Source organism: Ambystoma mexicanum, chromosome 2p (genome assembly GCF_040938575.1).
Source record: "Ambystoma mexicanum isolate Mex_15411 chromosome 2p, UKY_AmexF1_1, whole genome shotgun sequence".
Taxonomy (NCBI): domain Eukaryota; kingdom Metazoa; phylum Chordata; class Amphibia; order Caudata; family Ambystomatidae; genus Ambystoma; species Ambystoma mexicanum.
Window position 1 is genome coordinate 1,448,033,077 of NC_090923.1, and position 72,089 is coordinate 1,448,105,165.

Genomic DNA, 72,089 nt, shown 5'->3' on the forward strand with positions numbered 1-72,089 from the left:
TGTAATTTCAGGAATGTAACTCCCTCCAAGTTTGTCACACTTCTTCAATCTAAATTGCCACCACCTGACTCGCTTAATAATGTGACATCCTTAGTTTCCAATCTGTCTTCCGCTATCTCCTCTGTAATTAAGGTGCAAGCCCCAGAAGAAATCAAAGTCATCAAGCATGAGACTGTAAAAAACGGATGGTTCAACGACAATGTCCTTAGATCTAGACTATTGAAACGCAGACTAGAGAGAGAATGGCGGAGGAAACCATCATCTGTAACTCTTGCTAACTACAGCAATGCAGTAAATAACTACAAACTTGTAATTGTGAAAGAAAAATCAATATTTTTTCAATACAAAAATATGCAATGCCAAATCAAGTGAGGGCGTGTTCTTTAATGTATTAAGGGAGGTGGAGAGCAAAAATACTCACACCCTTAGTATAAAGCATGATGCTGTTGGGTGTCAGATGATTCAAGAAGAGTTTTCCAGCAGAGTTCTTGGTCACCAGAAAGCCATTCACACAAAACAACAATCTGGCTCAAACACTATCTCGCAAGAAACGTCGTCACTCACTGCCTCTACTAGCAGTCTATTAACAGCTGAGTTGCAGTTTAAGCCATGTTCTGAGACCGAGATCATTGAGATAGTCAATAACCTGAAGCTCACATCCTGCAGGGGCGATATATGCCCTGCAGATATCATTAAGGAATCTATTGTATTCCTGAGCCCATGGATCACTAAAATTATTGATTTATCATTTGGTGAAGGTGTGGTTCCTTCCTCTCTTAAGAAGGCATAGATAAAATGAGCTCACTGGATCCTACTGTAGCCAATATTTATCGCCCCATTACTAACCTCCCATTCCTGATCAGGATCCTGGCCAAAGTGGTCTACTTCCAATTCCAGGATTTCCTAGAAAAAAATACAATCTTAGGTATCCATCAGTCTGGATTTAGAGTTTGGTATAGGACAGAGACAGCTCTCCTGGACCTTAAGACCACTGTCCAGTATAGTGGAAAAAGGCCACTCGGCACTGTTGATGCTATTGGATCCATCGGCGGCTTTCGACCTGGTCGACCATTCCATTCTTGTCTACAGGCTCTAGTGTCTGGTGGGTTGCTCTGACGGGGCATCAGAATGAATAGCATCCTTTCTTGGGACTAGGGTCTCGAGTAGCAGTGGAGGATGTGTAATCTTCTAGTTTCAGAGTCCCACAGGGCTCCTGCATCTCACCATCACTCTTTAATATATATATAAGACCTCTGCTAGACTTATTTGAACATCTGGGCATCCGATACACCAACTACGCGGATGATACTCAGGTGGTCCTTGAGCTATCTGGCAATTATGCTCAGGATTCTGAGATGATCAACAGCGTGTTTGCAGCAATACCATCATGGGTGTTGTCCGATTCTTTGGCACTGAATGACGATAAAACAGAGTTCCTGTCTTGCAAAACTTAATGCCTGCCATAGAAGTTTCAGCATTGCTAACAAAAAAATTGTGGTGTCACACTGCGTCAAAACATTGGGCGTTCATCTGGACGCAGAACTGAACATGAAGGCCGATGTATCCCATACTCGCTCTTCTTGTGGTTATGTGGTCAGGCTATTAAACCAAATCAGACCTTATCTAACCCTCGAACACAGATCCATTCTTGCCTCTGCCCTGGTGAATTTAAGACTCGATTATTGCAAGGAACACAGGCTAACGTTCAATCGCTAAAGACAGCCCGGGGCGGTGCAGTGTGCAGTTTTCGGGCTGCATAGACAGGACCATGTCATAGAGTTTAGAAGGGCCCTACATTGGCTACCTGTTAAACATAGGATCCAACACCAGCTCAACGTGCATGCAGTTCAATGCTGTCAACACACTGGGCATGCCCGCAATGGCATAGAAGCGGGCCTTGGTGGCGTTCACCTGTGCCTGTGTGGATGAAAAGGCAATGTGCTGGCCCACATGGCACAGGAGGCCCTTCAGTACCTGCACCAGTACTCTGGAGAAAGCAGGCGGCAATATGCCATGCAGCTGGCTCACAGAGTGCTAAAACGTGCCAGTGGTGAGGAAGCGTAGGACCGACATCAGCTTCAACAGCGGTGGTATGGCTGTCCTGATGACAGTCCTGCTCCCAATGTCATTCTGGTTAAGGGTCAGGAGTTCCAGTATTGTTTCCCTGTTCAGGCGGTACAGGGTGTGTATCTGGTTGTCTGTCAGAGCCCAAGGTGTGGATCTTGTGCGGGGGATCACAGCACACCCCTGCCTCGCCACTTACTTCCCAATCATCCTTCTCCTCCTCCTGTCCCGGGCCTCCTGTCACCACTGCTTCTGATACAGCTCAATCAGATGCACTCTAACATGAAGCGCCTTCATGTCTATGGAAGCAACAATGTGTGTCAGCATGGTTGTGTTGGGAAGTGTTCTTGGGAGGGATGTGGCCCTTTAGTACTGTTAATGTGTGTATTGGGGGGCACCTGGGTGGATGGGGTGCACTTGTGGACTTATTTCCCCACTTGGTCCATTTACCGACAGCTCTAAGGTGGTGGTGGCACCGACATGGATTTTCCAGTAATACCAGCATATTTCTGGCTTCATTACCGGCAAGTTAATGCTCATAATGTGACTGTGTTGCCGTTATGAGGGTAATATTGGCTGATGGTACCAGCATTGCCGGTATTACCGTTACCTGTCTTGCTGGTACCGGTAATACCGTGGGTGGTGTTACCGGTGCTGATGATTCCAGCAAAAGGGGTCTGCGTCACTCCTGATTTGCAGGACCGGTAATAGTGCTGGTATACATTATTACTTGCACTTTATTACCAGACCGGCAAACTTGTAATGAGGGCCAAAGACTGTCTTGGAAAAAATGTCATATGTCATAGAAATACAAGGTTTATCAACTCTCTGGTATATTTGCAATCGGCTTAACCAACCATTCTGATTTTGCTCTTGTCAAGAAAGGCAGAAAGGGAAAGGTCCTTGCACAGCAGAAGGAAACATTTGTGGATGTTTCAGATAAAGACAAATAGGGGGTACACCTGATGAGCTGTGTGATGTCATTGTAGAGAATTCCATCATTGATAGAAGCCACTTTAAATTCAAATGAGAGGCAGTCATAAAACAGCAGAGTTACTGCATTAGCGTATGATTTGTTCAGTCCATCTGGTTTGGGGGTGAAATACAGAGAGTAAGGTATGCTCTATACCCAGGGCCATGCACGGAACAGATCAGAAATTGTGAAGTTTATTATATCGATCTGTCGGACAAATCCTATGGGGCATCACTGAGAAATGCCTTTTGTTCTAGATGCAGCAGTGGCATCCTGGAAAGAGGTGAACAAGTAGCATGTTTTGGATTAGAGTTGACCATAACCACGATGACTTTACAAACCTCTGAGAATTGGAGCTTTGTTATATAATCCATCTTTATAATACTCCAGGTTTGTGTGGGAACTCGTGTAGACAGTATCCTGGTCTCTGTTCCAAAGGTTTAGTTGATCACATATTGTACAGGATAGAATGTATTGCTGTGTGTTTGAGTATTAGGAGCCACCAGTTACTGTTTGCTCGAACAACCCTTTGACTTGTCACCTGAGAAGCATTGCACATGTGAGGTAACAATTCCTGAAGAAGAGTGGATGGAACATGGTTAATAGCTATAATAGAAATAATGGTGATCCTTAACATGAAGATGCGATGTATCTTTAATGGGTAATTTGCTCTTGTCCCAGACCTGTTGCAAGAACTTTGAGGCCACAAAAAAACATCTGGGTGATAGACACGAGTAACTATACTGGTAGGGGGAGCCACATCAAGAGGACATTTTCCCAATTGTAACTTACCATTTCCCATTCCTAGGCCATGAGCCAGGACTTTCATCATTGAACTTAACCTTGTTCCATATCGTAGTCCCAAGACCTTTTTGAGGAGTTGCCGACAGGTGCAGCTCTGTATATAGCATTAATGAATAAGCACTGTTTTTAACTCAGGTCACGTGTGACGAGAGCACATTTAGAATTATTCTGCACGTCTTTTACTAGGATTTTAGTCTGTTTGGATACGTGTGTCTTTACCCTTTTTTGCCCTCTAGAGACTTGTTTGAGCTACTTTCCTTCAATATTGTCTCTTACTAATGAGCACCTAGTTTCCAATGGGTTGTATATTTCCTGACCTAATCTTAGAGGAATATGCTATGCCCCTGGGTATTATCTTCCGTCCTCCTCGGCCCGGCCCAAATCTCCCCTTCTTATTGTAACCTTGGCAGAGGTTGGGCAGCCATCTTCTGTGTTGCTCGACCATGTGGTTTTAGCTAATTCAGCAGGCTCTTTCGGTTTGCAGGCCCCACGTTTTTCCTGATGCCTTCCATACCCTCGAATGTGGCTGCACCATCCATCTTGTTTTACATGGCCCCTCATTCTTGTTGTGCTTTTGCGTTAAGCATGCTTAATGTGTATTCTTGTGTGTCTTGCATTTGAACAAACGTATATGGGATATGTGTTTTCTAACCTATTGGATGCAAGCATATTCTTCATGTCGAAGTGCAATTTGACCTATTGTTTGTGTAGCTTGGCAGTAGATGTGTATCTGATTCGTGTATAATGCGTCTATGTGTGTTAGTTCCAGCAGTGAAATCATTTGCTTTCGTCACCTGGTCACAGCAAGTTTAGTTCTTGATTGTGCATGCTCACCTCCTCGTCGATTACTCCAGGATAAGTCATTTTCCAAATAAAATACATTTCCACTTGCGACTTTCCAGTTTTCAATTTTTATATTTTCTTGAGTGCCAAAATAAATTTCCTTCACACTGCGTGTCTTTTTCAAAATATAAATATATTTATTTCATATATTTCATATATTTCTCATGATTTTGTTCCATTCACTGATTTTACTGTATCATTTTCAAGTTTTATTCTCTCAAGTTCTATTCTCTCTACACTTGTTTCACCTTATTTACTATCACTAAGGATCTTCAGGAGAGGTTCAATTTCTATTTTCTACAAAAGAAAGAGAGCATACAAATTGCATTCTTGTTGAACCAAAAAGTTAATCAAAACTTCTCATTTTTTCAACCATTTTCAAATAGATCAAGGTGAAAAAAAAGATTCCAAATAGATGGCACTCACCAATACTGTAGATTTAGCTTTGCCACAATTCAATCATTTATTTTTAGGCGCTTCCTTTGACTTTACTTCTATTTCCTTTTGGTGTATTAACCCTAGTTAAATAAAAGGGCACACATTTTTTAAAAGTTAGGTTAAGATAAATTGGTTTCTGAACTATTTGCTACCAGACTTTATAGCCTATGAGGGAATAAAGGTTTTCCTTAGCTTACCTTAATTTTTGAGTGGTGATCCGCTTGTCACTTTTTGAAGTGATCCGCTTGTCACTTTCAATCTTCTACACTGGCGCGCTTTGTTTTCCTCTGAATTCGCGCTATTTAAACTAATATTGCGTGTGATGTCATCACGCTCGTAATTTTGCGTGCGTGATGACGTCATCACGCATGCGTGGTCACCGCGGCGTCCATTTTGGATACGCTCGCGATCTCCTATACAGGAATGCTTATTTCTCTCCATTTTCGCACTGTTACTTCTATTTATGCGCGTGTCGTCATCACGCTCGCGTTTCTGCATGCGTGATGACATCATCATGCTTTCACTTTCGCCTCGGCGGCCATTTTGAATTCGCTTGATTATTTTACTTAAATATTATCAAGGTAGCATTTATATTCCTCAATGTTTCTGCCATTAGGGGAGCATTTTTTGTTAGAACTAATTAGATGTTGTTTTGACAGATTACATTTCAATTTCTACCAAAGAATAAGAGAAAAATGTAGACAGTTGTTAATTAAAATAAAATAAAAGGTTAGTAAACTTTGAGCATCATGTAAATTCAATTTAAGTAACAGACTTTTTGTTATTATATACAATTTCAGAGCCAATTACAAAATTCATTCTCTGAATTGAGACCAGTTTCACATGTGTCCATAGAACAAATCCATCTTGATTCTCGTTGTCTCAGGATCCCATATGGAGAAGTATTAAGGATAAAGAGAAACTGTAGCACAGATGAAACATTTGAAACCAACATTGAAAAAATGATCACTAAATTTAAACACAGAGGATACAAAGAGAAAAAAATAAAGGAATCAATTAAGAAAGCAGAAAAAATATCAAGAGAGTACTTATTAAAGGATAAACCGAAGAGTGAGAAGAAATTGACTCAAACTAAATTCATTACCACCTGCGGTTCAGATGCCTCAAAACTAAGAAAAATGTTAACTAAGCATTGGAACATGTTAAAATTGGACAATAGTTTACTGAAGTATATTGATGAAAAGCCAGGTATTTGCTTTAGAAAAGCGCCAACATTGAGGAATAAGTTAAGTCCAAGCCATCTCAAATCAGCACAAATGACAGATATAAGGAGTATGTTCCAGCAGCAACCGTTCTTTGGTACATTTAAGTGTGGAAATTGTAAATTATGCCCGCAAATAGAAAATGGCAAGAAAGTAATTATGCTACCAAATGGAAAAGAATTTAAAATGAACAAGTTTATCAACTGCAATAGTAAATTTGTGATATATGCAATTGAATGTACTTGTATGAAAACCTACATAGGTAGTACAATAAGAAGCTTAAAAATTAGAATTTTTGAACACTTACGTGCCATAAGAAATCAAGACCTCAGATACCCATTATCATTACATTGTCTAATGGAACATACAGAATTTAAAGTGGAGCAATTGAAAATCTATGGATTAGATAGAATTGAAGACCTGCCAAGAGGTGGTGATAAAGAAAAAATCCTGAGACAACGAGAATCAAGATGGATTTGTTCTATGGACACATGTGAAACTGGTCTCAATTCAGAGAATGAATTTTGTAATTGGCTCTGAAATTGTATATAATAACAAAAAGTCTGTTACTTAAATTGAATTTACAGGAAGCTCAAAGTTTACTAACCTTTTATTTTATTTTCTTTTAATTAACAACTGTCTACATTTTTCTCTTATTCTTTGGTAGAAATTGAAATGTAATCTGTCAAAACAACATCTAATTAGTTCTAACAAAAAATACTTCCCTAATGGCAGAAACATTGAGGAATATAAATGCTACCTTGATAATATTTAAGTAAAATAATCAAGCGAATTCAAAATGGCCGCCGAGGTGAAAGCGAAAGCATGATGATGTCATCACGCATGCAGAAACGCGAGCGTGATGACGACACGCGCATAAATAGAAGTAACAGTGCGAAAATGGAGAGAAATAAGCATTCCTGTATAGGAGATCGCGAGCGCATCCAAAATGGACGCCGCGGTGACCACGCATGCGTGATGACATCATCACGCACGCAAAATTACGAGCGTGATGACATCACATGCAATATTAGTTTAAATAGCACGAATTCAGAGGAAAACGAAGCGCGCCAGTGTAGAAGATTGAAAGTGACAAGCGGATCACTTCAAAAAGTGACAAGCGGATCACCACTCAAAAATTAAGGTAAGCTAAGGAAAACCTTTATTCCCTTATAGGCTATAAAGTCTGGTAGCAAATAGTGAAGAAACCAATTTATCTTAACCTAACTTTTAAAAAATGTGTGCCCTTTTATTTAACTAGGGTTAATACACCAAAAGGAAAAAGAAGTAAAGTCAAAGGAAGCGCCTAAAAATAAATGATGGAATTGTGGCAAAGCTAAATCTACAGTATTGGTGAGTGCCATCTATTTGGAATCTTTTTTTTCACCTTGATCTATTTGAAAATGTTTGAAAAAATGAGTAGTTTTGATTAACTTTTTGGTACAACAAGAATGCAATTTGTATGCTCTCTTTCTTTTGTAGAAAATAGAAATTGAACCTCTCCTGAAGATCCTTAGTGATAGTAACTAAGTTGAAACACGTGTAGAGAGAATAGAACTTGAGAGAATAAAACTTGAAAATGATACAGTAAAATCAGTGAATGGAACAAAATCATGAGAAATATATGAAATATATGAAATAAATATATTTATATTTTGAAAAAGACACGCAGTGTGAAGGAAATTTATTTTGGCACTCAAGAAAATATAAAAATTGAAAACTGGAAAGTCGCAAGTGGAAATGTATTTTATTTGGAAAATGATTTAACTCTACCGATGGCAATCTGGGCATCGATACAACACCATAGCTGACTAATCCAAACAACATATAAGAAAGCAAAAAATCAGAATTCGCCGGGAACATAGTCCAGTGAAGGTTGCTGAGAAAGTGTTTACAACGTACTCCAGGATAAGGTCGGTGTGGAAGTGGGAGGCAGGCAAAAATGGGGGAGGTCTTGTGGGAGACCCCAATCAGAGCCACAGTTTTGGACCAGGGACTCAACATACCCGGTGAGGGTGCGTTGTGTACGCAGATGGACTGGGTCCCCCTCTGGTAATAACAGACAGGTTACAAGGAAAAGTGGGAACACAATGAAGGCACCAAAGTGTAGAAACCAGGAACAGATTTATTAAAGGAAGCAGGGTAAGCTCATTGCCAGCAGGATAAATTAGACACACTGGACTAGCTAGGCACACCCACTGGCATAGAACCCGGGATAGTTCCGGGATGCATGGGAGAGCAGGGACCCAAAGGGAAGGGAAGGATTGGAAGTGGGTTGGTAGTGACAGAGGGCTGAGAGACGGAGGAGCAAAAAGAAAGGCAGCAAGAGAGAGGGGAGGCAGCTAGTGAGAAAGGTGGCACCCAGTGAGAGGTGGCACCCAGTGAGAGAGCACACACAGGAGCACACAAGGGGGAAAGAGAGGAGAAAGAGATAGACACACAGAGACAGCGACAGATGCAAAAACACAGCAAGACACACACAGTGAGATACACACACAGCGAGACACACACACACACAGGGGGACACAGAGAAAAGAGAAGGGGGGCAGGGCAGAGAGGAGATTTAGAACAGTTTGGGGAAGAGGAAGAAAATGAAGAGTAGAGTGTGCAAAAGGGTACCTTAGATCGGAGGCCTCTCTGCCCTCAACCCCCACAGTCAGCAGCAGCCAAAAAAGAAGATACTCCTGTTTCTTTTCCACGGGTCTTATATAAGGCTGTCGCTCCCACCCAGGAACACAACATGTGGTTACCAGGGATACGTTTGTGGTTTCCAGGGAAGGGGAGAACAGGCAACAAGTTTCTTTGGTTGTAGCAAGTTTTGTAGTTTCAAGGGGAGGGGAGATGGGCACACATTTTCAGGTAATTACAAGGTGAAGTACTTCTATAGCCCTCCCCCGCCCATTCCCACAATAGATTCCCACAATAGGGAAAGCTAGATTATGTGTGAGAGTGCAGGGCAGTTTGGCCCCAAGGTGAGATTAATTGTAGAACTGAGGAATGGAAGAAGTTCCCAGAAAGGGTGTGCGCTTGGTGACTTGGGATAATTACATAGTGTGGGAGGAGTGGCATTCTATAGCACGCCGCCATGATGGACACAACAAGTGGAACTCGTTTTGCAGGGTTGAGAGGCTTCATGCAAAGACAAAGGAGAGATTAATTTGAGGGTGGGGTGAGTGGGAGGAGAATTTGAGCGGGTCAGCTGCAAGGGTGTCTCTGCAACCCCCGCTCACTATACTGTGTGGTATAGTGAGCGAGGTGTTGCGGGGGACACCCCTGCAGACTTTGTGATTCTTTTTTTACCCACCCCACCAAAAGACCTAATATACATACCACAAAAAGTTCAAACTTTTGGCAGTTCAACTTTTTTGTGGTATGTATATTAGGTCTTTTGGTGGGGTAGGTAAATTGGATTTGGTCATTTTGGCCCAATCTGTGGGAGGAAGAGTTAAAAGGGGTTCCAGGCAGCAGCTGAGCAACATGTAGAATGGGTTCTTGGCTTAGGTCCACACCTCCCCCACACACAGTGCCGGGGAAACAGGAAAATACATTTGGGAAAAATCAAAGCCACCCAATACTTTGGAAAATGAAGTTGTGCAATACATTGAATACAGTGGGGAAAGTAAGTCATGCAAATGAAAAGGGGGATAGAAACTGCCATTTGCACACCGGTACAGTTGTCTTGGTGCGTATCGTCTTTTACTTTTGCGTTACGGTGGCAGAGAGATGGTACTCTCCGTTCGTTCCCTCATTATGGAGATGACGAGATGGGCCAACGCTGTAGATGACGTATTCATCAGCCTCCCGACATTGTAAAGCAACTATTCGTGCCCATCCCTTTCTTCCAGACATTATCATAACTGTCCCACTCTCACCTAACTTCTAGGCACCAGGTGATGGATAAGACACAAGACTGAGTCTTAAGGCAATTGTTTTCACCCGGAACCTTACATTAACTTAAGAGGTTTTGTGAAACCTGTCAGGCATGCCGAAAGACCTACAAAGCACAACTGATTTGGGACAAGCCCCACTCCCGCCCCAAATTATCATTGTACTCCTTTTAACGATTGGAATGGACATTATGGAGTCTGTACTCCTCTCCTGGTTAGGGAACCGATACATCTTAGTCTTAGTGAATATATAACTGAGTACTCAGAAGCTTTCCCCCTGAACAATAATACAACTCAGAAATTCTCAAACATTTTGCACCATTCTTCATCAGAGTTAGGTTTGCAAAAGCAACAGATACAGGCTCCATCTTCTCAGTTCAAGTTATAGGGAAACTTAAGACCCTTTTTCACATCCAGACTCTCCAACCCGCTTTATCCCATTGCCAAATTGATAGCTTAGAGAAACCATTCATCCAGACAGTAAAGAAACTCTTGAGAATGCTGGTGGGGGAAGATTGGGAAAACTGGGATCACTTTAACCTTCCATCTTGTTCACTGTCCTGAAGGTATTTTGAAGGCGTGTTGTGAAAGCCAATAAGACCCAGCTTTCAATTAAGCTCAATTTGTACGAAGGTCACGGGAAAGGAGGGCTAGTCCGCTATCTTGTGAACCAGCATGTGTGACAGTCCCGAGATAAACAGAAGCATTTGTCAACCAGAAGCTCTAGCCAAACAGGAAAAAAGATGTCTCTCATGGAATACAAGAGGATTTAAAACTTTCTCTAAGGACTCCCAAAGACTGTTTATTTTTCACAATTTTGATCTAATAACATTTCAAGAAAGCTGGTTAACCAGTGTAATTGGGATTGAGGGATTCTCTACTTTTGAGCAATGTGCCACTAGTCGGGGTCAAGGCCACCCGGGTGGCGGTCTGCTGGTGGCTTGTAGGAAAACAGTTTTTTGTAACGGCTCTCTGATATCTAATTCCATTCAAGGTTTATTGGTAGTGATAATGAAGATTAGAGATAAAGAAACAAACTAATGTACACTGGGTGGCAATACTAGTGCATTGGAACCCGTTGATTAGTGAACTATCAGTCTTTTTCCAAAGGTTAGCAGACCTCTTAGTGTCAATTATGTTGAAATATCCATCAGATGAACTTATGATACTGGGGGATTTTAATGCTCAGTGTATCCTCTCACATGAGCTTCCTCATAAGGTAAAGGACATCACCAAAAATTATTATTTTTTTCCTTTATTTGTTTGTAACCATATAGGTTTTTACAAGATGAATTCGTATTTTTGAAGACCTTATGCTGTTTATGTTCTACCTAACAACACCACTCGGGATAGTTCAATTCGATGGCTTTGGCATATTGCCAGTTTTACAAGGGCTCTACTTCGCGGGCTACTGGCGGTGGCTTCTCTGCTGGCGTGTTTGCTTTTTGCAATGCCACCATCAGGAATTTGGCAGCAGTCCTGGACCATTTGGCTGAGTCGCCGGCTATCAGCCGCGACCAACAGGTTTCCTCTTCCAGTGTCGAGGGTTGGACGATGAGTGGTTTTAGGTAAGTTTGTCTTTCCAATGTTAGCACTGGGCATGACATGAGTAGGTGTCGCAGTGATTCCGCTTGTTCTGGAGCTCTGCACAAGCGGCAGTCTGATGTCGGGGATAGCGATCTGATGGCCAGAATTTCCCTAGTGAGGAGTAGGTTCAGGCGGGCACGCATGAAGGTTTTCCTTAGTTCCTTTTCAGCTAATTTTTCACAGTACTTAAGGGGTTCTTTGAGTCGGTTGTGAGATGGAGGAAGATGCTTTAGAGATTTGTACAGCTGGATTTTGTCATTTGTGCAGATCCAATCTTGTTGTTCCAGTTTGGTTTTTACCCGACTAGGGTTTGCGATGAGCGTTTCCTTGTCGCAGGCAACTTCTTCTAGTTTGCCCTGGATTTTTTTTGTCCAGGCTGTTAGGGCTTTACAGGACCCTTTTTGTAGTTCGGATGCTACCATTTGGAAGATTGGAAGGGGGTTTGGAAGCAGTATTTTTCTGTAGAGTTGGGCAGCACTTAACGTCACCACCGAGGCTAGGGATGTCAGGCCCATATCACGTCGGATAGCTGGTAGCGGGGCTGACTTGGGCAGCCCCAGCACTGATTTTCACAGAAATCCTTCCAGGCGGGTCCAGATTTCCTCCGGCAAGCTTAGATTTGCCGCCATTCCATAGGTTATGGCCAGGACCACTTTCGCTTTGTAGAACTGTATAGCTGGGTACCATGAGAATTTCCCACATTTCTTGTCCACTGCGCGGGTTTGCGTGGTTAGTTTCGCATTTTTACCCACAGGGAATTTTGGAGGGAGTTTTCTTGGAAGGTATTGTCGAGCATGACTCCCAGGTATTTGTATTCAGTGATAACTTCGATCTTAGTCTGTTCAAGGAACCAAGGAATATTTGTCTTGCCTTTCTTTGTTGACTTTGTCAGTATCAGAATTTTTGTTTTCATTTTGTTAATTTGAAGGCTGTTACTTTTCATGTAGATTGATAGATTGGTTAGTTGCTGTTGTAGACCTACTGCCGTCTGGTCTAGCAGGATAAGGTCGTCAGCATACCAGAGCCTTGACACATTAGTCGCACCCACTTTCGGCGGGAAGGATCTCACTGTTATTTCAGATTCCTGAAAGTCTCCGATGTACGCGATGAACAAGGCTGGGGCCAACGGACATCCTTGTTTGACTCCTTGCTCAGTGCGGATCTGTTCAGAGAGAATCCCTTGGCGACTTAGACGGACCCACAAAGATGTTGAAGTATGCAACGCCAAGATGGGTTCAAGGACTGGTTCTGGACAGTTCCACTCAGATAGTTTAGACCATAATTTTGACCGATCTACTGTGTCAAAAGCTTGGGACAGGTCTACCATTGCCATATATACTTTTGTCGAGCCAATCTTTACTTTCGCTTTGACGATGTGCAGGATTAGTAGGTTTATTGCTGTCCCTGTGCCTTTTTGGAACCCAGTTTGAAAGTGGTCTGCTGCTAGGGAATTTGAGGCCCATTCTTTGAAGTGGGGTAACAACAGTGACGCGAAGATTTTGCCAATTATGTCTAAGAGGACAATAGGTCTATAGTTTGCCGGGTCACTTCTGTCCCCCTTTTTGAAGATCGGGACTAGGACTGCTTCAGTCCAGGTTTTTGGGACTTGTCTCAGGCTTTGGAATTGGATGAAAAGCTCGCAAATTGCGTTTGCCCATGCTGTTGCGTGCTTTTTAAGGTCCACGTTGGTCAGCCCATCAGGACCCGGGGGCCCTTGAGGTTTTCAGATTGGCGATGGCTCTCTGTATGTCCTCCACGTTTGCTAAATTGACCCATGGCACCGTAGACGATTTTCGGTACTGCGTGCCTGTGTCTGAGGGAGGGCGGTAAAGGTCTGTGAAGTAGTCGATCCAGCTTTGCTCCGACACTGCATTAGAGAGCAGGGGGGCTTTTTGGCCTTTGACGTTTCTGATCAACGACCAAAAATCTTTGGTCTTTCTTGTTGTCCCAATGACGAGCATGGCTTCAGCGTCTTTTTGATAAAGATGTTGTCGTTGGTGGTTGAGCCATGCTTTGTATATCCTCTCCCCTGTGCGGTATGCCGTCCACGATTCCAAGTCCCCTATTTTGATTGCTAGCTTTTTTGCCTTTCTCAACTCCCGTCTCTTAGTCACCACCTCGTGGTTGAACTTGTGTGTGTGGTTAGGTGGGTTTTGCATCTTGCCACCGAAGCTCCTCTTGTGGGCCACTAGTAGAGACACATATTCGGGTCTGTTCTCAGTTGCCCTAGTGCAGCTGGCACCCCGTTTCCTCCTCAGATTGTTTTCAAAGGATCTCACGTTTTCTGATGATAGTCTGAGTTGGTTTTGCTGTTTGTTGGAATCTACCATGGGTAGGTAGAGCGATCTTTCTTTTGTTAGGCCTCCCCATGACATCTGGAGCAGGTTGTGGTCGCTTTTGTTCGTTCTATGTACTGTGAAGTCGTCAAGGAATGGGATCAGGCCTTCTGTGATGTAAATATAGTCTAGGGTCGCACCAGTACCCGACCTTTCCCAGGTTGGGATTTGTCTTCTGGGCTCCCCAAGGTCTGCTACGTTGTAAAGCTTTCGCGATTTCATTAGCTCAACCCAAGCTCTCTCTCTCTCATCCATCGGTGTTGGTATCGGGTCTTGGTCACCTTGCATGAGTGCCCCACATTTTGCATTTAGGTCACCGCATATTATCATGTTAGGGACGTTTAAGTCAGTTGTAATTACGTCAATGGTATTGGCTATGGCGTTGCAGAACCCTTTGGTTGTAGTTCTTTCCGGGTTCCAATATAAATTGATTATTGCCAGTTCCGAATTTGCCACAGCTTTTGAGTCAGGGCTATAGTGATGCCATGACGTGAGTGCCGCTAACAGGCCATAACCTGCTGCTATGTTCTTTTTTAGTGTGTAATCCAGAATAGGCGTCCCCAACAACATGAACTCAGGGGAAAAACCAGAGCAAAGCACACCAAAAAAGGGTAAGGGGGTTCACGTGAATGAGACCATAGAATAGATCAATGGAATTAACTGCTCACTGTAAAGGAGCTAAATGTGGGGATAGATCAGGTCAAGGAGCATAAAAAGTTATTCAATCAATCTTTAATAAACACATATTCAATTACCTTACACATGATAAAAACAGCATAAAAACATATAATCAATGCTGAACATGTCCGATTAAAGTGCATATTAGTTTAGTGGCCATCCTAAGATGTAAGAATGAGTACACTGTGCATAAAGTAGTTCAAAAGTACATAGCATCAGAGGACAGCTTGAATCTCAAATTGGTGCCCAATCTATATTCAAAAAAGTTTTTATAACCAAAATTAAGGCAGAAAAAAGAAAAAGAAAATTAGAAAAGTATACAAAAGATTTTTTAGAAAAAAAGCGAAAGAAATATGGAGGGCAACCAACCCACGCAGAACAAGATAATCAATATTTTCTGCGGGGTAAAAGAGGTTGTCCCCTAGTCAAATCAACCAATTGTTATTGTAAACAGACAAGTAGGATAGCATCAATACATACTAAAGCAGAACCAATACTTGTCTCCAATCGGACCAAAATAGTCAACGACCAGTACCTGGTACAGCTCCTAACCGTCTCATGGGCTGTACTGGTATCTAACACAGGTAGTTTCAACGACTAAATAACAATGTCTAAGCTATCTGTCTCTTACCCTAGCAAGAGAGAGAAAGCTTGACAGTCGTCTTCCTCAGGACAGGACAGATTAGATAATCAATTCTAAAATATAAACATGTAATTTCTCCACATATAAATATTCAAAAGGCACTTGTGGACAAGCAATACAAAAGTGTCTTGATATTATTCCATGTGTCCATTCTTCTTCAAGTGGTTCTTTCTTAGTTCACAAGGATGATCAATGTATTCCATCTTAGTGATGCTCAAAAACTAAGAATACATCGGAGAAGAATATAAAAAAAAAGAAAAAAAGAAAAGTATAAGACAATACATGAAATAAAATGCATTCATAAAAACTGCATAATTAAAAACATCCCTTGACCCGATCTAGCAACCCCACACATAACTCCCTACAAGCAATTTAAAATCATAGTCCCCTTAGTTATAATCAAGGGATAACCCCACAATCTACTCTCAAGTCAGAGATGGGAAGTCCCAAAATGATTTATAGGAAGATGTCAAAGGACATATTGTCCCTGCATCTGTGCCGTGAATACACAATAAAGTTGATCCAACCAGGCAGCGAAGGGAGAGGGAAGCCAAAGTCAATCTGGGCATCCACTACCATCCCGGTGGCAACAGAACTAGAGTGCAGAGTGAGAGGCATCCTAGCAGTTCAATACATAAACACATTGCAGTTCCATACCTTCAAAGGGAGAAGAAACTCCTCTTGAATATATCCGAGGGTAGCAATCAAAGTAGAAATAAATTCTCTTGATAATGCAACCTTAGGATGTTATCGGGGTGCAGTAAAGATCCAAACTGGGTGGGAAAGAATCCCATCACCTGATGATCTTGAGCGGACCGAATCCTGCATTGGAGGGAAAAGAGACAGACAGGAAGAGAGAGGGGAAAGAATACAAAAGAGAGCCATGAGATAGTCTAATGGACTCAAAAATACCCTCCCCTGACAAGGTCAAGCCCTCTGTCTCGGAGGAAATGATATTCGGTGAGCACCCCGTAATGGGGTAGGTAGAGCGATCTTTCTTTTGTTAGGCCTCCCCATGACATCTGGAGCAGGTTGTGGTCGCTTTTGTTCGTTCCATGTACTGCGAAGTTGTCAAGGAATGGGATCAGGCCTTCTGTGATGTAAATATAGCCTAGGGTCGCACCAGTACCCGACCTTTCCCAGGTTGGGATTTGTCTTCTGGGCTCCCCAAGGTCTGCTACGTTGTAAAGCTTTCGCGATTTCATTAGCTCAACCCAAGCTCTCCCTCTCTCATCCATCGGTGTTGGTATCGGGTCTTGGTCACCTTGCATGAGTGCCCCACATTTTGCATTTAGGTCACCGCATATTATCATGTTAGGGACGTTTAAGTCAGTTGTAATTACGTCAATGGTATTGGCTATGGTGTTGCAGAACCCTTTGGTTGTAGTTCTTTCCGGGTTCCAATATAAATTGATTATTGCCAGTTCCGAATTTGCCACAGCTTTTGAGTCAGGGCTATAGTGATGCCATGACGTGAGTGTCGATAACAGGCCATAACCTGCTGCTATGTTCTTTTTTAGGACAATTCCTGAGCCCACGCGGATGGCAGTCAGCAGGCCCGCGGATGGTCGTCCCAGGGTAGACTTTGTTGCTGGAGAGACTTCGATTTCAAAACCGTTGAGTGATGGCTTTCCTACAAGCCAAGTTTCTTGCAGGCATATGAGGTCGAAGGCGCCTAGATTTACCTCACTCTGTCTCGTTAGATGTAGATGTCCTCTGGTGTTCCATGATGCCATTTTTAGGGGGCTTTCCTTCTGCTGCAGTGATGGAGTCCCCGTGTTGACTATAGAGGCGTTGGAACACCGGGGTCATTGCTATTCTTTTTGGGAACGTGAGATGATGTCCCTGACCCACTTCCACGGTTTCGGGTGGTGTGTCTCTTTCTGTCCCATCTTTGGGATATGTTCCTCCAGTTCTGGGTGATGTCTTTCTGAACTGGTTGCTCTCGCCCTTTGTGAGACTTCTGATGAGGGCAGTCGGTTTCTTCGAGTCCCGTATTCTTTTTGATCATCATAATGGTTCACCCGTGAGTCGTCTCGTCTCTTTTTTTGGGTGATCCAATTTTGTTCCGGGGGAGTCTCTTCTAGAGTGGAGTTTGGACCACGACGGCGAGCAGAGCCTCTCTTCTCACTTTCGACGGTCCTGGGCGGCGATGTAGGATTATGGAGTTTTTGTATTTTTAGTCCCAAGCGATGTAGCTCCTTTGTAAGATCCGGGGAGAGGTCAATTAACGCCTTTTTTCTAATGTCTAAATAGGCTTTGGCTCGGTGTTCACGATGGTAAGGTTCCACAAGTGCCAGGTCGTTTGATGTTAGATGGCGTAATTTGTTGGACTTGCCCAGAAGATTAAGTACTGTCCTGCGGTTTAGTACTAGGTAGCTATCCTTAGCTGAGGTCTGTTCCACTTTGTAAAGTGCTGTATCGTGCAATTTGATGTTTAGCTTGGTTTTTGTCTCGTTTTGTCTTTCCGTCCTCTTATGGGATTGCACTCGGGGTCTACCTTTCTGATGTGCAGGTTCAAGTCTTGAGTTTGTATACCTTTCAGGTTTGCGGATTTCTGGTTTTTCTTGAGCCTTGAGGACTTTTAGTGCTTCCAGGCCAGCACTCAGTGAGTTATAACGTGATCTGTGGGAACGTGTCTGTGAGTCGCCATCCTTTTGGTTAGTTTCCTTCCTCGGGACTGGCAGCTCGTGGTCACGTGCAATTCTTTGACGTGGTCTGGATGTGGCTCCTGAGTTTTTCGAGGTTGACGGTAAGGTGGAGTTTGCATCTAGGTGTTGGGAGATGTTTAGCAGGTCCTGGTCGAATTCTTGTTCGCTACTCGTTTCTAGTACTAAAACCGGCCTCTCTATGGTTTGGGTTTCTGCCAGTTGCAGGTTGGTGTTTGTCGATGGTTTTGGCTACGAGTCCACTGTTTGGCTCTGAACATCCCCTTGGTCGACGTCTACATGCTTATCTTGTGGGCCGGGTTTTGGTGTTTTTTTTCCTTTAGTCTGTTTGGGATTTTCAGTAAGCCGGCCTGGTATGTCCTGAGTTTGTGCCTGTACTGATAGTTTTTTTGGTGGTTTTATGAAGATTGAGGCGGGTTCAGTGCGTTTTCCATTGTCTGATGTCTGGGTTGATTTTGTTGAGACTGCGGTTGCGTTATGATTTAATTTTGCTTTGGTACCTGACGGGTCAGCTATCAGTTTATCAATTTTCGCCTCCAGGTTCGTGGCTATCCTGTTTGGGTTTAACTCGACAGCGGTTAGGTAGCCTTCTATGAAAGTCAGTTTTTCTCTCATCGAGTTTATCATCGACGTGTTGTCTTTTAGGGCTTCGTGGATGGACCCGTAGAGCTTGCCGAATGGGTTTAGGGCTATTGTCAAGGCTGACATTATCGATAGTAAGTCCGCTTTTTTTTGGACGGGGTGTCCTTATCTGCTGTGCTCGGGATTTCACTGAGCCGCCTGGATCTTAAGGGTGTTCCAAGGTCTTTTTCATTTGGAAACTGTGCAGTCTTTTCGGATAGCCTTGTCTTAGCTGGAGTCCCCTTTTCGTTGCTGGCTGGAGGGATATCTCCAGACAGCATACTAGGGTTGCCTTGAATGTAACGGCGCATCCACTCGTACTGATCATTTGGGAAAGTTATGTTCTGGTCTCGTCTTTCTCGGTGTGTTTCCGGTAGTCCTGGCGGGTGTATAGTCACTCCTTCACACGGTGACTCTGGCGTGGATTCATTTGTCTCGCGTATCTTGTCAATTTCAGCGTGGTGGCTTTCTTTTTCATTACGTTTGGTGTTTAGTAGGAGAACCAAACTCTCTGGTTCAGTCCTCCCAGCGGTGGCTCTGTCAGGCTCTGCATCTGTTGTGTTACTGTCTGCAGGGCTTTGCGGGATTTTATCGGTTTTTCTTGTTTTCAATCTTGGTGAGGATTCGCGTGTCGCCTCGAGGATTTCTGCGTCCGAGAGTTCCGGGTCTGCGTCGTGTTTTCTTTTGTGCTGCTTTATGAAGTATTCCTTCAGTGATGCAGATATTATTGGGGTGGCTAAGCATTTCGCACCTTCTAGTGCTTTGCCCTGGGCTTTCCGTGGTTTCTTTATCAGTGTTTTCTCTTGCCTAATTTTCGATTTTATGATTTCCTTGGCAGGTACTGTCACGAGGACCATGGCTGGATGGTCTGCCACGGAGCTGTTTCTCGAGAGACTTGGCTGTCTTGATTCAGTCTGTGGGGCAGTGGCCTCCACTACGTTGTTAGAGGATCTTTGCGTTGAAGATACATGCAGCGTGACCAACCCTTCTGCTTCCGCCCCCGTGAGCGAAGAAGGTTGAGGCGGGTACAAGTTGTTTGTTGTTGATGTATCATGGCGGGAGGACTCCTCCTGCGACACTACGAACACCGAGTCCTCATCGTGACGGTCATTAACAGACGACAGGTCCTCTTCTTCTTCTGTGTTCCAAGAGGCGTTTGCGCTGTTTTCGGAAGGGCCCGGTCTGTGATTTGTCTGCTTAGACTGCTTTGTGGGGTTCCTTCGCAAGGATGAAGTTTGCTGTGGTTGGTGCAATTGTGCCGTGGTTGTTGTGGCTTGAAAGGCCGGCACCGGTAGCTGCTTGTCCATCTCGTCTGTGTTGGGCTTCCGGATTAAGGTGTGAAAATGCACTCCTGGGGCTAGTAGTCGGTTTTGTGCAGTGTCGTCTGTGGCACGCTTCGAGAACGCTGGTTCCGGCCGTTGAGGCTCCCGCCGCGACCGTCCTCCGACAGTCTCCGGCTAGGGGTCACTCGTCATAACGGTGGAACGGCCAGACACTTTGGGCGTCGAGGAGTTTTCAGGCAAGGGAATGATCTTCGTGGCTGGTGATTTTTTCTTTTCTTCTCCGCTTCTGACTGGCGACCCTTCTGGTGTCGGTGGGCTCAGGGTTCCGCTGTGGACCCGCCCACGCAGATTTTTTGTCGGGGAGGGGTTGCCTCGTGGGGGAGTTGAACTTTGAGTTCGAGGGCTGACTGAGTCTGCATTCTCTGCCATCAGTTTCTCCGCTGGTTTGAGCGGACTACCTCTACCAGGTTTCCCGAGGTGTTGGTTCGGATAGGGCTGAGGGGCCTGTTGGTCTGGTTTTTCTTGTGCGGGTTTGCTGCTGCACAGGCGACGGCTTATGTCGTCTTCGGGTGGAAAAAGAGGAGCCATAAGTCCCTTTGAGTTCCCTTTAAGTTCAGCGTAGGTGGGTAGCGGGAGACTGGTGACAGATAAGTAACTGAGTAACTGATGAGGATTGTGCATGAGGGGAGGGGGCAACTTTTCTTAGATAAGGGGGATGGCTTACCGCTGCTGTCTCCCGGCACCGGACACACTGCTCCACACACCGCGCCGCGCTCCGCGGTGATTAAGTAGAAAGTCTTTCAATGGGAGTAGAAAGTGAACAAACTGGATACAGTCCACAGAGCAGAAAGGCAGTAGCAGTCCGTCCCCACGACACACACCGGACACACTGCTCCACACACCATAATACATGGTTATTGTTGGGTTTCTTTTATGAAGGATTGGGACATGTTAATGCTGAACGATAATGTGAAGTGGATGTCCTTGGGTGTTCCCACGTGGAGGAGAGGGATGGCCTTCTCAACAATTGACTACGTCTTTGTGTCAAGGAATTTGTTCGACAAATGCTTAAAATTGAATGTGATACAAAATAAGGACAGTGATCATGTAATGTTGGACTTTGTGTTTAATGTAGGAAATGCCAAAAACTATCCTGTATATAATGAACAGTTAGAGGCTAATTCGGCATGCAACAGAGTGATTAAGTTTAACCAGGTGTGTCTTATTCTGAGTCAAAAGCTAGAAGGGGCAGTGGATGATCTCAGTAGGGAAAAGTTGAAGGAATATTGTCAACCAGCTACCTATATCAACTTTCTCTGGGGATTGAACAAACCAATAATAGGTAAAGCTGTCCCTCCCAAAAATCATAAGCACTTCAACAACAAAATCTTTGAGAAGAAAAAACGGGTGAGAGCAGAGAAATATAGAATTAAGAAACAGATAAAGGACACCAAAAGCTGTAGTGTGGCTCTGAAGAAAATCACAAATGATTATAAAAACTGGGCAAGATCTCACAGGTTTCTGCTCCTTCTTAGAGATGGGGAGGAAATGCTAAAAGCTGTACTAATGAGTAATTTGAGGAATTTTAGGAACATTGCCAACTCGGTTCATACCAAGTCTGACTCTGCACAAATATTGTGTATAGATGAAAAGGTTTGGGTGGAATATTTCACGAGGCTCTATGCCCAAGCTAGCTCTATAGACCAGTACGGTGCAACTACTACTAATTGACGGATGGAGATTTCAGTGTGCGACATAGTACATCTAATAAAGAAATCCTCTAGTTACAGAGACCCTCGGCCAAATGGCCTTTCAAATTCCATCTTAAAAGGGAATCCTACGATATGGGCAGTCGTCTTAAAAAGCCTGTTTGAAAATATATTAGCATAACAAAAGTTTCCAGATTCCTAGAACACAATTATTATTCCCTTATATAAAAAGGGGGACCACCTCTTGGCGGGCAGCTACCGTCCCGTCCCATCTCATTGCTAGACGCTGATGGAAAGATTTTTTGTGGTCTGTTATTGGGGAAATTGGAGGCCTGGGCCACTCAAAGGGACATTCTGCCAAAGGAAGAGACAGGCTTTAGAAAAGGAATCTCTACGATCTTAAATCTCTTGACTTTGGGATGTATGACTGCTACGACCCACGTAAAAGATGGATCCCCCCTCTTTTGCGCGTGGGTAGATCTATCACGTGCGTTTAATACCATAAACAGAAATAAACTGTGGAGTAAATTAAAGCAGTGGGGTCTCCCAGAGTAAGGCTGGGAAAATCGGGGTTACTTTCTAGACCAATTGCCTCAGAGAAGGGAGTCTGTCAAGGGTGTTTACTGGCTCCTTTCCTCTTTATTCTGTTTATGGCAGATTTGAGTGAGTTGTTGGTAGGAAAGGGCTTGATAGCCCCAAAACTAGGAGGCAGAAAAGTTAAGTGGCTGGCCTATGCCAATGATATTGTGGTTATGGACCACTCTCAGGTCTGCTTGCAGAGATTACTAAGTGCACTTGCAGACTATGCAGTCTTGAATGATCTGTCAATTAATCCAAACAAATAGTTTATTGTGAGTTTTAAACATCCGCTAAAACGAACTAAACCTTATGTATGGACATTGAATAACATGACAATCCCAGTTGTAAAGGAAGTAATGTATTTGGGCTCTCAGACTGAAGCCTTTTCTACCCCAACGCACTTCTTAGACATGGTTGAGGCAAGGCTCAGAAAACTGGGTGCGCAGATGAAGAGAATTTGTTCTAAACACTGCCGGTTTTCAATGCTGCCGTTAATAAAGTACTATGTGGGAAAGGTGGTGCGCCGTGTTACGTATGGCCTAGAATCTCATTTACAGTCTTTCAATGTTAACTGGGATAGAGTGGAAGGCAAACTGTGGAAGGATGTATTGGTCCTCCCCTCCTCAATTCCCATTGTAAGTGTTCGTTACGGGCTAGGCCTAGGTTCGCTAGTGGCAACAGTTCAGTGGAAATGGCTTTTGTCAATTTAGGCTTATTTTGGAGCCTCCTAAAAAGTCACTCTATGAAGAGGTATCTGTGCAAACGAAATTGAATAACAATCTGTTTTTGATGACTCTCTCTGATAAATGAAGGAAAATCTTGGAGCAAACTGATTGCTCTTTGGAGACTCTGATCCAAAATCCGGCTAAAGATCTAATAAAAAGAATGGATTGGATCAGGACGTTATCTATGATTAGAGAGTCAAACTTATCCTCTTCCTGTTCGGAGCTGGATAAACCTAGAGCAAATATACCAGCTTATCTGCAAAATGGTTTTAACCCAAAGATTAGATCAGAGTTCTTGGGATTTCGGTTGAACTTGGTTCGAACCAGGGAACTTCTGCATATCAGAGACCCTATTGCTTTTCCAACTAATATATGTGATCTATGTGAAGAGGGGGTCAACAAACTGCGGCTAATTTGTTATCAAATTGCACAGGGACTTGGGTGATTAGACAGAAAAGGTTCAAGAGATTTGTTCATGACCCCCGAATGCTAAACTCAAAACTGTTCTGGCAAAGGCTGTGTCAGGGGCAGGATTCCTTCCTTACAGCAGAAGTGGTAGCGGTGCTAACAGAACTAAAGTTATTGGGTAACTGATTGTGGTAAAATTTGAGTATGTGGTTAAAATTTTGATGATCTGGTTGATGAATTATTTTCGTTGTCTCTTCTTTTTCTTCTTACCTTCTGTTGATTGTCTTTTTCTATTCTTTTTTTCTATTCCTCGTTTTGTGGTTTGTGTTTTAGATGTTTTTATTGAAATATTTTGTACGGTGATTCTTCTGTTTGTGTAAAAAGTCGAAAATGTTGACTAATATGCACAATAAAAAAAAATAATAATAAAGCATTTGTCAACAAGCTCGGCTCTAAAAATTCTAACTAGAAGACAAAGGGTCTCATTATAAGTTTTTGGTATCCCGCCGGTAATTCTGGTAGGACACCAGCAAACGGACCTACCGTTACCATTACTGCAGTTTTACAGGTGTCAGCAATGGTAGGTATATCCCCATTCCATGGGGTGGGGGGAGCCAGTAATACTTCCTGTTTATTTGCCAGATTTTGGCTGGCGGTAAATCAGACTACCCCACTGGCAAACTTGTACTCTGCCGGCCCAGAAAAGTGCTGGTAAACGGAAATTATTGACACATTAATTTCCGGACCGGCACAGTTGTAATGAGCCCCAAGGTACTTGTCCTACTCCCTTCCTTGGAAAACACTAGTCAAGTGGCATGGCCCAAATCTCATGATGGAGATTATCAGTAACTTACATTATGGGGTACAGCAAACAAAAAGAAGGAAGCTTTCCCGATGCTCCCACATGAATTGCCTAAAGCTAAACTATCACCAGCTTATCAGTCCCAAGATATTCAAGATTTGCTGCAACACTTCCAAGATGTGTTTTTAGAAAAACTTGGTCAAATGGAAGACTTCTTTCACCACATCCACTCCCCACCGGTGAGTTCCTTGCAGCTCTGTGCTTATAGCTTACCTACATTTCTACGACAAATTGTTGAATAGGAAATCAACGAAATGCTAAGAGTTATAAGTGATCAAACTATGCAGTAACCACTGGGCCTCTAAAATTGTGCAAGTTGGCAAATCATGAAGTTGTAGAGAAAACTGTGGTTTATACTGACTTCTAAAGTCAATGAACTCTTCTGCTTCAAAACCAACTTGATTCCACTGATTGAGAAGGTTGAGAGAATCGTTAACTCTGCCACTTACCCTCCCTTATCTACAAGTTTAGATAGCATAATTTCATGGACTTCAAACAGACAGATGTGAACATCTGGATATCTCTGACAGCACTAATATATACATAGTTCTCAGCAGTTGTATCCCTTTGATCTCCCTCATCTGATGCGTTCGATTGTGTGATAAACATGGATACATAAGATACGATTGTTTAATGCACCCACTTTTCCCCCACACTGGTACCTATCAGTCCCCCTGCCTCTTCCATGTGTTCTGTATACCCTTCCTTTGTGCACGGTTTAACAATTTGTTGTAAATGTGCGCTTTACAAAACTGCAAAAAAATGAAAGTACAGTAACTCTTCAACTTCACTAAGGAGTATTGGCGAATTCCTCTGGCTGCAAGAGATCTGGAAAAGACAACATGTTCCAATGCCACAGGGACTCTTCAAATGCTCCCTTGCCCCCTTGGTCTACATTGCGTGTCAGACACCTTCCAGATACTAATGGACCTAGTGTTATGACCAGTCTTAAAACTGAGAAGGATTGAAATACATAGACTACTTAGGATGTTTATGGGCTATTTTTATTTGGGATGCTTATCAAATATTCTGAAATTTCGTACCCGCAACCCCACCTCTTCAATTTCTCACCCTTTTCCCTTCCTTTTTCCTCAGAGGATAACTTAGGGCACTGTCAAAGGGTCTGTCTGGTGAATTCAGGGTCGTCCGTTCAGGGGTGCTGTCTCTGGACCCTGAGAAGAAGTCTCTGTATCCAACATAAAGTCTCTGAAGCAGTCACACTGGTTTCCCAGGAACCACTCCTGGCTTTGGGATGGGCAATGATAATGTCACAAGGCTTAACCTTTCCTCACCCTCCTTTGAACAATCAGAATAGGCAACAAAATAACATGTTTTATTCTCTGGATTTCCAATTAAACGATGTCAACAGTCTTAAAATCAAGTTTCCTCCTGGCAATCCGTAAGTGCTTCAGTCACTCAGTCAGTGGTATCTAGATCCTGCCATTTTTTTCTTTGGTAACAGTATGGGTTACTCGCTTCCTTCCCGGTTCTCTTATTAGCTTGAGAGACCTGTCCGCCTGGGTTGCTGGGTCTAGCTGCCCTCACACACGAGGTGTAGGAACTGGAAGGAGCAGTGTTCCAGATAGGATTTTGAGGTGGGAGTATTTTACTCTGTTTCTAAACTTTGAGAGTAAATGTGATTTTAAGTGAGTAAAAATGACTTTTCTCCTTTGCAAGTTAAAATGTATGTGGCATCCAGCCAACATGTGCAAAAACTGTATGGAAATCATTACTATGCAGCAGCTTTCTGCATTGTGACAGGATACACCTTTCATTATTTCTCTAAGGTCTGGCCATTTGATCTCTCCTGTATATATTTAAATGTTGAAAACACAAAAACCTAGCCAATTACATAGTAAAGCAAGCATGAATTGTATTGTTTTGAGGTTTGATAGCAGAATTGTCTTTTGGTGTTTAATGAAAGTCCTTGTTTCCTGGAGCTGTTACTACCTAATGGTATGCCAATGTTATGATACAACAGTGCAAAGAAGATAGGACTCCATGTTAAATTGTGTATCTAATCTCATGGTGAAATGGTTATTTATATAGCGCTTTTGGCAAAGCGCTGTACATAGAACATATTTAACACAATTTATCATAAAACCGAAATCTGTACTCCTTTATCAACCTTGAAAGGATGAAAGGCTGAGTTGGCCTTGCCGGGATTCGAACGTGCAACCTACAGATCACAGCGAGTGCTCAACCGGCCGAGCTATCTTATTGGCTAAAATCCTTCAGAGATCGGTCAACTAAGCATCGACTGAGGTATAATAATCACAGTGCCTAGATGTTGGACGAACCACTTATGAAGCGCTACATAAAGTTAAATACCTATCTGGATTATCACAGGGACCGGTTTTGCTGAGTTTCTATTTCAATTACAAATGTAACTTTCATTTTGAACAGCGCCTGCAGTTCCTGGATAGTCATGTTTTGGATGTTTTAATTGTCTTGAAGATTTGAGAGGCTAGAACACCTGTGATTGGTGTAATGACAATCACTCACCCTTGAATAAAGACTCTGCTGCCACTGACCATTTATTGTAATGTACCCCATTGATTGCAAGGTTGAATGAATGTAAACTAGACCGTGGATAGTCATCATTTTACATAGTTTTTATAATTAAAGTGTAAATTAAATTATAAGTGTAAAAATGATCTGCCTCTGCATGATGATGCACACGGCACAGGTACTCTATAACTTGCTACAAAATATTAATTCTCAATTGCAACGTAATTTTCCATCGTATTCATTTTACAACCCTAAAATTCTAGGAAAATAAATATGCACAGCGATTCTGTTTGCTCCATGAGCATCAACAAAGCAGAAGCTGAATGGAAAGAAACCATTCCTTTTATCACAGTGTGCAGTTTCGTTTTTTGAAAGGCTTAAGAGAAATACATTCTGTTTCAGAGGTGTTCATCTATGGCTTGGACTTACATCCATGTAGATAAAAATCAAAAGAAGGGTTCTGGTTTCTGTCAAGTAACCTGACCACTGCCCTCGGCTCTAAACTTGTGTGTAAATGTACACAGGAAAATAATAAAGCTGTCCTATTAACAAGATTTGCATGCGTAAAAAGGCCTACGCACCTTATCTGGAGCCCTGGGAAGGAGGCTAGGATGTTTGCGATCAAGCCCAGTCCCAAAGATTCCGCCAAAGGCTGGGCCAACAGAGATGATCATTAGGCATAATTAATGCAATACTGGTCTTGTTCTCTGACCAGGGAACTTCCCAGGACCCCATCTCACTCTACCTCCTCACTGCACCATTCTGATCACATTCCTACGAGCCTTCTGTCTACATATTTACCTATCCTTACACCCTGACCTCTTGCCTGTATAGCTTGCCATCTGAGCAACACAGAGCCAAGTGTTTGTTCTCCACACCCCTCCTCCACTCTGATCAGCCAGGTCAATGTAGGGTCACTTTTCACTCCTTGTTCACTGCCTTGCCTTCCAGATGTATCGCTGCCTCCTGATGTCTTACCATCTCTACCTCCAATGGCTTTCCTTCTACCTTTTGATGTCTCACCACTTTTCACTCCTTCGTTAACCCCTCCTACCCATAATATCTCATCACCTCACCATCCCTATACCTCATCATCTTTCCTGTCATAATCTTCAATACCTTCTCCTGATGTCACACCACCCCTCGCTCCTGATGTCTCACTATCTGTCCGTCCTGATGTCACATCACCTCTCCCTCTTTTGTCTTCTTCACCTCCTCCCACCCAAATTCACCTATATCCTCTAATTTTCTCCACACCAGACTCTTCCTTTTAGATCCTCCCTCTTAACTACTGCCCCCTTCTGCTAATCCCCATCCTTTATGTAGGGGCCTGTCCCTGCCTCACAGGCTGCCCTCTCTCGGGATTGTGGGTTCTGAGTTTAAAGAACTTAAGGGGTTTCTGTTAATACTAAGATGGTCTCCAATCTACCCTGCCCACATTTAGTCAATATATGGGGCCGGCACCATCTTAGAATTTCTATTAATACAGCAGAGCTGTGCGCTTCACAGGCTTCCTCCACTCTCACGTTATTCTCAGGTCTCTTCGTGAGTGGGGCTCCCAAGGACTAATAAGATGTGTGTCCACATTAACTAGGGGCTTTTCTAGGTCAAATATGTGCTGCGCTGGTGTAGCTAGTTTTGTGCTGTCTGCTAGTGTTGAGGAACTTACAATACAAGTCTCTTAAAAGGACTGTCCCTTAGGAATGGCAACTGATCATTCCCTACCATGTGGTGAAGGGAGGGTGGGGTGGACTAGGGCAACCTCCCATACCACCCGTGAACACTGCACTATGTAACGAGTAGTGCTACATAGACCCTGGCGGTAGCCGTGCCCTTATTAAGGGCATGGCTGACGCCGGTAATTCATTTTTACTGGGCCCAGAAAAGGGCAATAACCGGGTCATGCTGACCTTGGCGGACCCAGTAATTGCCTTTTTCTGGGCGCCGGTAAAAATTAATCCCCATTCCCATTGAGCCCCATAGGGCTCAATGGGAATGGGGAGGATGCTAACGGGCCCGTTAAATGACGGGCCCGTTGTAAGCATCCTGGTCTGCTAGCGGGTCACGCTAAGGACGTCTGGTCTGACCAGGCGTTCCTTAGCGGGTCCCGCTGCACACCTCATAATATTGCGGCCCGTAATGAACGGTGCCCGTCCCTTTCCAGCACCGTTGATTACGGGTCCGCACGGGTCCTAATGTGGCCCTAAATCACCCAAACCCTCACCCAAGATCCAGGCAGGGAACTTCATCACAGATCCCAGGCATACAAAGGAGCCTACACAGGCAACATAGTCAATTTCACTCAAACCTGGAGCGAAAATATGAGATACTTATATCTAATGACGTGCTGAGGAAGGCTGGTCCAACAACTGTCAAATATCTTGGATTCCATGTGAGAAATGTCCTTGTTCAGCCCAATAAAGGGTACGGGAAAGCAATGCAAAAGCTACCACTGCCAACCACCAACAAGGAATTCTGAACATTTTTACGATTAGTCAGAGGCTGTTGGAGTTTCATTCCCAGGTTCTAGACAATCGTGGGACAAAGTGTGCAAACCAATTATGATAGACAACCCAGAACCACAAGACCCTTGAGAAGTTGGAGTGGCCACTGTGCCATCCAAAACTTTCCCCGACTTCTCTTTACCTTTTATCCTCCAGATGGATGCCTCACAAGAAGGATTGGGCCAAGTACTCTCACAGGATCAAAGGGGTAGTGAGTGCCACATCCTTACTATTCGAAAACGTTCCCCCGGGGAAGGAAACTATGCAGCTAGCGTGCCTGGCCATCACATGGGTCACAGATGATTTAAAATGTTAAAGGACATTTGCATCATGAGGGGATTGCTGGTCCTGCAACCTTACATATTTACCATAAAATATTGAAATAGACATTTACAGGAAAATGTTGATTTCCTAAGCTGATATGCGTGAACTCCTGAAGAAGAAACTCCTGAAGAAGAAACTAGGAAGGTACCGTAGAAAGGAGGAGGTATGTGACAAAGTCACTTTCAAGAGTCTAGGAGATAGTTCCTGGAGAGCCTTTGGGCTTGTAACCAACACCTGTGCCACATTGCTGGATCTCTGCCCCAACCCTTACCTTGTGCTGTTCATGCAAACACAGTGAAGCAAGAAATCGGATGTAGAGAAACACAGCACCAGCATAAACTAGCAACACCATCCTCGATCTGTACAGCCATGCATTTAGGACCATTTGACTCCAAGATGGCAAACCGCCCTTTAGTGCACGGTCCACCTCAACTTAAGTGAATTCACATAAGGAAACTTTAGATCAAAGAGATGCCCTCCAATCAGAGGGCCTGCTCCTGGTAGCTCCATAGCTGTCTCAAGTTCCATAATCGAAGGCACAATTAAGAGTCCCAAGAGGGATATAAAGGGGAGCCTGGCCCAGATAATAGTATGTGTGTTATAACATTCTTGGCAAACGTGGAAAAAGAGGAGGGGAGAAAGGTGAAAAGAAAAGGAGAGACGATGGAGAGGCGCAAAGAAAAAGGGGAGGAGGAAGAGCATTAAAAGAAAAAGGAATTAGAGAAGAAGGAATATCAAGACAGATGAGGAGGCAAGTCAACTGGATGGTGTGAGGTAGATGATCATACTTAAGAAAGAAGAAAATAAAGAGTATCCAGAGAAAGGGGGATTAGAGGCAGTGCAAAGCCTGGCCAAGAAGGGTGCTCATAAACTGATGTAGAGGGGCAATACAGAGGCCTGGAACAAAATGGAGACAAGAGAGGAATGTGAAAAAGACTAATATCGTTCTATGTTAGGAATGGCTACCTGAAAGGCTTAACACAGGGGTCAAAGTACCCTGGAGTCCAACTGTTCCTGAAGTGGCTGATGCCTGACCCCTGTCAGATGATCTAAGGGTGCTGATCCTGCCTGCCGCCAAACAAGAAAGACCTGTGTAAGGTGGTTATGTCACGTATGAGAATATTATGCCTGAATATAGAGTGTGAACTGCAACCGGTATGAAACTTGGAAGATTCGGCACCCACCATACTTAAAATATACAAACATTCAATAGAAAAAAAACAGGAATCTAGAAATGCTTATTAGAAGGGGAGAAAGGAGAAAGCATTGCAGAGGTTGGCGAGAGTTAAAATGTGGAAACATAGGGATAGCCGAACTTGCAGGGGCAAAAAAGGCAGGCGGAAAGATCGATGAACAGGAACAATGGAGACATAAGAATTCAGACAGTGGAAAGCTGAGCGGCACTGCAAACAGCAGACACTAAAATTATACAATAGAAGTGTTGTCATAATAGGTAATGAGGCATGCAGAGGAATCTTAATAACTAGAGGGAGATGATGCATTGGGCAAGTGTGATTAGGGCTCAACACAGGAGGTAGGAACAAGTTGGTGCTTGGGGGTCAGACATAGGAATAATGGGAGCAGCTAATAATTGGAGCAGCTTGGGGAAATTAACTGCATGGAACATTAAAAGCAGTGCAAAATTCTCAACTTTGTTAAAAGCACAATCAGAAAACATAGGAGTTAAAAAAAACACTTACAAATTGACTGGAAGACAAATTTTTATTGAATACAGAAGAGAATTTTTTATTGAATACAAAAAAGCTAATCCTGGTGAAAGCTGCACTCTTTCTTACTAGGTCAAGCAAGTCCATCATCGAGCCCACGCAAGCGGCGCGCAAGTTTTAAGTCTTCAACACGCAGCGTGACTCGTTTGGCATGGAGGGCGCAGTAGTAGGAATCCTGGAGCAGAAGCACTGCGTACGCTTCCGTGGCTTCTTGAATTGCAAGAAGGGCTTGTGCCTGCCAGCGCAGATCCACCCCTCTAGTGTACTGTAAACAGATGTCACGGACTAGCCGCGCGAATGGAAGCTTTTTTATAAGCAGGCCCGTGCTCTTCTGATACTTGCGGATCTCCTTTAGTGCCAGAGCACCTGGCCGATATCGCCTCATTCTCTGAGCTTTCTTCAAACGTTTTGCTGGGCGGGTCTTCTTCTGTCGGGGAATCTGGGGGTCTAGTGGAGGACTGTGCAATGGGGATTGTGGTGGAGGCTGTTGTTGGGGGTACAGAACTTTCATAGGCTTTTTGGACTTGCGCTTGGACGCAGACAGGCAGGGGGAGGTCTCCCCATGAGATGATTTAAGTGATAGGTCTTGTTCCATTCTGAAGGCCTAGGAGAGGAGAGACAGCAGATGCCTTTACCAGTGTTGCCAGGTCAGAAAGAAAAAATAAGCTGAATGCCCTTCCAAAACAAGCTGACTTCTTTCCAAATAAGCAGAGAAAACAAGCGCACACTTAAAATTCTGTGGCTAGGTCTCAAAAGTAAGAAACATAACAATAGCCTAAATAAACATGGAAAGAACACGTGTTACAACAAAAATATTTGATTATAATTGCATTTTTCTGACATTTAGTATCTCGTTTCCATTTCTTGTATATATGTTATTTAAAAGTATATCATTGGCTTCTCTGGTATGTCTCCCTGCTGGTGACTGGAACAAAAAGGTAAGGAAATGAATGTTGGCTCTGCTCAGTCAAGTACGCTTTGGCTAGAAGAGATTCAATTATTTACCCAGGATTACACAATTTGCTTAAACAATGATGCCAGAATGTTAACCCACTGTACAGTTTAGGCACGAACCCTTTCATGCTGCAATTGGTACAAATATTAAAAATGTGTATTTCAAGGGCCACATTAATACTGCTTTGCGGAGCTTGAAAGTTTCCCATGGCCATGTGCGAGAAAGCCATCCAGTCCTGTTTTTGCCTGGACTTCTGGGGCTTATAGCTTTCTTAAATTACAAGAGGGGAAAATCTTCAAATCCCCGAATCAATAAGGGAAAGAACAGGACTGGATGGTCTTCCCTATCTGTCCAATGCAATAGTGTTGGCTTATACGACACCTAACAGCCCAACCCAAAATGTTTTACTTTTGTGTGCAATGGGTGTATGCACTGCATGATATGAGAAAAGGGAAAGCACAGTGTGCCACACAATCACAAACTGTTCCAATTCCTTTTTCCATGGCATCCAACACAACACACCATCATCTAGTGAAGGTTCACACACTCCTAATACAGGGGTCATCTTAACAGCTTTGGTGGAATAAGATCAGCGAGGCCCCCCAATTTTGTTAGCACACCCTGTATGCACACCACAGGCCATCAGGTAGGTCTGGACTTTGAAGAAGTGCACCATCAAGGCAATGCCCAAGACTGGCTGCAAAAGAGTTGCAGTCCCACCACCACCACAGCCACAACGCGGTTACACCTTTTGACTTTCTAGCACCTCCATTCTTATGCATTCATTTTTAGGCAACTGAAATCGTGATGGGGGGGGTTTAGTATTTGAAGTGACGTAAATTTGTTTTTCCCTCTCCCACAGTCTCTGCATCTCTCCTAACATGTGAATGGTAAGCCCCCCCACCCTTATTCTAGGTGAACCCCTGACTCACTCTAAAGCCACCAAGGTCATTTATCCAAGTCCTACACAGGTCCCCACAGTCAATCTCCACTTCTTGCTGCAACACGCAGATCCAAATCTGCGGGCAATTCTGTTTGTATAGTTGAAGCACCAGTGTCCAGCTCAAGTCCCTCCATGAGAGGCGGCCATGGAACAAGGCTTTAGTTAGGTTTGACGCTCTGCATCCCTCCCTCCAATTTGTCACAAGAGTTGGAGATCTAGAGTGGAGACAGCCAGGGTTGGTGCAGTGAGTCCAGCAGTGGTAGGGGCTAGAGGGCCATATACACGTAATTACTTACCACACTTGCTTCTCTGATGTGGCTAGGCCACCCCACCATGCCCTGACTCAAAGCACAAGGCCTCGGCTCAGAGACTCTGCAGCGCTGCAACAAGTGAATGCAGGCACTGACACCACTTACATGACACATTGTTGATATTAAACATTTGAGGTGCACATTCTCAGAGATATGGGTGCTCTCTTTAGCCATGCAGTCGGTAAAAGACTGGGCAAGGTCTACATCTGAAGTCGTACCATTGCTTGCGGGAAAGGTCTTTTGACACTACATTTGGAAAGATTTTATTTTATGAGGCTTATTGCCACTTAGCACTTATTTTGGGAGCTACTCTGAAGCTAAACAAGAAAAATCTGTTTGTGTGCGTGTTAACACATTCGCAGGTTGTTACTGTAGTGTAACACTGCCATTGTGACATGCCAACGTGACAAATATCAACAGAAAAATGCTTAAGTGAAATTGAATTTAGGGAAATTGGATCTCTCTCATAACATTATGTGCGTGTTTCTTCTGTAAATGTTTCTTTTGCAATGAAGCATGCTGGCAGGACCTTGCCTTACTACAATCCCATAAACTGAGTTTTAACCACGTTGAGCCTTTGCCTTAACCGATACGGAGGTCTGTGTTAATTAGAATGCAGCCTTTAGTTAGGTCCACTACTTAGTCCAATGATGCTGTTTGTCTCACCCAGTCCAGTCTCCTTTGCGTGGCCCCTCTTGACCCAAGACACACATGTGATCTGACAACTCATGGGGCGTGTTGGTACTGTATGCAGAGGTTAGTGTTGATAGAAGCCTCAGTAGACAGCGACTCGTTTCAGTAGAGGAAACGAGGAAAAGGATGAGCCATGGCCTCAACCCACGCCCACGGGAAAGTTAACTCCTATTTCAAATTGAAATAGGAGTTAACTTTCCCGTAAATGTGGCTTATTCTTGCGCTTCTTCGTTTCACGCAGCGCCTGCTGCTGATGAAACTTAGCTGCAGGCGTCAGCGCCGCTCCTATTTCATTCATTTTTTATTAAGCTTAGCAGGGCCTCGGCGATTAAGTGAACAAGCCCCAGTGGTGGCACTCTCAGTCTAAAGTTGTACCCGTGCATGCCCCCTTTTTTTGAAAACATCCCTCTTTCCTTGTTTTTGAACCTTAATTTTACATCCCCCTTATGACCTCATCACCACCCATGACCTTGATCTACTCATGATCTCAGAAACCTGGCTTCACGAGGCCTCCGGCCCCGCGCTCTCCCTTGCACTGCCCTCTGGGTATTCCATCACTAGGCAGGATCGACTCTCTAAAGGGGGAGGTGTAGCAATCATTGCCAAAGACGCCCTCTCGATTAGAAAGGTAGAGAAATCCCTACACAACAACAGCGACTACCTCCAAGTCAAAATCAACATCTCTCCCCATTGTACCATTACCATTCACACTGTCTACCGCCCTCCAGGCCCAACAGGAGACTTTCAAGCCTCTCTCACCCACCTCCTCTCCGACAACCTCAAAAAACATACAAAAGCCATTCTCCTTGGGGACGTCAACCTAAGCCTCCTGGACAGCAAGGACTCAGCAGCCAAATCCCTTGACTCAGCCCTCAGGGCACTAGGATACAAAAACACCATCTTCTGCCCAACTCACACCCAGGGCAGAACTCTCGACTGGATTGCACAGCATAACTGCCCACTCATCATCACTGGAAACTCTCCCACCCCCTGGTCCGACCACCACATCATCACTTTTAGCATCCCTACCACCAGCCCCTCCACTCCCGCACCACAACCCCTGCCTCCTTGCCTCGCAAGAAGCTCCCGTCAGCTCACTAAGGAAAGGATACTGCCCTTCCTCCAAGGCCCAGCCTTCAGACCACCTTTTTCCACAGACCCAGAAACCCTCGCAACAGCCTATGATGTTGCCATCAAAGCAGCTATCAACTCCATTGCACCACTCAAACCCCGGAAATCCAAACCAACTACCCACTCTAACTCCTGGTTCACCCCGGACCTTCTCATACTCCGCAATGAGAAAAAGGCTGCACTTACGCAATGGCAAACATCCCACTCCGACGAAGATAAGCTGATCTTTAAAACCCGCTCCACCATATACAAAAAGGCAATCACCCTAGCAAAGTCCAAATCCTTTGAATCCAGAATCTCAGAAGCCCAATCTAGCTCAAAAGAAATCTTCGCCATCCTCAGGGAGCTGGAGACACCCACCCCCGCCCCCCAGAACTTCACCAAAGACAAAGCCTGGTGCGACGAAATACAAACGGCCATGCAGACCAAATTAAAGACTCTCCAAAGCAGAATACTGGCTACCAAACTAGCCCTACCTAATACACACATCCCTGTCCCACCACCAGCCTCGGACCCCCCCCAACCTTTTTCCTTCAAACCCATACAGGAAAAAGATATCATCAACATAATGAGGAATATCAAACCCTCTAACTGTAAAGGGGATGCTTGCCCAGCCACCATCATCAAGGACTGTATTGAAGCGCTTGCTCCCTTCCTGACAGCCTTTGTCAATGCGTCCTTTGCCACAGGGAAAGTCCCCGCTTCCCTCAAGGAAGCCTGGGTCCGCCCTCTCTTAAAAAAACCAACTCTTGACCCAACATCCCCTAACAACTACAGACCTATCACCACTGTCCCTTTCCTCCTCAAAATATTGGACAAAGCAGCCTACCTGCAGGTCCAGCACTTCATTGAAGAGAACAAACTCCTGGGACTCCGTCAATCTGGCTTCCGCCCCAGACAGGGGACGGAAACCGCCTTACTTGACCTGAAAAACCAGATGGACGATGCCAGAGACATGGGCAAACCAACACTTCTCCTACTTCTTGACTTATCCGCGGCTTTCGATCTTGTTGATCACGACGTCCTTTGCCACCACCTCTCCTCCACTGCCAAGTTCTCCCCTGACGCCACTGCATGGATCACTTCCTTCCTACAAGACAGAACCATGCAAGTATTCTCTGACCTAGCCTCCGCCTCACCCTCCTTCATACTCTGTGGTGTGCCCCAAGGCTCCTGCCTTTCTCCCACCCTGTACAACATCTTCACACGGCCCCTCTTCCTCATCCTCGACGCTATGGGTATCTCATACACTAACTATGCTGACGATACCCAGATCCTCCTTACCCTCACTGGCAACTACGACACTGACTCCTTGACCCTTAACAACCTCTACAACACCATTCAAGCCTGGATGGCAGACAATGGACTATGCCTCAATTCCGATAAGACTGAACTCCTCCTGATAGGCTCCACCGACACACTAAGAAATCTAGACTCCCAATTCAGTCACTTCACCATCGACACCATCAAAATACCTGTCTCTGACTCAGTCAAAACCCTTGGAGTCTATTTGGATTCCAACCTATCCATGGAGAGACAAGTCAATGCAATAGCCTCCTCAGCTGCATATCACGCTAAACTAATCAACTCAGTCAGGCCCTTTCTCTCCAAAGAGAACTGCACAAACATAGCCAGAGCCATCACTGGCTCCAGGCTAGACTACTGCAACGTACTCTTCCTAGGAACCTCCAACAAAAATCTGGAAAGGTTACAAGTCATACAGAACAATGCTCTCCGTGCAGCCCAAGGCATTGCTAAAAGAGAACACATCTCGGAGGCCAGAAAACTAGCCCACTGGCTCCCAATTAAGGAATGAATCGTCTTCAAAGCTCTTACACTGACCCACAAGTGCATTCACCTCACTGCTCCCGCTTACCTCTCCGAAAGGATCCACCCTGTCTCCTCCACAAGGCCAACCAGATCACCCTATACCAACATGCTCTATGTGCCACTAGTAAAAAGAGCCAGAGCGGGGGGTTCCAGCTTCCCATATCTTGCACCCACACACTGGAATGCCCTACCTCCCACTATCCGAGGTGAGGCCTCCCTCATCGCCTTCCGTAAAGCTATGAAAACCATCCTCTTCACATAAGGTCCCTCACATCAGCATGAATACTATACATTTTGACCCACTGCATAAGCTGGAATGTAATGACCAATCGCAGAAGCTGTAAGTATTGTATTATGTCTGTAATACTTATAATGTACCAACAACTGCTACCATTCCTGTACCTCTGTAACTAAGCTCTCACAAGTAACAGCGCCTCAATGCCCGTGGGCTGCTTGCGCGCTATATAAATCTAAATAAATAAATAAATAAATAAATTTCAGAAAACAAGGAGCCAGTAATGTCCGTTATACCACGCTTATGCCTGAAAGTGCCCATTGCCACACACTTTTCTTTAAGATTCCCTTTTCTCACTCCAAGATGGTCACCTACAGGGAAGTAGTGCTGAGTGTAACTCTTCTCCTGCCCCTAACGAAAGTGGAATTATGTGTTTCAGCCTCCCCACCCCCCCCTCACACAGAATGTATAAACATCGCAAGACCCCCAACCCCCTCAGCAGGAAGATGGAGGTGATCAAGTCGGGAAATGACTCTTGAGAAAGCGCTGTAAACAGACACCACAGTGGACCGAAGAGCAGGGCGTGGCACTCCAGCAGGAGCGAGACGAAGAGGAAGGCTCCAGTGCGGGATGAGGCCTCCATACATGACGCAGAGGTGTAAGCAAACAAGGGGTTAAGAGGAAGAAGCATTGCTCATCAGCACGCGTGCGACCAGGCAGAAGGCAAGAATAAAACGGGGGAGGCGGCGGACAGCGGCCCTATGGAGGAGGTAACGCAGGGAAGTGGAACGCACCTCTATTGCTTAAACAATGGTCCCCAGGAGGCAGGAAATGTAGGAGACAGCGATTTCGGTGGGGGGAACAAAATATAAATGACTTTGGGACATTAGCCATGCCTATGGATCACCTGGAGGGGGAGCTCATTCTTCACCTGTCTGTGGATAATCTTAATCTAAACTAACTCCAAAACCAATGTCTGTCGGCGAAAGGGCAAGTCAGGGTGTAGCAGAAAGCGGAAGAGATAAAAACCATAATGTGCAGACTGTACCGGAACAAGGGGAAGTCATGGTGGCACACAAGCTTCATAGTCTCCCACCCCACTCTTAACCTGCAAGTCTCTGACCAAGTGGTAAAGTAATCTTTGAGGGAGACAGGAGGGCTAAGGCAGCAATTTTGGAGACAAGGCAATTGTCGATAAGGGGTCATGGACTACTGAGAACGTTTTGATGGACTGTATACTATAGAGGTGCATGCGGATCCCGCAGGACTGAAATAGCACGGTCACAAGAATATTGATATTCCCCTTGAGGTTGGTGGGGGGGTCTGTGGGACGGCACAGGAGGGCATTGATGCTGGACGCAGATTGAGACGACATTGCACGTCATAGGACTAAGCAGAGTGGATAACCCCGGCCCCCGAGCCAACCCAGCGAAGAGTGGGGCAGATAGGTGGTATAACCTTAAAGAAGCACATGCCAAATGTTAAAGGGAGAGGATGAACTAAAGGCACATCGGCATCCCCCAAGGCCAACACACGAAGGGCAGAGGGGACAATCACAGGCTGCTGGCAACCAGAAGTGAAAGATTCACCCAGCGAGAACCGCTCTCCAACCCCATGTTCGCCACACGTAGCGACTAAAGAACACGGAAATCCCATGGCTATTAGTAAAGAGGAATTAATGCAATGTCTGGCCGAGCACCAACAACACTTAAAGGAAACGCTTCAGAAAATCCTTTCAAGAACAGATTGTTGCAATAAGATTGCACATAAAAAGTGCAGTTCTAGTATTAAAAGGGAAATCTCGAAACTGGACAAGCGAAAGGACAATACTGAACGAGCTTTATAAGAACTGGCAGAAGACTCGCGAAAAAATTATAAAACCTTGGAGCACCTAGCACGGACGACGCATAACTGAGAAATCCAGTGCAAAGATCTTGAGAACAGGTCAAGGCGATCTAATATAAGCGCTAATAAGGTTCCAGAAGAGATCAGAGATAAAGACCTCAAGCACTCAATACAAGCTCTTTGTGCTGATCTGCTTCTGGAGATCCCCAGGAAGATTTCCTTTTGGATAAAATACATAGGGTGGGCCCTCATAGGAAAGAACCGGGGACCCGACCCCAGGATGTGCTGGCAGCTTTCACATCATATGGGCAGAAAGGTGTCCTCAGGGCAGCTCGGTCAGGCTCGTCCTTAACCATCAATGGATCGGAAGTTCAGCTTTACCAAGACTTGGCTTTTTCTAGCCTAATCAAAAGGAGACAGATGAATCTGGTTACTCACCTTCTTAATCAGGATTTTGGACATTCCTAATCAGGAGTTTGGACATTTCCTTTTGGCTTGCCATTGTACTGGAAGGGTAGACAGGTCCGGGTAACAACATGTGAAGAGGGACTGGATGTGGTAGCGCCGAAAGGCAGAGGAGCCCGGACTGGGACATCGGATACAGGAGGAGGAACTTCCCAGCAAAGACAATGGGAATGGTCGATGGCAAAGCAGGACAACAGGAAGGCCCATGCTCCGAAAGGTTGGGACAAATCATAGGATATGTCACACTCCGGCGGGTGATAGTGGGGGGATCAGACAAATCAGGTACACCAAGGGAACTGGGATTTGGCGGGTTTGTGGTAAATAAGAGAGGGGGGGGGAGAATAACATTGGAGATGTAGGGCTGGGAGAGTTGGGAGATCAGGTGGGGGACCGGATTGGGATCTCATGGAGAGGGCTAGCATACCTCTCTGCAGTTGGTTGTTCCCAAGTAGTTTACCAGCGCATGGAAGTGTTTTCACGAAGTTGTCAACAGGACCCATGTACGGGTCTGTGTCGAAGTTTAGGGGGTTGGGGTATCTGGCGGAGCGAGGAGGTGGGACTATTGGGGGGAAGAGGGGATGGTGATCAGAAGGATAACTGAGAAAGCTCGGCAAGGTGTGGAAGGCAAACATATACGAGTCTCGAGGGTTCTATACAAGCATCTCATTTTTAAATAGTCATGGCCCATGTAGTCCCCGGGGGACTCATGAGGAGGCTAGGAGTAAGGGCCCAATGGAAAGGAATACGAAGGGTTGAACTCGATTTACCATGAGTTTTAAAATACTTGCGTACAATATTCGGGGGCTAAACTCGATAGCAAAGCAGTGTAAATTGAGTTATTTTTTGAGGCGCGAGAAGCCAGACTTTCTCACGCTTCAAGAAGCACATCTAAGTAGAAAAGATCACGAATTAGACTATATGGGTATCAACAGATTTTCCAGGCGAATATGTATAAGAAAATGTGGGGGTTGTGATTGCATTTAGAAATAACCGTGATCTGGTGATCCTGAATGTGGTAAGGGATAAACAGGGGGAGATACCCATTTGTGAAATTCTGCATTAAGAGAGATTTACGGGTGAACAGTATATGCACTAAACCTCGGCACAGGAACGTTTTCTGAAGGCAACAATGGAGGTACTTGAAAATATGGCTGAGGGGCATATTATATTGACAGGGAATTTTAATATGATATGGGATGCTGACATTGATACTAGTCGAGTGGGATCTACGTTGCGGGCTACACCATCACAACGGCTCAAAGACAAGTTTACACAATTAGAGTTAGTGGATGTGTGGCGAACTAACAGGGGAAAGGATCCGGGATTCATGTTTTATTCGCATGTACACAGAACCCAGTCGCGAATAGATTATATTTGGGTATCCGCTAGACTAATGGGACGAACTCAGGAAATCTCTCTGGGATCGATAGCACTATTGGACCATGCACCCCTAGGGGCGAATTTGACCATGGCACCCAGCGACAGAGGATTGTGGAAATGGGTTATGCTGGAATGGATCCTTGTGGATACTGTTTCCACAGGGGAAATAGCAGAACAAATTCAAGCCCACTTTAGGGAAAAAGCGATGGCAAATACCTCTCTGGGAATTTGGTGGGATGCTGTCAAGGCTGGCTGGTTTCTCCCCCAACTCCTCCTCACTTGTATCTTCACGTGAGCCCTCCGGGGTTTCTGAACTCTTCTTCCGTCTTGTTGTCTTAACTTCCTTGCCTTTCTTCTCCTTCTTGTGATGCAAATAGGGACGAGCTCCCTCGGTGGCCACCTTGACCGGATTGAGATCCAGGTCCAGGGGACCGCCGAGGAGCAAGCCCCTTTCAGGTAAAAAGCCTTCGGCAGGAAAAACCCTGGGTTAACAGATCTCAGTCCGCTCTCTTCCTCTGGGTGGCTTGGATCAGTACTGAGAAGCAGATAGGTCCTCTTCAAGTTCAATGAACAGTACTGAGGCAAAGTGCAGAGGAATCAGCGCTGAACAAGAGGAGGAGCCGAGTGGTTGGGGATGAGGTACGGTGCAGCTGGAGCAAGACCTATACTACAGAAAATTCTGCTACTGGGCAGCTGCAAGAAAAAAGGTAAGGAGTGAAAGATAAAAGAATAAGACAAGATAGCAGGCTAAAAGCTGAAAAGATTAAATAACGAGCGGAAGGAGGGGGCCAAAGACTCTGGCAAGACAATGAGTGTAAACAGAAAAATGCTAAGAAAGATGGCAGATAGGAGAAAAGTATAGATAAAATCTAATAAACTGCACAGAATAGCCCAACAAAGAAGCCGTAGCAATTAGAAGTAGCGTCAAGAGGACAGAAATATCGGAACCCAAAGAATGGCAAAGACAAGAAGCTGAAACAGTAAGGAAGGAAGAATACCCTGCAGAGGTGCCGGGGAAATATAGTAAGAAAGCAAAAGTAACCAAACCTGTGACAAAGCAAGAGAAAGATCCCCGAAAATGTTACCTTCAACTGGAAGAAGATCCCGAGTGTGTCAGAAGACAAGAAAAGGAACAACAGAACATCAGAAAGACGGCTGCGAGGGAGAAAAAAGTAAGCAAGTCACTGAGAACACATAGACTAGCAGCGTATGGACACAGACGATACAACACACCAGCTCACAAGAGGAATGGACGTAAATACAATCCGGCGACCATCTTGGAAATAGCATAGACCGTCACCGTGGAAGAAAGGCACCCATGTTCGGTGTATTTCCATTTATGCCAGTACTTCCAGGTCTGATGCATGACAGATGTCTTCAAAGCGCTAGTCAGGGAGTAATTGATTATCTGCAAGGCCTTGAGGGAAAAGATGAGTAGGCGATTTGTGGATGATTTAGACACCCAACTCAAGAATATTATGCCAACAATTGCCAATTACCCTAGGAGGGAAACAATGAAAACATATAGAATCATTAGAGGGCAGCTAGAACTATTAAGGGTGAAAAAGGCGGAGAGGACCCTACTTAGAACTAGGCAACATTATTATGTTAAAGGGAATAGGGTGGGCAGATTATTAGCACGTCAGTTAAAACAGAGGATGGCCACCAAACGATTTTGAATATTAAGAAAGAGGAAGGGGGGAGTTACTGACACAGAAGGCATAAAAAGATGTTTTGAAATATTGTATGGTGCATTATACTCCTCCAATAGGCTACAGGAAGGTCCGGTGAATACATATTTAGCCGGAATATCGCTTCCGAAGTTATCAAGGATATGGAACAGCTTGAGGAGGATATTACAGAGGAGGAAGTTTTTTTTTTAAACTTTCTTTATTGGCAATTTACTCAACAGTACAAACAACCCCAAAAGCCCCCCTGCCCCCCCAGTGCTTTCACAAAGGCATTGCAGCATTCCACAACGCATCCTTCCAGATACAAAAAAAAACATGGAAGAGAAGAGACATCTAACAATAGACACACCCTACCATTGGCACTTTCAGGGTCGCCCAGACGTACCCCAACTTCCGCTTAGTCCTGAATCCGTACAACAGCACGGTTCCGCAGTTCTCCTCTCCATAGTTCATAAGCGGAAACCAGCTAATAAGCGAGCTACTTCCTACGGGGTGTGTCGGGGCAGAGTCCCTGCGACGACAGGGGCCCGGAGTCCCCTCCACTCGACTTCTTGAGAAGATATAGCGTATAAGCATCCCACATCTGCCGATCACCCCAGCACTTCCTTTTCATTGTGCCCCATCTCGTTTCCATATCATGACAGTACAGGACATCTTCAGACCATTGGGCAAATGTCGGGCCTCGCTTCCTACAGAGGAGGAAGTTATCACAGCCATGAAGAAACTACCATCAAAAAAGGCTCCGGGACCAGATGGCTTTACAGCTACATTCCCTAAGAAGTATCGGCAAAGACTGGCACCTCACATGACATGTTTGTACAACTCCTTTGAAAAAAGTGGGCATATTACTGCGTCAATGGATGAGGCTAAATTGGTAGTATTTCCAAAACTGGGTGTCGGTCATATAGACTAATAGTGTTAATTAACATTGATACGAAAATCTACACTAAGATATTAGCCACACAAATGGAGACCAGACTGCATATGTTAATATGGCTGGATCAAGTGGGTTTTATAAAAGAAATCGCCAGACCTTAGATAATTTTTAGAAGGGCTGTCACTTAATGGACAAGGTGGAAGGGCGAGGGATCCAGCGGCACCTTTGGCTGGATGCTGAAAAAGTGTTCGATCATCAGGTAGAGTGGCCCGTTCTCTTCCAAACAATGCAGACAATTGGGTTTGGCAAACGCTTTCTGCAGAGCATACAGGTAAACTATCAAACCCCAATTCTCTGCTGTCCATCAATGGACAATTGCGGGCCTGATTCGCTTAGAGGGGTACTAAATACGGATGCCCGCAATACATCTAGAACCTTTTCTACAACGCATATGGGAGGCACCGGGCGCGAAGGGGATACATTTCAGAGGGACGGAACAAAATAATGGCATTCGCCTATGACATGCTACTCGTCATGTTGGAACCCGGAGATCGATGAAAGTGGGGCAGTCTCGGGGTTAAAAGTTAGAAATCAATGGTAACAAGGTAAATCAAAAGTTAGAAATCAATGGTAACGAGGCAAATTATCCCCAGTTACTCAATACACTAAAAAGAGACCTGCAAAGGCGGAACTCCTCATTTATATAATGGATGGGGCACATGGCTTCAATAAAAATGGTAACTTTACCACGCTTTCTTTATTATTTTCAGGCCTTACCGGTGACTATTGCCAGGAGCTTTTTTAAATCACTTAATTACATCATATGCACCTTCATATGTCAGAACAAAAGACCATGGATGGCCCTGCAGACCTTAGTGGTCCCCTAGGAAAAGAGGAGGGATGGCCTTCCCGGATTTTAGAATATACTATTGGGCAGCAGAGTTGAGGATATTGAAACAATGGCTGGCAGAAGACGACAGTAAACATTGGGTCGCTATGGATAGAGCAGTAGTAGGGGCTCCCCTAGATGAGGTTCTATGGCTACCTAGAACCGATCGCCTCCCCCACCCGAATATGAAGGCATCACGAATAACGGCACTGGTGGCCGATGTGTGGCATTAAGTGGTGAAACAGAAACACATAACGATTCTGGGGCCCTTTACACCAATATTTGGCAATCCTCTGTTTACTCCAGGGTTCGAGGCTAGAGCCTTTGTTAAATGGAAGGAGTGGGGTTATATAAAGCTTAAAGATCTCACGTTGGCCCAAGAAATCAAAACCTTTAAAAAATGTAAACAATCTTTTGCACTCATGGAAAGGGACTGACCCAGCTACTTCCAGCTTCAGCATTGAAACTTGCATTCCCCCCAATAAAGCTCAAGCAGGTAGACAGTTCACTGCATTTGAGAAATATATTACATCGCACACAGGGGACACCCATCTGATCTCAACACTACATGGGCAAATGGGAAGACACATAAGATTGTCATATATCTGATGAGGAATGGGAGTCACTTTGGTTCAACTAACACGATCTATACAATTAAGGGAAATGTGGCTTAAAATTCTCACTGAATGGCATTATACCCCGGAGAAACTCAATAAGATATTCAGGGGGACATCGCCGGACTGTTGGCGTAAATGCAAGAAGCGGGGGGACTGGATCCATATATGGTGGTCGGTTTTGCAGCCATTCTGGCACCAGGTTAATAGGACCATACGGGAGGTTCTGGGGGCTAATGTATCTGTAGGACCAAGTGAATGCCTGCTAGGCCTTTGGACAAAAGATGGGATTCCACGAGACAGGGCACATAAAAAAATGTGTGGTTTTGATGTTAACGGCCCAACTTGTGATTGCACGGAATTGGAAGAAGGAGGCGGCCCCAACTATCCATGAGTCGCTATATAAACTGTGGCAAGTACTGGCCATGCAATGGGTTACTTATGATTTACAAGGGGAAGATCGAAAGTTCAGGAAGGAGTGGGCTAAATTATTGGATTTTTTGAAGGATGAATACAGATCTTGATTATGTGCACAAAATATCAGGATTTTTGGCATTCCCTAAAGCCTAATTATTATTTAGAAATTTAAGAAGCATGAATTACTAATGTCTATTTAATCACTAAAGGTACTGCCGATGTGGGTGGGGAGTAAGGGGGGTAATTGTTATGTAAATTTGCGAAATGCCAATAAAAACATTTTTTTAAAAAAAATATTATTTTTTGTTTGTAATATACAGATTGGTCTTACCAATAGGTCTCCAGGCTTTCTGTCCTTTGATTCCGTTTAATGAAAATTGTCTTTCATTTTTTTAGTGTGATATAGGTAAGCAGGCTTGTCCTTCTGTTTTGCCTAAGAACGTCTTATTTATTGCATTGGTTTTGACTCACTGAAAACGTTGTTTACCTTTGGATTTCCATAAACTGGGACTTAACGATTAATACAAAACAGCACAAATGGTTTCACTTTATTGTATTTAGTAAACTGCTTTAAAGTGAGAATTCATGCAATAAAATCTGTATCTACAGGGTATGATCATTTTGCCTTGCTGAGAAAGTGCTAGGTGCTAGCACGGAACTTTAAATTTGGCACTATAAATACATGGAACATGAATTACATGCAAAGGTTTCATATGAAGGTTATTCAAGGATACTTATGTATTTAGTCATTTTCTAAATCCACTGATACAAGAGAATCCATGTATTGGCACAGCTAACAATTAAAACCTGACACAGGGTTCGAAATTGAGGGAGCTGTGGGCTATTTAACTCCTGCTTGTAGCCTTCAAGAGCCTGGTTAGCTTGATACCATCAACTACTAGGAGTTGCCTTTGGCTCCCTAGGCGACCTGATGCTGAACAAACACACCTATACGAATTTAACTCTCGTATTTGGGACAATTTATGAATACACATCAGGACACATCTACACAACATTTAAAGCATAAGGGGCCATAAATAATCATCTTATGTGGAAGTTAGATTTGCAGAACGCTCTGCACTAGCTCCTTATTCTCCATTGATAGCTCCTGGTTACTGATTAATGCTGGATACCCAGGAACTGCTTTTACCTATAAATGAAATCTTAGTTTTGATCCCATCGACCTCAAATCTAAGATGACTAAACTCAATGGTAGTCAAACATTTTCCTCACAGATTGCTCACACATTTATGCAGCAGAACGCCAACACCCAGTGAAAAAGCAAAGACACCACGTACGCAGCATGCACTCTTCCTCACTCAGGCAACCATAACTACTGGATTTCCTCACACTGCCTAATCAAACAGCCCGGAAAGGGGTTCTATGGGAGTTGGAGGGATCATAGTGACAGTTAAATTAGTACTTTGTGAGAACAAGGGGGGACCCGGGGGAAACGCAGAGAATTTCTCCCCGGGGTATTTTTGGGAGCTACACAAGCCAGCGAGCTGGCCGGCGTGCAGAATGCCCCTAGGGGTATATAAGGGGGCAGGGAAGGTTTTGGAGCAAGCGACAGTTGGGATGAGCATTTGTCCGAGGTCTCTGCTCCCGAGCCTTCCCTGCCTTCAGGCCTGTTCATAGCGGGTGGAGGTAGGAAGTTAGAGAACTTAATAGTTCTAGAAGGTAGTCGGTTAGTTCGGGGAGTTTATATGGTTTAAATTATACTGTAGTGGCATTGTATAGTTGGGGGTACTGTAAATAAAGTACCCCCTTCCTTACCTGTTTAGGCTCATTGCGCGGCGCGGCAACCGCTCTGGTGGGTTGGAGTAGCGTGTTAGCTGGGGGAACTCTGGGCGGTGACCCGGAGAGCTACGGGCGGGGAGGTCCGCACGCGTGGTCCTCATCTAGGAGGGTGCGGTTCTGCGTGCGGCTGTCGTGTGTGGAGCCGGTGGGGCCGGCAGAGGTGCAAGGGAGCACTGCATGGTACGGGCAATAGGGCTCACAGTGTGCCATTGGGACGCAGGTGGGCGTGAATTTCCATCTCCCAGCTCCGTGGGAAGAGTGCAGTGCCCACCCTCCATAGGCAGGGGGCGGTGCGGCCGCTTGAAGGAACAGCGTGCCAGGCCAGTTAAGATAGTGGGCTGTCCTGGGCTACGCAGAGTGCCGTGCAGATTACCTCGCAGCTGTGCGCTGCCCAACACCCCTTTTTTTGACTAGTACGGCAGTGCGGGGGGTCTCATTAACTACGGTTAGCGGCGCCAGAGGCTGTTAAAAAAGAGAAAAAAGTGGGATGAATGGATAAATGAAACTTGGGTAGGGGCTTATAATTAGAGAGAAATAAGTTTGTATAGCTAAGAGCTCTCGTCAGGGAGGGAGGGGAATTTCAGGGTGGTGGCAGAAATTATTTAGGCTTAAATTACAAAGCAGGTTTTAACCCATCCACGTCAAGGTGAGCCACGAGGGGAGGATTTTAGCTTGTGGGCCATTATAGGTATATATATTTTGAGAGCAGCAATCAGCGATTACACTCAGTTTTAGGGGTGCTGCTGTAGCAGGAGGGTGGGTCAGGATTCACAGAAGACAGGACTGGTTGATGCCCAGGCGCTGAAGGAGGCCTTGGGGATTATAAGCAGGGCAACCAAGGTCTAGCTCCAGGGGGCAGTGTGTGAATTTACAGGGGACAAGGGGGCTGGTGGGGATAGGCCACAGCGGAGAGCGGCGGAAGATGGGGGGCTCGCTGCAGTGGGGGCATGTAGCCCTGTGGCCGGTAGAGGGGAGGCTTGGGGAAAAGGGAGCAGGAGGAGTAGAAAAGATACCCAGGAGAACGTTTGGGAGAGAAGCAGTGGTAGGGGAGGGGACAGGTAGGGGGATGGGGAACAATGAGCCGGTGGAGGACGCAGGTGGAAGAAGATTGCAAAAGGGTGCAGGGCAGGCTCAGGGTGAGGCTAAGGGTACCAGGGAGCAGAGGGGGGCGGTGTTGCGGAGGGGTAAGGGAGGAAAATACCTGCAGAAGAGTGCAGGTGGGAGGAGGAGAGAGCGGTCCCTTTCGAGTAGTGAGGGAAGGGAGAGGTGTGGAACCGCCTGTTAGGACTTCAGGTGGAGGGCATAGTATGGCACTGAGGTTCAGGAGGAAGAGACGGGAGAGGGCTTGAGAATGGCCCCTCTGCAGGATTTACGAGGGCAGAGTAGAGGGCGCAGCACGGCCCCTAGCACGGAGGACCAAAGGGTGGAGGAGAGGACCTCTCGCCCTAGAAAGGAGGACCAGGCAGGGGCTTCTACGGCCCCGCCGAGAAGATGCTGATGGAGCGGCAGGGCGGATCCCCCAGGCTCACCCGAGGAGGGGCTGCACGGCCCGAGGATGCGCTCGCAACAGCTATGGTATTGCATTGGGGATGATGAAGGGGACGAGGAGTATGAGGCACAGTGGGAGGATGAGGGCTGAATGAGTACATGGGGGTGGGAAAGGTTGAGAGGGAGATCAAGGTGGAAAGGGGGGTGTGAAGAATGGGGGGGCAGGTTGGCAGAGGGGGTGTTGTTTGGGTGAGACTGCTGATATGTTTTGTCCCCACAGCAGAGGCCTGGTGAGGAAGGACATGAGGAGTGTTGGAGTGGAGGCCAGGCTGCGGTTGGGCGACAGCAGGGCTGAAAGAGGTGAGAAGGAGGGGGATTGGTCAGCGGCCTGGCATGGAAGGGGAGCAAAGGGGTAGGCAGTAGGGGAGGGGTTTGGGGTACAAGGGATGGGGAGAGGGGTTTACGGGCCAAGGGACCCGGAGAATTGGAGAGGAGGGTATCTTCTGTGGAGGTGCAGACGGACAAGGAGGATGAGCCTGTGGCGTCAGAGGTACAGGCCCCGAAAGAGAAGGCTGCGGAAGGTAGCGGAAAGAATAAGAATTTGCCATATATGGACATCACAAAGCCATTGGGCACGCATTTGATGGGGACAACTAAAGAGAAGATTTGGGTAGGGGAATTTGTGGATGTTTCAAGCTCCTACATAGGGAAGTGAGAGCGAAGGAGGGGTCTAAGGAGGAGGAGAGGGAGTTGGCCTTGCGTCCACAGGTACCAGTGACGATTGAGAATTGGATGTCAGCTTTTATTGTTTATGCGAGTGTCTACTGCAAGAAATTCCCAGAGAGGTGCGTTGCACTGTTGAAATGTATGGATGTGATAGGGAAGGCATTCACGAGTTTTGGGGGTTTCGCGTGTGTGCGTTATGATGAGTTTAGGGCGAGGATGGCAGAGGACAGCCAGGCAGTCTGGGGGGAGATCGATATGGATCTCTGGTTGCAATGGATGGCACCGACGAGGCCAGCCCCAACTATACACACAGTGAGCAGCTTACCCATGCCTTACGGGCCCTTTCTTGGTCGCCCCGGACGGGGTGGGGGTAGGAGGCAGAGGTCTGCTCTCAGCAGCTTCTTGGGCCTTCAATAAAGAAGGTTGCAAGAGGGCGATGTGCAAATTTAAGCACGAGTGCAGCAGACGCGCAGGTCGGCATCCGATTACGCAATGCCTTCAAGCAGGGGTTACGGGGAGAGGGCGAGGAGCAGGGCAAGGTCTTGGGGGGGGGGGAAGGCCCGTATGACAACTAAGTTGCGGTTCATAGTGGGTGCATCGGTTTAACAGAGGGGGGGCAAAGGGCTGGGGAAAGGTTTTGCTTGGGTTTTTTAAGTAAGTGATGAAGGTCCAGGGGTAATGTGGATGCGGTGCATAGGTCTAAGTTAAGTGGACAAAGCGTTGCCTAAGGGCTGGGCATTCTTTCCAGGGCAGGCTTGCGCATTTGGGTTTTGGGGGTGCAACAAGGTTTTACTAGTATTTTGGGCTATGTAGTATGGGGGGGCATTAGCGGGAAGATCCCTAGGAAGTGGCTGAGAACAGGAATTAGGAGGAAGCCGAGGTCGGCAGACATTAAGGTAGAAAGGGTGAGTGCGGTGGTGTGAGATATGACGGAAGAGCCGTCAGGGGGTGTTGGTCGTTATAAGGAGGGAGTTGAAGGGGGTGGCAGGGCCCTCACGCTTGCCGCACGACAAGGTGAGTAGGCTTATGTGGGTGGATTGAGAGGGGAAGACCGGCGCAGAAATAATGCTGAGAGACTGACAGAAGTTAAGTGGGTATCGCAATTTTGAGTGTGCGGGAGTGGCCCAGGTTCGCACATGGGACAAGACAGAGCACGCGTTAGGACGGATAATCAGTACGTCGATCATAGGAGGAAGTGGGCGAGTGCAGGCAAGAGAATTGCAAGTTTGGCTTGGATTATTTGAAGTATTTGCTGGGGGCAAAAAAGGGGCTATATCAGAGTTGGTGTTCGAGGAAGGAGCAGAAGAGGCACTCAAAAGGATAAGTGTGCCGAGAGGCTATCGGGAAGGTGCATGTTATATGGATGGTACTGCATGGACGGGGGTGCTCATGGCCCCTGGTGCAGTGGGAGGGGAAAGCGATGAGATGTGGCTGCATGGACAGGGGTGCACGAGGGTCACCGATGCAGTGTGGGAAGCATGGTGAAATGGACGTTTGGTGATGGAAGGGCAGGCTATGTGGATTGGACTGCATGGACGGGGGCGTGCTGGTTGGCCCCTGGTGCAGTAGGAGGGCGGTGGGGAGCGGGTCAGGGTCCGCATGGATGGGAGCAAGAGGGCTCCTGGTGCAGTATGGGGAACAGGGCGAAACGGGCGTGAGGTGCGGGAGGATTGGTCAAGTGAGTACAGAAGGGGGAATAGGAGGGCAGAGGAAGGAGGTTGAAGTTGGGGAAAGGTGCATTATTTAAAGGGGGGTAAAGATGCTCGAATGTGAGGCGGACCAGGAAGAAAGGGCTGTTGGTGCTTCTCTAGGGGGAGTAAGGAGTTGTGCACGGTGAAGGTTGGTTGATGTGGAGGAGAGAGATATGGGGGGTAAAGACAGGTGGTCCGGCAGAGTGGGGCAGCACAAGTGTTGGGGGTTAGGAGGAGGGTTTTGGCCCCTTGGGGGAGAGAGCAGAGGTTTTGGTAAAGAATGCTTGCAGGAGGTTGGCGGGCGGCATCGGCAGGTAGCAGAATGGGACTAGCAGAGAGGGAGGAAAAGGGGGGGTGTGGGTTTAAGAAAGTACAGGGGTAATAGCAGAGTTCTAGGAAGGGTGGCCGATTAGGAACAAGGGTGAATCCAGGGGCGGGAGGTTGTGGCAGTGGCAAAAAGAAATTCATAACAATTTTCTTTTCCAGATGGGGGCTTGGAGGAGTGGTGAGTAGCAGCGGATATCGGATGGGGGCCATCAAATTGTTAACGAGGGGAATGAGGGGAGAAAGAGGATTGTTGGGGCTCAAATGGGATGCAGTTATAACAGTGTGTTAGTGGGATAAGGGGCTTAGGTGGGACTAATTGCTGCCCATGTCAGTGGGTGGAAGGGAGCTTCATAGGTTTCCAGGGGGATTATAGTACACGCGGGGGAATGCCCTAGTACATGAAACCGGGGTAGCATTGTTCAAGTTAAGTATTAGGGAACCTAGTTGGGATCGGTAGATATGGCTCAGGGTAAGGTGGTCTGGACAAAGTTGCCGTTGAGGAGGGTTTGGAGGGGGGCGGTGAATGAAAGGGCAAGAGCAAGGGCTAGTTAGTAGTTTAATAGGTAGAGGGGGTAGTTTGGAGTGCGATGGGGCGCAGGTGCTGGAGCACAGGAAAATAACTTGAGGATTTTCGGTTTTGAGAATGGAGTGCAATTATTTGGTATATGGAAACAGTTATTGAGGTGTGGATGGGACGTTGCCGGTGCAAGGCATAATAAAATTGGGACATAGAGGGGAGGTTAGATTAAGTGTGGCAGAAAGAACACCTCAGGGGAGGGCTTTTCTGGTGCCGGGGACATGGCCCTTTGGAGGAGGGGTGGGGAAGCACAATGGGGTACTTGCGTGGTAAAGGATGGGGTGGTGCTGTTTGCACGAACAGGCTACTCTGGGGGTACAAAGAGGGGGAACAGATATTGGAGGAGGGCGTGGCCTCTGGGAGAAAGCAGGAATGAAGGTTGAGAGGATTTTAAGGCGACGGAAGGGATCAAGAGAGAGGAAGGAATTTGAAATTATTTAATTATTTAATTGTAGGGGAATGCAAATTGGTTATTTATTTAATTATTTGGCAATTGTTAAAAGGTTATTTAGTCTGTAAAGCCAGGGAGCCGAGGTGGCGTTTCTTTGTGAGCTGTGACCTGTCACATTAATGCAACCTTTTCCACTTTAAAGCGGGTCTGGGTGTTTTGTGCAGTAAGCCCAAGGGGGGTTCCAGGGGGAACACAGAGCGTTTCCCCCCAGGGTATTTGTGGGCGCTGAACAGGCCAGCGAGTTGGCTGGCGGGCAGAGTACCCCTAGGGGTATATAAGGGGGCAGGGAATGTTCGGGAGCAAGCAACAGTTTGGAAGAGCGTTTGTAACCGCCCTCCCACCCCTTTATTTATTTATTTTGGGGGTAGCAGGTTAGGGGGGGTTGGATTTTGAGTAGAATGTTGGTTTCCCCCCCATTTTCAGGGCAAAGGGCCTCATTACGAGTCCGGCGGTCACCGAGGCGGTCAAATCGACTAGTTAACGCCGGACTCGTATTACCATTCTGCCGTGACTCCCGGAATTACCGGGGCATTACAACCCCAGTGTCATGGGAATTCCGGAGGCGGAATGGTGTTAATCCCCATTCCCATTGAGTCCCACAGGACTCAATGGGGGTGGGGGTCATGGAAACACCAGCACCATCTCGGGATGGTGCCAGTGTTTCCTCGTCCGCCTGCAGGCGGCCGGTGTTAAACCCGCCAGGTCAGACCTGGCGGGTTTGACGCCTCCGCCTGCAGGAGTTGTGATCGCCCGGCATGGAAACAACGGTGGCGGCGGGTTTACCGCCACTGTTGTTTCCATACCAGGCGAGTTATAATGAGGCCCAAAGTTTTCTGGGGGGTTTGAAAAGAACAGCGGTGCTGGTAGTTTTCGTGTTACAGGCTGGGGTAGTAGGCATAGCGTTGTAAGGTGAGACTCATTGTTGCTGATGTGGCAGGTCAGCCTGGCTGCAGGTCAAGGAAGGAGGAGCTTGTCGTAGAGGGGAGTTTATGGGGGGCAAGGAGTTTTTGGATGCCGGGGACATGGCCCTTTGGAGGAGGGGTGGGGGAAGCACAATGGGGGACTAGCGTGGTAAAGGAAGAGGGTGCTGCTCTAGGGGATACAAAGAGGGGGAACAGGTATTGAAGGAGGAGGGGCATGGCCTCAGGGAGAAAGCAGGAATGAAGGCTGAGAGGATTTTAAGGAGCCAGAAGGGAGCAAGTGATAGGAAAGGAGGAATTTGAAATGATTTAATTATTTAATTGTGGGTGAATGCAAATTGGTTATTTATTTAATTATTTGGCAATTGTTAAAGGGTTATTTAGTCTGTAAAGCCAGGGAGCCAAGGTAGCGTTTCTTTGTGAGCTTTGGCCTGTCACATTAAAGCGACCTTTTCCACTTTAGAGCGGGTCTGGGTGTTTTGTGCAGAAAGCCCAAATAGAATTCTATACAAGGGGACAGGAGCAATTTTGTCTGGGATCACTACCGGTAATATCTATTACAACAAGTTCATCACAGGAAGCCAGCCTTGGCAATCCAAGAGGAGCTTTGAAAAAGATTTGAAATTGCTGAAGCCAGCAAACATAGGTTTCCCCAGAAACACTGCCAACTGCAGTTAGACAAAAACAAGACTAAAACACACTCTGATCTAGAGTTGCTTTGGGAAGGCACAAAACGTGCTGCCGAGTGTTGGGAAAAGGGGGGCCCCGGGGGGAACGCAAAGCGTTTCCCCGCGGGGAGTTTTTGGCGCTGCACACGGCCAGCGAGTGGCCGTGGGGGGCAGAGCGCCTCCCGGGGGTATTTAAGGGCTCAGGGAAGGTTCGGGAGCCAGGCGACGGTTAGGACTTGGTGATTGTCCTGTCCTGTTGCCTGCTCCCGAGCCTTCCCTGGTATTAGCTGGGCCTAGGTGTGCGAGTAGTGAGGTGAGGAAGGGGATTGTTTGTAGAGGGGGCGGGTAGGTAGTTGTTAGTAAGATATATTTAAAATAATTATATATATATATAATAATATTTATATATCTATTAAGTAGGGGGGAACGTGTAGCAGGGGTGCCGTAGATAAGACACCCCTGGCCTGCTTACCGTCGGGTCCCGTTGCGGCTGGTGCGAGGGGTACGGTGCGGGGGGGTGCTGTGGGGGGATTTTGTTTTCTGGCACTTCCCTCCGTCGTGTGAGGGCCGGCGGCGTGTGGAGGAGTCAGCTGTTTTTCTGTTTTCTTCGCTTTGCGGTGGAATCCCCTGTTTTGCAGTTAAGGCGAGGGGAAGGGGTGCGTGGGCGGGGGTTTCCCAGGCAGGAGCATTGCAGGCTCGAGCTACGCGGTAGCTCTTTCTGGGCAGGGGGAGGCAGTGCGGTCCATTTAAAGGGACCGTTTTGTTCATGCACGCGGTAGCGTTAGGTAGGGATAGAGGGCACTGCAGTTCCCTTAAAGGGACAGCATTCAATTTACTGTGCAAGTGCGGTGTGGCCTCTGAGCCACCAGTGGGCAGTGTGATACTGCCTTTCTAGGCTCAATTTGATTGGGGCCAGTTTTGTGTCGGTTTTTCTCTTGTTAGGTTAGTTTTAGGGGAAGGGCTTTTTTAGGGCTAGGGTTTTATGAAGAAGGGGGGGTTAAAATAAAATACAATAATACAAAAAAAAGAAAAATTTTCTTTTCCCCCTAGAATAAGTTGTCGGTATTAAATATATGGGAAGTATAGGTTTTGATTAACGCTTTGGGTGCTAGGGAATTTTGATAGCCCAATTGGGTTTTCTCGGGTTAGGTTAGTGATCCACGGGCAGGTACCTGGCTCGGGGGCTTAGTTAGTTAGTTGAATTGTCAAAGGGCATATTTTAGTGCACGTACAGATTATTGGTGCACAATGGTGGGCCAGGGAGCGGGCAAGAAGGGTCTGGTGGATGCTAGGGCTCTGAGGGAGGCCCTGGAAATTATCAGCAGGGCGTCTAAGGCCCAGCTAGAAGGGGCAGTGGTGGAGGTCACAGGTGAGATGGAGCTAGGTGGGGGCAGGCCGCAGCGGAGAGCGGCAGCAGATGGGGCCCTCGCGGCAGTGCTGGCCTGCACCCCCGCGGCAGGGAGAGGGGAGGTTTGGGAATGCAGGGACAGGAAGATGAGGAGGGAGATAGACAGGAGGGCGTCCGGGGGGGGAATTGAGTTCGGGTGGGCAGCCAGTGAGGGAGGTAGTGAGGGATAGCCCTAGGGAAGCTAGGAGTGCTACAAAGGAGGTGGCTCAAGGGAATGAAGGTGGGGGCGGTGATGGGGCGCAGAGGGGCGTGTTAGGGCAGAGGGGAAGAGGGGGTAAATACCTGCGGAAGAGTGCAGGTGGGAGAAGGAGGGAGAGGTCCCCGGCATTTGAGGAGGTTAGAGTGGGGCGCGGAACGGCCCCCTCGGGTAGGAGGAGTGAGGGCGGAGGGCGCTGCGCAGCCCCCGCTGGTCAGGTGGAGGTAGAGGGTTTCAGTACGACCCCTCCTCGGTCAGCGCAAGGAGAGCCTAGAGGGTGCAGCACAGCCCCTAGCAATGAGGATTCCAGGGTGGAGGACGGAACGCCTCGCCCGAGAGAAGAGGACCAGGCAGGGGTTTACACAACCACGCCGAAAAGACGTCAAAGGAGTGGCGGGGCGGACGCCCCGGGCTCACAAGAAGATCATCAACTCAACTCGGGCATGAGCTCGCATCCGCAATGGTATTTAAGGGGTGATGAAGTTGGGTGGGAGGAATATGTGGGGCAATGGGAAGTGGAAGATTATAGGGCAGAAAGGGAAAGGGGGGAGGAGAGAAGAAGTTTGAGGTGGGATTTGGAAAGGGAAGTGCAGGGTGGACGGGGGGTAAGGGGTCAGGGGAATTATTGGCTGGGGGAGTGTGCTGACATGTTTTGTCCCCGCAGTAGGAGCCCTCTAAGAAAGGAGATGAGGAGCATCGGTGTGGACGCCAGAACACAGGCGACAGAGGTGGAAAGAGGTGAGCGGGAAAGGGAATGGTCATCTGCATGGCAGAGACGGGTCACAAGAAGGGGGACAGGGGAGGAAGGGTTGGGACTGCAAGGTGTAAGGAAGGAAGTTGGTGTGCAGGCCGTTGGAGCCGCAGGGGTTGAGAAGAGCATTTGCTCAGTGGAGGTCCAAACGGACAAGGTGGTGGAGCCATTGATGCTCGAAGTGCAAGCTGGAAAAGATAAGGAGGTTGAAGTGAAAGGAAAGGAGAGAAAATTGCCATACATGGGGATAACAAAGCCATTGGGGGCGCATTTGATGGCAGCAACCAGGGAGAAGATTCAGGCTGGGGAATTCGTAGATGTCTTTAAATTGCTCCATAGGGAAGTGAGAGCAAAGGAGGGGTCTAAGGAGGAAGAGAGGGAACTGGCCTCACGCCCAAGGGTCCCGGTGACTATTGAGAATTGGACGTCGGCATTTATCATTTATGCCAGTGTGTATTGCGAAAAATTCCCGGAGCGCTGTGTGGCACTGCTCAAATATATGGACGTAATAAGGAAGGCTTTCACGAGTTTTGGGGGTTTTGCCTGGGTAAGGTATGATGAAGAATTCAGAGCGAGAATGGCAGAGGACAGTCAGGCGGTCTGGGGGAAGATAGACATGGATCTCTGGCTGCAATGGATGGCCCCAACGAGGCCTGCCCCGACACTGCACACAGCAAGTGGGGTGCCCGTGCCTTTCCGGCCCTTTCTTGGTCGCCCCGCCCATGAGGGGGCGGGGGAGGAGGCAGGGGTCAGTCCTCAGCAGCATGCTGGGGGTATAATAAGGACGACTGCACAAGGTCCCTGTGTAGGTTCAGGCACGAGTGTAGCAAGTGTGGTGGAAAACACCCTCTCACTCAATGTTTCCAACAGGGAGACAGGGGGAGGGGGAGAGGTTCAGGAAAAGGGGTTGTGGGAAAAGGCTTTTACTCCAATTAAAGTGGGGGTGTTGGAAAAATGGTTGCAATTTTATCCGGATAGGGAGGGGGCTAAGATTTTGAGTGAAGGGTTTGGTCAGGGGTTCAGATTAGGGTACCAGGGCCCAAGGGTGCGTCGGTGGGCTGAAAATTTGAAGTCGGCGAGAAAGAATGTTGAGGTGGCAAGACAAAAACTGAACAAGGAAATAGAGGTAGGAAGGATAGTGGGCCCATTTGATGACATGCCGGGTGATTTGGTGATATCCCCGTTGGGGTTGATGCCCAAGAAAGCTCCGGGGGAGCTCAGACTGATTCATCACTTGTCCTGGCCGGAGGGTATGTCAGTTAATGATTTCATTGCCCCCGAAGAATGTGGGGTTGTGTATGCAAGTGTTGACCAGGCGGTTGAGCTGATAAGGAAGGAAGGGCGAGGGGCCTTCATGGCCAAGTGCGATATCAAGGCGGCTTTCAGGTTATTGCCAGTGCACCCGGAGGATTTTTGGTTGTTGGGTTTGCAGTTTGAGGACTGCATTTTTATAGACAAAGCCTTGCCAATGGGGTGCGCAATTTCCTGTGCTTTGTTTGAACGGTTCAGCTCCTTTTTACAGTGGGTTTTCTCATTTAGCTCGGGTTGGGAGAGTGTGCTGCACTATCTGGATGATTTTCTGTTCATTAGCGGGGCAGAAAGGGAAGAGGACTGCAAAGCAATGCTAAGGTTGTGTCAGGAATTGATGGAGGAGCTGGGTGTACCCTTAGCCGAAGACAAAACAGAAGGGCCGGCAGTGGTGTTAACATTTCTAGGAATTGAACTGGATTCAGTGGCCATGACCTCACGCTTGCCGCACGACAAGGTGAGCAAATTGGTGGTACTGTTGGAAAAAGCAGTGGGGGCCAAGAAAATGATGCTGCTGGAGATGCAGAGATTGGTTGGGCATCTGAATTTTGCATGTAAGGTGGTGGCCCCAGGGCGGACGTTTTGCAGGAACATGGCAAGGGCCATGGCGGGAGCAAAGTGCCCACATCATCGGATAAGAGTATCGGGGGCAGTGAGGGAGGATTGCAGAATTTGGCTGCGCTTCTTGGAGAGTTTCAATGGAGTGTCAATGTGGTTGCAGGGAGACCCGGTGACATTGGAAGTTCAGATACTCTCGGATGCAGCAGGGGCCGGAGGTTTTGGAGTGTTTTGGGGGGAAAATGGTGTGCCGAAAAGTGGCCAGCGAGGTGGTTGAAGGAAGGAGTATAGCATTTCTTGAATTTTTTCCATTACTAGTAGCATTGGAGTTGTGGGGGAAGGAGTTGCAAAACAAGAAGGTGAACTTCAATGTCGACAACGAATGCGTGATCCATGTGGTAAACAGAGAGTCAGCTAGGGATCAGAGGGTGGCAAGACTGATGAGAGAATTTGTCCTGCGTTGCATGGAATGGAATGTGGTGTTTAAGGCAACACATGTGCCAGGGAAGGATAATGGCATCGCTGATGCATTATCTCGTTTTCAATGGCAGAGATTCCGTGGATTGGCTCCAGAGGCAGATCGGGAGGGGCAGCAGATTCCGGAGGAGCTGTGGAAGATAGGAAGCTGAGAGCGCTTGCTCTGGTGGAGGGTTCATTGGCCTCGGCATCTAAGAAGTCATACAGGAGGGCCTGGGAGGATTTTATTGGAGGAGGAGCTTGTAGTTGGAAGGGTAGATGGGATGCGGAAGAGCGGAGGAGGGATGATGTCACGAATTTCCTCCTGAGGTGCATGGACAGGGGCTGGTCAAGGGCAACGATAACAGGAAAGCTAGCAGGGATTGCCTTTTATGGGAAATGGTTTTGGGGTTTTCAACCAAGTGGGGGGGAGATGGCGAGTAGGATGTTGGAAGGATGGGCAAGGGAGAGTAAGAGGGACAAGGATAAGAGGAGGCCGATATCGGCGGAATTGCTGCAGAGGTTGATTGAGGTGGTGGGGGGAGTTTGCTGGTCGGTATGGGAAGGGGAACTGTTTGCGGCTTGTTTTACATGGTTATTCTTTGGGGCTTTCAGGGTTTCTGAGTTGGTCGGGGGAAAAGGGGGGTAGGGGGACTGCAATGGGAAGATGTTCAAATTACAGAAGAAGGTTTAGACATTAAGATTAAAAGGTCCAAGACGGATCAGAAGGGAAGGGGCTCTTGGGTTCTGCTGGGTCGAGGGAGCAAGGTTTTATGCCCAATTCACGCTGTGGGGGTAAGTCAGGCTTGGTTTTTCAGCATGCGGAGGGATCGCCGGTTTCAGCGGCCCAGGTGCTAGGGGTATTGCGGAAGGCGCTGGTGGCGGTGGGAGAAAAGGCAGAGGATTTTGGGACTCATTCTTTTAGGATGGGCGCAGCATCTGAGGGTACCAGGCTGGGTTTTTCAGAAGACAAGGTGAAAAGATTGGGGCGTTGGAGGTCTGGGAAATACAAGGGGTACGTCAGGGATTTTGATAAAGGGGAATGTTGAAGAAAGGTGGAGGAGGATTTTTTGGGCCAACTGTTGTTGAAATATTTTTGACTTGTCAGTGATTTTTGTAATTTCTGTTTCAGATGCTGCGAGAAAGAAGGGGAAGTTGGCGCAAGTTTGGATTGTTGGCCATTCAATTGTGAAGTGGGCTGGGAAAGAGGCGGAGAAAAGGGTGTTTGGAAGGCAGTTGGGGTGCAGTTACAAGGAAGTGGTAGTGAAATGGCACGGTTTGGGGGGCCTGCGGTGGGATCAGCTGCTGCTCATATTGGCAGGGATGAGGGAACGCTATGGGGTTCCAGAGGTGGTGGTGATGCATGCAGGGGAGAACGACCTGGTGAGAGATACGGGGTTTAGCATGTTGCAGGGGTGCGGTGGGCCTGCCCAGCAGAGCCATTCACAGCCGTTTCCAGGCCCGGTTTTGAGACCTGTAACCATGGGCAGCTACTCTGGCGAAATTTGTGTTTTTCCCGCCGTGTTCAGCCTTCGGACTAAATATTTTTAAATAAAACGGTGCAAGGGATGCCAGTACAGTGTCGAAAATGCATATCTGCTACTTCGTATACTTCGACTGCGTTTATGCAGACTATGCTAAAACCAAGTGTAATATATGCTACACATTCACACCAATATGGGACCATTTTATGCAAACCGATGAAATCTGCAAACGCCACTAATGTCGGGCAATTCAAGGAGAGAAGTAAAAAAAAAAGTCAGTGATATTCATCTTGCTGGACTGCCATGTTTTTAGAAATGCAATCCAGCTTCTTCCCTGCTCTCGGGTGACAGGGGGGACTGCTGGCGTCTTCCCACATGCCCGATGCACAGGGGAGAGCTACTTCCTGGGGCTAATCTCCCCGCGGCAGGCTCCCCCTCAGGGTCACTTCAACCATGCCCCGGAGTGCGGCGCGAATCCTGTACAGGATAGGAGACGTCTGGGAGATGTCGAGGTATTGCTGCCCTGCATTCCGGCCTCCATTCGAGCAATCGTGCACCCGCCGAATATCCCAGGCTGCAATAACACAGCGCAGGTGCTTTTATTTCCAGTTTTATTATTTTGCGATGGAATAAAAGCACCCGAGACAGATTGTGAACCATATGCGCTGCAGACATTAGAAATGCGTTAAGGTCGGGGGTTAAGCTGTTTCAACTCTATCGTCTTTTGCTCGTGGTTGTTTTCCGGGAGCCAGGCCGTAGCACCCTCCCGACCACCTTACTCACTGTCCCGTTCACTGCACTGAGCCCCGGGCGTCAGTCTTGGTGAGCCTACATTATCACACCTCATTGAGGCGCATAACGCAAGCACTCCGGACTAATTAAAACGTGCACACATTTAGATTGGCACCCGATCTGTTCACAGTGCTCTCGGAACCTTTGTCCCGATAGGAGCATCTTTTTCCTTTGCAAGTCCGTGGATTTGTAGGTCTGTTTCGGTGTGAGATAACAGGCAGGACGTTGTTAACTGTGGCATTTGGTTTCTGCTCACCCTGCATGCCCCCGCGCGCACCCACACGCATTTCCAAAGATGTTGGGGAAGCTTTGCTGCGATCTACTTGTTTAAACTGCTCAACTCAATCTCATGTTGACTCTGGGCCCCGTGGATACCCTACAGTCGGACTTACAACACCCTAAACAATCTTACCCGCCAATGTTACCTGTGAATAGTCGGTGAGGCGCTAGGCACCAGCCCAAACGGGGTGACAGTACACAAGCCAGGTATGGGAGCTGGGTGCACAGGAGAAAATAGCAAGGCCCAAAGCTCCCGAGCCAAGGCCACACCCGGGAAACAGCTTGCACGTGCCTCTGCTCTAAACTAAAGAACAGTCCAGAACAGTGAGAAGGTGGGCGCTCGTGTGAACGCGCCCATCCCCCCAAGACACTATAACGAATTTCATTGGCTGACAAACAGCCAATGAAAATTCATACAATCTGCATTCTTATCCAGGACGTGGAAAAACCTACAGACACCGGGCCCACACATAAACACCCAAACCCCAGAACCTACATGGTAAAATGGCATCCTTTCCCTTGAAAATCGAGGACTACATCTTTCATTTCAAGTGGAAAAAGCACTGCTTTTCCGCGTTTTTGGGGAGATGAGCCTGTTACCACTAAACATCTGTGGAGGCTCGAGCCATTGGAACCAGTTACCTTTGTCATACATGCCAACACTCCCGATTTAGGCGGGAAGGTCATGATTTTTCATTTGAAAATATTGCTACATTTTAGTTTCTCCCTTCTAAAATAATGGTAACCCCCAATGCAATCCAATGGGATAATTCGGTTCTCCCGATTTCGGTGAGACAATCGCCCTCAAAAGTGATGTATAATGTTGGCATGTATGCTTTGTTGTGGCAAAGAATGACCCGAGACATGTTGTTGTGGTTGGCAATAAAAAGGCTGTGTTTTTTTAAATTGTAAACAGTAATATCATAAAACAAAAATTGGGTACATTTATTTACCCAAACAAACACAATGATAAACAACTGTAATCTTTTGGGCACCGCGCGCGCGCACGCACACACACACACTCTGTCCATGTTTTCGACCCACGATCTGTTTCCAGCCTTATCTATGCCAGACCCTTTCAATAATAAAACAAATGCATACATGTTAATGGTTTGGAATAGGTGCTTGTAGAGGAGTTCATTCTGATAACTTTTTCTGCCTAGTGGGTTACCATGGCCATATGTTGTGTAGGATTTCTATTTTGGAAAAGCTCTGCTTTCTTGTGGATTTCCTTAAGTGCTAATTAAATGTATATGTGCCCTAATGTATTCAAATATAATTCTAAATTATTGTGAAGATCACAGGTTGTTTTTTTAAACCGCTGTGAACATATTAAATGGGACTCGTAAATAAATGTATACATATGTATCATTATAATTACAAACTAATAAGAACCCCCATTCATTTTTATGATTGAAAAAAACGCTGCAGCCAGCCCAGCCGCTTCTCACCTGTCAGGGGTTATGAACCTCAGAACGTGACCCAGTGCACATTTTGTATTTTTCAAAACAATGAACCTTGTTAAATGGTACGTTTTTCCTGGTTTTCTTTTTCGCAGAGCAACATAGAGTGCCGAGAAGATGAAATGATAAAGGCATGTACAGAGTGAGGTTCAAGTGAGTCTATTTTATTTACAAAGCGCATCTTCAGCCCTCACAATTCAACCGTCTTTTAATTCACACAATTGTAAAGAAAAGCTTTGCACACTGAAAGTGAACAGCCTTAATGCTACTGGATAACGTGTTTGAAAGGATTGCGTGCGTCGTGTTCTGACTTTAGTACAGTTTAAATCTAAAATGATGCTCACGTCCATGCAAGTGCTGTGGGTGTGCATAAGGACGCAGGACTCGGAGCACATAAAGACAGGCCATTGGAATTTCGGAACTGCATTAATTTAATCAGCAATAAAACGCCGTGTTTCCGAATGAAGAGGTTTTTTTTTACTAAACAACGCCCAATCTTCTTGAACGAAACCGCACTCATAGACAACGAGTTATCAGCAACTCACAGCGCATTTGCCAATTTAGTACCGGGCACTCGGGCAGTGGTGGATTCAAAATGAGTACTTACTTACACGATCTCTTACGCAGAAATGGCGTAGTAACACAATGACACCGGAGAGGCAGAGCAGACCAGGTAGTTGAGGCTCGGTCTCACTCCCAACCACCAGATTTCGAATCCAGTCTAGGCAGGGCACAGGGTAGTGGCACTGTCTGACTGGCACCAATAAATCAGAATGGCAAAGGCCAATGGAACAAAGTTGCCAACCAACACCCACACCACAGCGCAGGACTGCAATCCTGGGCATGAAATGGATCAGGCTGCTAGGCTGCTAATGACTTCACATTGATCTGGAATATTCTAGCAGTAGCAGCCTGGGCCCGGGCAAACTCCACCTCCTCCGGTCCCAGGCTCGCTAACTGCAGCCAGCCCAGACACAGCCTTCAAGCCCCTTCAAGCCACTGCCGTCTGCATTTGCAGTTGCAAAGTCTGCACAGTGCGTGCAATTTGCAAAGTGTCCCAGTCACCCTTTAATGTTGCCACGCAAAATAAAGAGTGTGCTTTGGTTTTTTGGGGTTTTTGCTTTTCATAGTACTGTCCTGACCTGGCTGAAGGCTGAAGCCAGGGCTGGACTGGCCTATAGGGAACTCTGGAGATTTCCTGGCAGGCCTCTGCACCCTGGGCCTCTTGTGTGTGGCATTTCCAAATTGTCCCATAGGAAAAGGCTTTGGCTTGCTGAAAATGTGTAATATGCGGCCACTTTGAACATTATTTCCAGGGCCTCTTTTGGTTCCCAGTCAACCCCTGGCTGAAGCCAATAACCGCAGCTTGCAAACTACAGCTCTCTGGGGCTGGGCGTCATAACAATGTGCCCTTGAGCTGCTGTTCTTGAGATTTAAATATACCAGGCAAGAACCAAGTGTTTGTTTCATGCTGCGTGCGTTTATACCTGCATGGTGAAGTTAAGGTTCGGAAAGGCGGAGGGAGCTGTGTGGCACACACACACAAACCAGGCCGGAGAGAGACAGAGACATACTGCGGCTTCTCTCCAGGCCGGCCCCAAACAGGGCTCAGCCCCAACGCATTCTTCTGGTGTGGACCCGGGCCCCAGAGCCCCCACGTACTCGGTGCCCCTGGATGGTGGAACAGCCAAAGGTGTGGAGGATAGAAGTGCACTTGTCTGGTTGTGGATGATGGAATTCAGAGGACCAGGAAGGCATAGTTGTGTTGCACCTCCTCCATATGATCACGTTAGGAGGGGTGAGTAGGACCCCCAGACCCGGCCAGGAACAGACAGGAGGCCTTAGAAACAGGAACTTTTAAATCTCAGCGGCTGGGCTGGGTGCCTAGTGTGCCCAGCATTTGGATGTTCTTCCTGATTTTGTGTTCTAAAGGTGTGTGAACACTAATCAATCCACGCACTTGACAGTGCTCACTATGCCCTATGCACATTTTGCCTAGCGTCAAGGCAATCGGCCTTATTACAATCGCCCGGTATGGAAACAACGGTGGCGGTAAACCCGCCGCCACCGTTGTTTCCATGCCGGGCGATCACAACTCCTGCAGGCGGGAGGTGATGTTCCTGCCAGGTCTGACCTGGCGGGTTTAACACCACCCGCCTGCAGGCGGAGGAGGAGACACCGGCAGCATTACGAGATGCTGCCGGTGTTTCCATGATCCCCATTCCCATTGAGTCCCATAGGACTCAATGGGAATGGGTATTAACACCATTCCGTCTCCGTGATTCCGGGGAAACCAGGGTTGTAATGCCCCGGTAATTCCGGGAATCACGGAGGCTGAATGGTAATACGAGTCCGGCGGTAATCAGGCGGTTTTACCGCCGCGGTTACCGCCGGACTCGTAATGAGGCCCAATGTGTTCTAACGCTCGGTTCATGTAAATTCCACTTAGCATGCACATAGGAGGATGCTCTTCTTGCCACTCCCAGTCCAGGTGATGATTGCTCTGTGCCTCCCCTCCTGCTCCCCCACAGCTGACAGTTTAGGCAACCTCTACTTGGGTGGGGCCGCCCTATGTAATTGCTCTACAGGCAGAGCGCCCTTGCGATCCAGAAAACCCCACCGGCGCCTCCCGCACCGTTCCATCTTGCTAAATCTGCACTCTACATCTTGCTGCCGTGTCTGCCCGCTGCTGGGTGTCAACCGTGCAAGCCGTGTTCCGTTGGTTGGCAGGACTTCACCCACACTGCCTGCCCCAAGACTGTTGCAAATCTCCCACAGAGTGGGCCTATCCCTCCACTCTGGGAGCTATTACGAAGATGTCCGGCACTTGTAAGCAGATTGCGCCGCTGTGCCCGCAGCAATCTATCCGGTCGAACCACCCGGGAGGATCAGTTTGTCCTCACGCCTCTGGCACAATCGCCACCTGCCTGCGCTTCACCCGCATTGTGGTCAGCAGACACAGCTGCACTGCTCCGTTGGTGCCCCCCAGGCTCGTCCTGTTTGCTGGTGCCGAGCACGCCAGCTTTGGTGCGGCACATATGTCCCGTGTCTGTAGACCTCACCATGCAACCTGCTGACGCGCTGCCATTTTGCTTCTCCACCACCTCTACCGGCGAAACTCGTCACAACGCAGCAACCAGACTTCAGGTTGCTGTTCTCCTAATCTTGGGTGTCGCCATGGACAGAAGCTGCTATGATTCAGCTGTAGCTCCCGGGGTTTCACGGAGCAGCTAAATTAGGTGGCCATGTTGGGCACCTGTAGCCCAACAGGGAAGGGGATTGGTTAAGGGATCATCTATGGATACAATGTATAGGGGTTAGTACCCTCATTGGCTATGCCATATCTGGTGGCTCCACCTGAAACCACCTCTAAATTGATAACAGTGACTACATGTCATTTTTCTACCACTGGCTTGGCCCGTGCATTAATTCTAAGATAGCGCTAATTGAGGCTAAGGATTAATTGAAGTGGACTTCCCCAGCCTTGATTACTTGGCAGGTCATCAACACATGAGTAGTTATACTAGTAGGGGGAGTGACATCGAGAGGCAATTTTCCTAATTGTAACTTACCATTTCCCATTCCTAGGCCATGAGCCAGGACTTTCAGCATTGAACTTAACCTTGTCCCATATCATAGTTCCGAGAACTTTTAAGGAGTTGCTGGCAGGTGCAGTTCTGTATCTAGGATTAATGAATAGGCACTGTTTTCAACTCTAGGTCACTTGTGACGAAAGCCATGTTTGAATGATTCTTTTACTCAGATTTTAGTCTGTTTGGATACGTGCGTCTTTACCCTTTTTGCCCTCTAGAGACTTGTTCAAGCTACTTTCCTTCAATATTGTCTCTTACTAGGGAGCACCTGGTTTTCAATGAGTTGTACATTCCCTGACCTAATCTAAGAAGAATATGCTTTGCCCCGGGGTATTATCTTCCATCCTCCTCGGTGCCGGCCCAAATCTCCCCTTCCTATTGTAACCTTGGCAGTGGTTGGGCAGCTATTTTCTGTTGCTCGGCCCTGTGGCTTTAGCTAATTCAGCAGGCCCTTTCGGTTTTCAGGCCCCACTTTTTTCCTGATGCCTTCCATACCCTCAAATGTGGCTGCGCCATCCATCTTGTTTTACATGGCCACTCATTCTTGGTGTACTTTTGCATTAAGCAGGTTATATGTGTATTTTTGTGCATCTTGCATTTCAGCGTATATGGGATATGTGTTTTCTAACCTATTGGATTCAAGCACATTCTTCATGTAAAAGTGCAATTTTACCTATTGTTTGTGTAGCTTGACGGTGGATGTGTATCTGCTTCGTGTCTAAAGCGTCTGTGTGTGTCAGTTCCAGATGTGACGTCGTTTGCTTTCGTCACCTTGGTCAAAGCAGGTTTAGTTCTTGATTGTGCATGCTCACCTCCTCTTCGATTACTCCAGGACAAGGCCGGTGTGTAAGTGGGACGCAGGCCAAAATGGAGGAGGCTGTGTGGGACACCCGAATCAGAGCCAGTTTTGGACCAGGGAGTCAACAGACCCGGTGACGGTGCATTGTGTACGCAGATGGACTGGGCCCCCTCTCTGGTAATAATAGGCAGTTTATATGGAAAGTGGGAACACAATGAAGGTACCAACGTCTATGTAGAAACCAGGAACAGATTTATTACAGGAAGAGGACTAAGCTCATTGCCAGAAGGATAAATTAGACACACTGCTAGCTAGACACACCCACCGGCATAGAACCTGGAGCCTGGGAAACTTCCCGGATGCACAGGGAGCAGGGACTCGAAGCAAAGGGAAGGAAGTGGGAAAATGGGACTCGGAGAGACAGAGGGCTGAGAGACAGATGACAAAAAGAGAAAGGCAGCGAGAGAGAGAGAGAGGGAGAAAGGGGGCGCCCAATGAGAGAGTGCACACAGGGCCACACAAGGGAGTCAGAGAGGAGAAAGAGAGAGACACACACAGACAGCAACAGACGCACACACAGCGAGACACACACAGACAAAGAGAGGGAGGGGGAGCAGGGCATAGAGGTGAAATAGAACAGTTTGGGGAAGAGGGAGAAAATGAGGGGTATAGTGGGCAAAGGGGTGCCTTAGATAGGAGGACTCTCTGCCCTCAACCCCCACGGTCAGCACACACCGCCAGCAGCCAAAAAATAAGATACTCCTATTCCCTCTCTAAAGGTCTTACATAAGGCTGTCGCTCCCACCCAGGAACTCAATATGTGGTTTCCAGCGATACATTTGTGTGGTTTCCAGGGGAGGGGAGACCAAGCAACAGGTTTCTATGGCTGTTGCACGTTTTTTTGTGGTTTCCAGGGGAGGGGAGATGGGCACACATTTTCAGGTAATTACAAGGTGGAGGACTTCTAGAGCCCACCCGCCCATTCGCACAATAGGGAAAACTAGATTCTGTGTGAGAGTGCAGGGCAGTTTGGCCCCAAGGTGAGATTAATTGCAGGACTGAGGAATGGAGGAGGTTGCCAGAAAAGGTGCAAGCTTGGTGACTTGGGATAATTACATAGTGTTGGAGAAGTGGCATTCCAAAGCCCTCCACCCCTGATGGACACAACAAGTGGAACTCGTTTTGCGGGGTTCAGAGAGGCGTCATGCCAAGACGAGTATTTGGGATGCTCAACAAATATTCTGAAAATTCTTACCCACAACACCACCCCTGGATCAATTTCTCGCCCTTTTTCCTTCCTTTTTCTCGGAGGATAAACTAGGGCACTGTCAAAGGGGCTATCTGGTGAATTCAGGGTCGTCCGTTCAGGGGTGCTGTCTCTGGACCCTGAGAAAAAGTCTCTGTATCCAACATAAAGTCTCTGAAGGAGTCACACTTGTTTCCCAGGAACCACGCCTGGCTGTGGGATGCTCAATGCTAATGTCACATGGCTTCACCTTTCCTCACCCACCTTTGAACAATCAGAATAGGCAACACAATAGCATGATTTTGTCTCTGGACTTCCAATTAAACGATGTCAACAGTCTTAAAATCAAGTTTCCTCCTGGCAATCCGTAAGTGCTTCAGTCACTCAGTCAGTGGTATTTAGATCCTGCCATTTTTTCTTTGGCTAACAGTGTGGGTTCTTTGTTTCCTTCCCGGTTCTCTTATTAGCTTGAGAGACCTGTCCGTCTGGGTCGCTGGGTCTATCTGCCCCCACACACAAGGTGTAGGCACTGGAAGGAGGCTAGGATATTTGTGATCAAGCCCAGTCTCAAAGGTTCCACCAAAGGCTGGGCCAACAGAGGTGATCATTAGGAATAATGCGATACTGGTCTTGTTCTCTGACCAGGGAACTTCCCAGGACCCCATATCACTCTAGCTCCTCTCTGCACAAGTGTGATCTCATTCCTATGAGCCTTCCGTCTACACATTTTCCTATCCTCTTACACCCCACCGTCTTACACCACAGAGTTGAGTGTTTGTTCTCCACTCTGATCAGCCAGGTCTGAGACATACCTGGAGTTTCTCCTTTTTCTGACAAGGCTTCCCAGGCTATTCCTTCTCTCATTGTAATGTACGGTCACTTTTCCCTCCTTCTTGTTCACCGCCTTGCCTTCCTGATCTGTCGCTGCCTCCTCCTGATGTCTTACCATCTCTACTTCCACTGTCTTTTCTTCCACCTTTTGATCTCTCACCACCTTTCACTTTCGTTTACCCCTCCGACCCATGTCTCACCACCTCTAAATCCCGATACCTCACCATCCTTCCCATCTTAGTCTTCAATACTTCCTCCTGATGTCACATCACCACTCCCTCCTTTGTCTTATCCTCCTCCCTCTGATGGCTTTGCTCTCCTTTCCTCCCATCTCTATTCACCTATATCCTCTAGTTTTCTCCACACCAGCTGTTAGGCAGAATTATATGCAGTACCCTTTGGGAACACCACACACAATTAAGACTACAAGTGACAGTACAAATTCACCTTTGGTACAAGCCTGTACTTTCACAGTTAAAGTGGTAGCGATGGCTGAGCAGCCAGACTTATCTCAAGAGTAAGTGAGCAGTATCAAATAGTTACACAAAGAACACCAATTACTATGATTCAGGCAAACACTGACTCAAGGTTTTCAAGTGAAAGAATATACATTTATTTCACTCTTCAGTTGTATAACATTACACTATTATAAGCAGTTTAAAAATCACACTCTTAATACACCACACCACTCCCAATAAGTTCCAGACAAGTTAAGCTCACAAAATGAAGTGGGAGCAAAATGGCACTCCAGCAATTTAAAAGGGAGAGAAAAACAAAGTTAATAGAAATTGAACCACACCAACAGGTAAGTACTCAGGGCAATTGAGCAAGAGGAACTACCGTGATAGAATCAGATAGAAAAGGCTTAGGGCCAAAGACAATGGGTCAAAAGTCTTTTGCTCAAGATCATACAGTCCAGGGTAGTTTGCGGTAAAGTTCGTGCCACGGATTCCGGGCGAGGTTGGTTGGTAGAAAAGGTTGTTCGAAGAGAAGAGAAGGGCAAGCCGTCGGATTGGAGAAAGATTTCAAACACGTTCACCGCGGCTGAGCGAAACTAACAACCGGATTTGCACAGTACCTTAAAACGGAGAGGAAGCTGTAGCTGAGGAGGACGTTCCTGGTAGTTCCTGCAGGCTCACGGTTCCTGAAGCGACTGTCGGACTGACAAGAAGTAGGAAGACTGGAGGGTCCTCCACTACCCAGGGAAGAAACCAGCAGCAGAGCAAAGCAACAAATAAAAGGTGCGCTCCTTAAAACCCAAGCAGGGTCCGACCTTCCTGGCTATCTCTTACCAGGTGAAAAAAATAAACCCTAGAAATCCAGCAAAGCTGCTGAGGGACTCATTAGGTAAGGGAAATCAGCCATTTATGAGAATGCTCCCTAACACCAGCCTCTTTCTTTTAGCTCCTCCATCTGAACACCTGCCCCCTTCTGCTAATCCCCATCCTTTATGTAGGGGGCTGTCCCTGACTCACAGGCTGTCCCCTCTCTCAGGATTGTGGGTTCTGAGTTTAAAGAACATATGTGGTTTGTGTTAATAACTAGAGGGTCTCCAATCTGCCCGGCCCACAATGAGCGAATATATGGGGCCGGCACCATATTAGATATTCTGTTAGTACAGCAGAGCTGTGTGCTTCACAGGCTTCCTCCACTCTCACGTTATTCTCAGGTCTCTGCGTGAGTGGGGCTCATAAGGACTAATAAAATGTGTGTCCACATTAACTAGGGGCTTTTGTAGGTCAAATATGTGGTGCGCTGGTGTAGCTAGTGTTGTGCGTCACCTACAGTGTTGAGGAACTTACAATACAAGTCTCTTAAAAGCACAGTCTCTTAGGAATGGCAATTGACAAGTCCCTGCCATGTGGTCAAGGGAGGGTGGGGTGGAATAGGGCAACCTCCCATACCACCTTTGAACACTGCACTATGTAACAAGCAGTGCTACATAGACCCTAAGTCACCCAACCCTTCACCGGGGGGCGCAGAAGCTCAGCTGCCTGACCCGGCATCCCCCCATCTCAGACTGATTCAAACCTCAATAAATCAATATTTACAGCAGTTTACCTTAGCCCACTCTCCATTCCGGCACTATTACCCTTGGGGCACCCCCGGACCAAGTTTCTCCAGGAATCAGACTTCCCTTCCAGCTCTGTGACTCTTCGGCTGTCGGGCCTCTTTCCTCTCCGTCCCTGAGCCTGTGTGTTGGGCCTCTGCCGGCTGTTCCTGAATTACTTCGCCCACTTGTTCTCTCTTGTTGGCGGGATGCCCATCTCTACTGGCACCTTCCTCTCAACTTCTGCTCTTGCCTCTGTTGAGGTGCTGCTGCCGCTCCTATTCCAGTCTCTGCTCTGTGAGCCTTGTGAGCCTGGCTGACATGTCTACCGGCCCTTTGTTGCTGCGGGTTTGCTGTTATCGGACAGACCGTTCCCGCTCTCATCCTGGGCGGGTACGATGGGCTTCCGCCTGCCGCTCTCGATTGCTTCACCCGCTCTCTCTCTCTCATCAACGGGCTACCCCATCTCCTACGGGGCCTTCCTCTTGACACCAGCCCCTACGCTTGTCAGGACATTGAGACTGTGCCTGCTCCCGCTTCTCAAGCCTTCCGA

General features: G+C 46.8%; 1 pseudogene; it reads right to left on the reverse strand.

Annotated features, from left to right (window-relative positions):
* Positions 1 to 31,471: 31,471 nt before the first annotated feature.
* Positions 31,472 to 31,993, reverse strand: LOC138567901 (histone H3-like centromeric protein A pseudogene; annotated as a pseudogene).
* Positions 31,994 to 72,089: the final 40,096 nt, after the last annotated feature.